The 72089-nt window shown below is 35.2% G+C and overlaps 3 protein-coding genes and 1 long non-coding RNA gene across 5 annotated transcripts in view; 2 read left to right on the top strand and 2 right to left on the bottom strand.

Moving 5' to 3' along the window:
- Positions 1-19196, top strand: part of LOC138693359 (cytochrome P450 4C1-like) — a 41298-nt gene extending 22102 nt beyond the window's left edge. Inside the window, exons 6-11 of the mRNA XM_069817277.1 lie at positions 594-771; positions 4400-4475; positions 8260-8369; positions 10031-10099; positions 10731-10899; positions 18853-19196. Coding sequence (XP_069673378.1) covers positions 594-771; positions 4400-4475; positions 8260-8369; positions 10031-10099; positions 10731-10899; positions 18853-19196 — 946 coding nt within the window. The remainder of the gene's footprint in view (positions 1-593; positions 772-4399; positions 4476-8259; positions 8370-10030; positions 10100-10730; positions 10900-18852) is intronic.
- LOC138692681 (uncharacterized) overlaps positions 1-23766 on the bottom strand; it is a 214634-nt gene extending 190868 nt beyond the window's left edge. The window contains exon 1 of the long non-coding RNA XR_011330106.1: positions 23287-23766. This is a non-coding gene — a long non-coding RNA (uncharacterized lncRNA). The remainder of the gene's footprint in view (positions 1-23286) is intronic.
- Positions 23767-43746: 19980 nt separating this feature from the next.
- Positions 43747-52759, bottom strand: LOC138692976 (uncharacterized). Its single transcript, XM_069816406.1, has 3 exons — positions 51671-52759; positions 48919-49099; positions 43747-46621 (listed from the first exon to the last, which is right to left on the bottom strand). The coding sequence occupies exons 1-3, from the start codon at positions 52265-52267 to the stop codon at positions 44472-44474; spliced, it is 2928 nt and encodes a 975-aa protein (XP_069672507.1). The 5' UTR covers positions 52268-52759; the 3' UTR covers positions 43747-44471.
- Positions 52760-53833: 1074 nt separating this feature from the next.
- Cib2 (Calcium and integrin binding family member 2) lies at positions 53834-70187 on the top strand. Of its 2 annotated transcripts, XM_069816211.1 has the most exons (6): positions 53834-53901; positions 59744-59903; positions 61105-61139; positions 63421-63538; positions 63796-63943; positions 68115-70187. In XM_069816211.1, exons 2-6 carry the CDS (start codon positions 59853-59855, stop codon positions 68330-68332), a joined length of 570 nt encoding a protein of 189 aa, XP_069672312.1. In that variant the 5' UTR covers positions 53834-53901; positions 59744-59852; the 3' UTR covers positions 68333-70187. The 2 variants fall into 2 exon arrangements, with proteins under 2 accessions (XP_069672312.1, XP_069672313.1); XM_069816212.1 differs by lacking the exon at positions 53834-53901 and having other exon boundaries at positions 58687-59903.
- The last annotated feature ends 1902 nt before the right edge of the window (positions 70188-72089 follow it).

Below are 72089 nucleotides of genomic sequence, written 5' to 3'. Positions count from 1 at the left end.
AGAGAATCGAGTGGGTCTCTGCCTGCCAAAGAGCTGGAATTTTGTTATTTATGGCCTAGTTAGGAAAACAAGTCACCACTGCTATTCCCACCCCACTGTACCCTTGAGGCCGGCCCATGGATGGGAGGAGTGAAACCTGACCAGGCCAGACGAATTGTGCCTCAGCTACAACGTTTTAAGCGTAAACTCAAAGCCCGCGAAAGGACATGAAATGCATTAATCCAGACCCGGCACGAGCGATTATGGCCTCAGGAACAAATTTTACTGCAAAACAGGTCTATATACATCACAAGCCAGACCTGGCACGAGCGATCCCGGCCTCAGAAACAAATTTTACTGCAAAATAGTTCTATATACATCACAAAGTTTTCAAATGCTTCTACAGCGATATATGCTTCATTCAAATAACTAATACATTATATAGAAACACAAAATTTGATTTCAGTTAAGCCAAGTGACTGAGGCCCGGCCTCACTTGCCTCAGTCAATCAGCCGCCACTGGTTTAAATTAGGAACGTGTATTAAGAAAGTCGAATCATTCTGTAGCGGTGAAGTTTCTCTTCTTCAAACTATATTCAAAATGTCTGACACAGAATCAGCGAGCTGAGCATGCAACGCTTAGTGAGACCGTGGATGCACCCGAATCTGATCTTTTACTCGACATCAAAGGGAAAAAGATATGCAGAATGCCTCAATGTACTTCACAGCTTCACCAACAATGTAAGTAATGAAGACATCGGCTACTGTCCACCAGGGGCCTTTCCCACAAAGGTATGATGTTGTACATTACAAGTAAATTCTCTAGTAAGTAGCAAAAATACTAGAGTTTCTGTTCTACAAAGACTTTTCTACAGTAATACTTTACCACTCCATACTTACAAATTACCAATGAAGTTTCATGATTGTATTCCACAAAAGTATTCGAAACTTACTAGTGAATTGTCAAGTATTCTCTATCAATGAAAGGAAACTAATACATACAAGTACTAGAGTCGACGGAAATAGGGATATCTTATGCGAAATTTTACCGCTAGATGGCAGGAACGTTCCATGCGGCGCAAGATGTTGTAAGGCTATGTTATGTCATATGCTACAGTTGATTTCGTTTTCCCACTTGTTGGTTTTCTGTGCGTGTCAAAATTATATTTAAAATTATTTTGTATAACCTAGTATAATTTAATATAATTCAAATTTCTTACTTCACAATTTAATTTACAATAAATAATAACGTAAACCTGTATAATATTGAACGATTCCCCGAGATGGGTGGGGAAATCTGCAGTATGCAGAATATAGATACGAGTAAATTGAATGTTCATGAACCTAAACGAGAATTCTGAGAACGAGTTGCACGAATAAAAAAAAAAAGGAACTACCGGTATGTCGAAGGTGACTATTGCCATCTTTAATCATTGGCATTTAAGAACCGTACTCTAAAAACAGGATATGCAGCCACCAATGTGTCTTTTTATAAGGAAGGGACTATCGAGATTGAATTCCTTGTATTTTTTTTCTGTAGTTGCAGAAAAATCAAATGTAATTTTTAATAGGATGATATAATATGATCGCAGTAGTATCACGATTAGTCGTGCGTTTTGTAGGTTAAGGACATGCAGTTTTGAATACTATGTAGGATGATTTTGAAAATTTGAAGTAAAAAACGCGGTTTTAATAATTAGTCTACAGCACATTAAAACATTATTCACGAAATGGATTTCACTATGGATCGTTCTGGATAATAAACATCCCAGTTTATCGAGAGTTTACTGCAGGCGTAAACTTCGGAGACTCCTACAACTACTGCATATAATCTAAGCTAACATAGCTCGCTGTCGAGGTTGCATATGTTTTTATTAATTTTTCTTTTTCCTCTTCAAAAATGGAGCTGTAGTCAACAATTCCTTACTTGAAGTAGTTACTTTTATTTAATAGCTAGCACTTCCGAGGCGCAATTTAATTACTTATATTTTTTTAAGGTTTAAATATGTATTCAGAATATTTCGGGACCTCATTGAAGGCAAAAAGCTTTCCCTGGTGTTTACATATAGGAATATAACAAAAATTTGCCATTTTAGTTGTTTTTAAGAGTATTTAATATACTAATACACCACGTATATCCTCAATGTTTATATACGGGAAAACAAATGCACACGCAAAGCGCATCCCTCAAAGTACACATGCGCTATCTGTTGGTGCTAGTTCAGGATATCCCTATAGGGAAGGCGGTAGTCTGCTAGCGTTTGCGTCGAGAGAGACAGATAGAGAGAGCAAGGCAGCGTACAACATTGCCACATCGTACTTCACGCGCGCGTGTAATACAAATAGCGCAGAAGAGAATTTAAATTATCAAAAGACAATAATGACCTTAGCCGTTGATTACTGTAAGCATGACATCAAACATAGCCTAAACTCTTTCCTTCACTAGTAATATTCTTTGCACGGCTCTCAATCCCACATCACATGCTTCTGCAGTCGTTTCTTGCGCATTGGCAACGTTGCAGCCAGCATCAAGATGGCCGGCAGCGTTCTGCTCGTCAACGTTTTTAAAATAATTATAGGCTACACCTTAAACACTATTTTCCGCGCCTGCCTGTGCAATACTTGTCTTTTCACAGTCTCTTCTCGGTTGGGACCTGCCTTATTATTCTGAGCGCCTCATGCCTATCAGCAAGAAGAAAAGCGTACATTGACTGCTGGCGTTCTGCTCTAGCCCTTGGTAAGGACCGTATGACCACAGTCTAGTATATACAGTCACGAAACTCAATACGTAGTAAATATGTATCCAGAAATAGTTGCTAACCACTAGGATCGCTACTATCGCCTCATTACAGATAATGTGAAATAGTACCGGCACAGTCTATTGTTCCTAGTACCCTCACAACTCAAGCTTTGTGACTGTTATATATAGTGGCCACGTTCAATTAGTAGGCTAGCGGTGTCAAAGAGGACGGAAGCTTTGTAGTTTCAATAATTTTAATTATGTCGCGCTGTCCATTGTCGTCAAGTCTTTTGAAGGCCGCTCCAATACTCCACGCGGAGTGTATGGACGGAAGCTTTGTAGTTTCAATAATTTTAATTATGTCGCGCTATTCATTGTCGTCAAGTCTTTCGAAGGCCGCTCCAATACTCCATGTTATATTAATATATAGCAGCAACAAACAAGACGTGACAAGGTCGCATTTTCATTTTATTATCGGTGCATGCAATAAAGACCTACAAATCTTAAAAGGAATGCCGCTGCCTAATAATTAAACGAGGCTACTATACTAGACTGTGGTATGACCGTATAAGAACCCGGAAACCTACAACCTATAAAAGTGTCAATTGTTAATCTGAAGTACTGTACATGATTTTTCCATTCACTTCCATTTATCTACAAGGCTCAAAAGTAACGCCATATTAATTATTAAATATGGCCTCATAGCCTATTATTTTCTACCTATCCTAATATATGGGTGTGTTCCCTTTAACAATTTGCTTTCATTTGCTAAATGATTTCTGCCTGTAACCAGTGGTGTAATTCTAAACAAAAAAGTGGCTTTGTCTTTGTGATTTCCATAATATCGGTAATAGTTGTCTTCGTCGTCGTCACAACCACCACCATCACCACCACCACCACCACCACCACTACCACTACCACTACCACTACCACTACCACTACCACCACCATATCCGCAGAAATGTCAGACGAAAATACTGTACATAGGTTCAAATTTAGATATAGAGGTTGTCAGGTCTGCGGACTGCCTAAACCTCACTATGAAATTATTTTAAAATGTATGAATAAAATATGACTTTCTATAAATTGCAAAATTTGACGATAATATGAAAATCATAAAAGTGCCCTAGCGCCGCCCGTCCTCGAAAAATAGTACCCTTGAGCCGCCAGGGTCCGCCAGGCCTATAAATAATAATAATAATAATAATAATAATAATAATAATAATAGTAATAACAATAATAATAATATTTATTTATTCTGGTGAAGCTAAGGCCATCAAGCCTTCTCTTCCACTTAGCCAGAAACAAAAGAAGCTGATATAATTTTACAGACTAATATTTAAAGAATACTAATACAAAATTTACATAGTCATACAAGCACAAGTTGAGTAAAATAATGCAAACATACTAAATAATAATTACAAAATAGTATAAGGCTAGAAATTACATTCAATGAATACGCACCCCTGCCTGTAACGGACACGAATGATTAACACACACCGTCATATATCTATACCTGTTGAATGAGTGTTTCATACCACTTCATTTCTGGGCAAAAAGGGTTTGATGATTTTATTAATCCCTGCTTATGATTGTAAGATATGAAATAAATGTTAATAAAATTGTTGCCGGTATTTTTTTTTTTTTCGAACTACAAAAGAATCTGATTTCACATTGCAGGTTATTCGAAAGAGAAGAGCCTTGAGGCTGAAGAAGAATGAACCAGCAATTACAAATGAAGAGGATGAACTATTGGGTACGAATGTAGCATTTGCTTATTTACAATATTAATACGCGAATCATTTAAACATTAGAAACGAAATTAAAAAGCCAAGCTAACGGAATTCCAGGAATGTCTCGATTGGCCAGAGTGGAGACAATGAAATATAGTGAAACCCTTCTAATTCGGTTTTCAATAATTTATTGCTGAATTACAGATAGTTCGGGCAGCTTTTTTTTTATTTGTACAGATTACGATGTACAGTCTTAGAAAAAAGTTTTATCGCACAGATACTTTGTAAGTCCCAGAAAGAAGGCAGTACGCATAATCAGACATACAGCGAAACAAAACTACAAGGAACATAGCAGCAGAAAAGTAAGTCTGTTCAAGTAAGTTAAAAATTCCACCTGAGATCTGGATATAAGTAACATCAATGTCCATAAACTACGACAAAATCTTAGGAAACAAGAGTACGACAAATGGTGTGCGCTTCCACATAAAGGAAAAGGTGTTATTTTTTTTTTTCAAGAATATACTCCCTGAAATAAATGGATTTTTTCTAAGGAGGGTCTGTCTTCCTCTGAATGGCGGGACGCAATTAAGATGAATGCTAACATAGACCAGTGAGAATCTTCATGGGAGATCCTTGGACGGTTTCCGTTGCAGATACTGCAACGAGATTGAAACCTTAGCACACGTCCTAGGATCCTGTCAGCATGGAGAACTCCTGAGAAATTCACGCCATCATAACATCCGAAAACTAATAGCACAAGCCCTTAGAAAAAGATCCTTCGAGGTCCATGAAGAGGTGCACTGCGTTGCGTCTGAAGACGGCGGAATTAGAAGAGCGGACATCGTGGCTCTAGACAAGACTAATAGTAAAGGCTTTATACTGGACCCAACTGTTAGATTTGAGATGAGTCAGACCCAACCATCTGAGGTCAACAAAGAGAAACAACAAATTTATGAGCCTACTATTCCGTATTTTCGAGAAAAATATCAGATGGAAGGCACCTGGGAAGTACATGGTTTAATGATCGGAGCGAGGGGCACCATCCCACGATCAACTGTAAACACTATCAAAACATTTGGCATCTATGACATTCTTCCAAAAATAATTACTTCTAGCATTAAAGGGTCTGCGGAAATTCTGAAAAATCATTTATACGGAATATCATAATCCTCCCCCTCTTTCTATCCGTTAGTGTGTGATTGTTACAATATATGTACAAATTTATTATTTATTAAATTTAAGCTCCTAGTTCACATTTCAATTTGACTTATCTATTTTACTGTAATCGTTATTATTCTTATACTAGCCGTACCCGTGCGCTCCGCTGCACCTGTTAGAAATAAATATAAAGTAATTACATAATTAAAATATGACGTTTGATCCAGGGAACATTCCTGTTTGATAGAAGGATAAATCGTTTAATATGTTACTTAATTTAAATTGTACCGGTATTTTAATAATTAAAATTCGGTCATTTTGATTCACAGAGCAATCATTTGGTGCAATGACAATTCATTTAACATGTTTCTTAATTGTTATTACATGCAACCATAGTTTAATGAAGATTGACATATAATTTAGTTTTAATGTATATGCTTTATATTACTTGCTTATGTTTCAGAAGTTACTGTAATAACATTGTAGAATTATGTCCATCTACAGAAACTACACTTTCCAATGGTAAAATAATAATTAAATAATTAATTAGCTTCCGATATTACTTCATACAAACACAGAAACATTCTCTTAGGCTATGTTTAATAGCTTTCTATTGTTGTTGTCCAAGGCCCTTATAGACGAAGTCATTTGTTTTTATTTCAGTACAGCGCCTTAGATGGCGTTATTGTAATTTTAAAACTCATTTATCTCATTAAATATCAGTCCTATCAAAATTTTGTATAGAATAAAACTTATCGGAAATTATTTTTAAAGAAACTTTTGTTATGTAATATTTTTCATGAAAATCAATAATAAGCGAGATATTTCGATTTATTTAATTCAGGCCCCCTTATAACACTCCTTTTAAATAAAGTATTTTGAATGCCATATAGCCTAAAATCTAAGTTACAACGAACTTAATTTATATTGCAATTTTCATATAACTCGGTTCACCCATTATCGCGTGAAAAAGTAACAAACATCCAGACAGACAGACATACAAACAAAAATTTCAAAAAAGCGATTTTCGGTTTCAGGATGGTTAATTATACATGTTAACACCAATTATTTTTGGAAAATCGAAAATTACCAGAAACATTTTGGCTACAGATTTATTATTAGTATAGATATAGATGTATGTTATTCTGTGTTTTTGGCAACCCAGGATGCCTGGGCAGACTATTTCTTGGAAATAAATTATATACCTCAACTAATCGTTCTCTTGTGAACCAGGTCGCTCGTCCTCTGATCATGCGCACTGCCTCCTTTCTGGGACTTGCAAAGTATCTGTGCGACAAAACTTTTTTCTAAGACTGTACATAAAGAACAGCAGCCTATACAGAAGCAGACAACACTTACGTACTGTTTTTTCATAAATCGCAGTTTGAAATTTCCAAAACTAGTACTTCCTGTGCAGTAATTTATACTTTTTTAATTCAAATATTGTATGCCATATGTTTGTAATTAAGCTAGTTACAGTACCTCTGTACACAATTAGACACGGAAAATGATCGCTCTCATGTAGCGTGAATTTGTCTGTGTCGATCAGGTTAACGCGCGATTCACACGAGAAAATATTAAGCATCGAGGTCCGAAGATGATGTCTAGTCGTAGCATGTCACGAAAACGACATATTCTCTACGAAGCCTTAATTACTTTGCGATATAGCTCTGTCTCTGACAGGGCTTTGAATCTCTCTATGTAAAAACGCTTACGTGTAAACACAGCGCATACGATGATTCCCGAGCTATTCCGAGATGGGACTTAGTCTCTGAACGAACAGTGACCGATTTCTGTGTCAATAGGTGTACTTTCTATGCAGTAATCGATTTGTACTAAAGTTCTTCAAACTCATTCATATTTTTAATTAATGTCCCATATGTTTGCAAAATAGAATGATTAAATACAAAGTTAGTATTTAAACCCGCCATCTGTCCCTATCCTGAGCAAGATTAATCCAGCCTCTACCATCATATCCCACCTCCCTCAAATCCATTTTTATATTATCCTCCCAGCTACGTCTCGGCCACCCCAAAGGTCTTTTTCCCTCCTGCCTCTCAATTAATACTCTATATGCATTTCTGGATTCGCCCATACGTGCTACATGCCCTACTCTTCTTAAACGTCTGGATTTAATGTTCCTAATTTATGTCAGGTGAAGAATACAATGCGTGCAGTTCTGCGTTGTGTAACTTTCTCCATTCTCCTGTAACTTCATCCCTCTTATCTCCAAATATTTTCCTAAGCACCTTATTCTCGAACACCCTTAGCCTTTGATTCTTTCTCAAAGCGAGAGTCCAAGTTTCACAACCATAAAGAACAACGGGTAATATAACTGTTACAATATTATTAAAATTTCACTTGTCGCAAAATATCTATGTTCCAGTAAATTCTATGTAATTTGGACTTTCACTAATTCACACTAGATTTTCTCCCAATTTATTCGAATTAGTGAAGTTCTACTATATAATGGAATACGTGCTTTAGTATAAAATAATTTTAAATACGGTAAGGAACTATTTGAAAATGATTTGAAATAAGGGAACAATTTCAAAATTATTTTAAATAAGGAACTGTAAGACTACATTATTTGCATACTGTAAAGCATCCTTCCTTGCTTTTATAAATTCATTCTGATAATGACTGCAGGCAAGAAGAAGAGACTGGCTTTCCTGGATCTCCTGCTTGAGGCAGCTGACAATGGAGCAAACATGTCAGATGTGTATATTCGAGAAGAAGTCGATACTTTTATGTTTGCGGTAAGGAAACAAATTATTTCTTGCATTTTAATGTATGCACCGCTTTTGTTTATACATTGTATATAGAATGTATGTGCGTGTGTATATACAGGGCTTTCATTTCAAAACTTCCCAGTCTAAATAACTAATTATTTAAATTGAATTCAATTTAAACAAAAAAATACGTCAATTTAGTTAGATATTGAGGGGGAAGTCTGAAACCAGGCTTAATTGCATTTTAGATTTCATCCCCACCTCCAGCCTCCTCCTTTAAAAATTTCAAATGTCATCCCTATATCCTTATACTTAAACACGAAAGAGCATTCAATTGTTTATACACCTCATTCATTTACTTCAAATCTTTTGTTCTATATCGTTGCCTGGCAACCTCGATTGTTGTTACTGTTGATTAGTGCTGAAGCTACAAATTCCATTGAACATTTCTTGTAACATTTCTTGTAATAGTGTGTTCGTGTATTAAATTATTGTAAAATGATGTATACTCTTCAAGAGAGAACAGAAAATATATAAGTTATATATATATATATATATATATATACTTCAAGCAAGAAGGTTTAGTACAATTTTATTTTGATCATTTTTGTTTCCTTTCCGATATAAAAACATTTCTTAGCGTGTTTCCGGAAAGCCATTGATTTAATTTGCAATGTGCTCAGTCAATTTAATAGAGCAGTCCATAATAATAATAATAATGATAATAATAATAATAATAATAATAATAATAATAATAATAATAATTTATTTATTTATTTAATCTGGCAGAGTTAAGACCAGTAGGCCTTCTCTTCCGTCCAGCCAGACTGGTAGTAAATGAATAAAATAATTTTAGTTGTGTCCTTTTTCAATATGCAGGAATTTGATCCGAACAAATGTAACTTTTATTTCTGCAAAGGGATTTTACGCTACATTTTTTCGATCAAATTTCTGCACGTTTAAAGGACAAAACTAAAATTTGTTAGATCATTTATTATCATAATAACCCTGCTCTCTTAAATTGACTGGGCACATTGGGAATTAAATCAATGGCTTTCCCAAAACACGCTATGAAATATTTCACACAAAACAATTTTTTAATCTCGAAAAGGAAGCAAAATGGTATTGAACTTTTTGATTGAATTATCTCAAAGAAAATAAATCCCTGGAATTAATGGCATTACAGCTTGTCCAAGTCAAGTCTGCGAGTGGGGATATCGGGATGGAATGTAGAGGAATGTAGGGGCAAAACACAGTTGCCACATAGGTCACATGACGCTCAGATTTCAACGTGTGCACATCGTTTAAAATACACTACGGAGCGCACGCATTTTTTGTCCTTGTCTTCAGGTAAAGGCAACAGTTACGCTGTCTCCCAGCCTCCCCCCTCATGCAACTTTCTCCACGCTTGCCAATGAGAACGCCAAACCTCACTGTCAAGCAGAATTAGAAGTACAGTCTATTTCAAAGCGTCTTAAATTGTTACCGCTCTATAAACTGAAGCGCAGTAGGAAAACTTTGCTGTCATATGAGACTGTACTGGTCTCCTCTCGTTACCGCCTCCTTTCACTACAGAACTGCCTCCAACTTACCCTCTCGGCTCGCACACTTAACTTGGTCGAGCTGTACTCACGGCTCATTCTGTGTAGGTATTATGTTTTACTTATATACTGCTTCTGTTCTTGCAGGGACATGATACAACTACAGCTGGCATCTGTTGGTTACTGTTTCTGCTCGGTTCTCATCCTAAAATACAGGTGAGTGGAGTTTCTAATATACAGGTGAACCATAAGTAATGTTAATTTTAGGGGGGGGGGAGTTATTCTTTGAGATATTTCAAACAAAAAAGTGTACTACAATTCTGCTTGTTTTTGTTTCCATTCCGAGATAAAAACTGATTTATATGAAACATTTCATGGGTGTTTTGGGAAAGCCTTTGATTTAATTCCCAATATGGCCAGTCAATTTAAGATAATTTATGATAATAAATGACTGACAAAATATAAGGTTTTTCTTTTAAATGTACAGAAATTAGACCTAAACAAATGTAACTTTTCGTTCTGAAAAGAAATGTTAAAACATTACGTTTGTTAGGATCAAATTTATTCGCATATAGAGGGCAAAACTAAAATTCTTTCAATCATTTATTATTACAATACACTGCTATTTTAAATTGAATGAAAATAAATAAATAAATAAATAAATAAATAAATAAATAAATAAATAAATAAATAAATAAGTAAAACATAAATTATTGCCAAAGGAGATATTAATACGCAGTTTATCTTCGCTCACATATACTTATAAAAGTACTTTTGCTTATGGTACACCCCAATTTTTCTTTCATGTACATAAGGAGCAAGGTCTGATCTGTATCTTCTTTTACAGGACAAAGTATATGAGGAACTAGATAACATCTTCCAAGGTTCTAACCGCTCTGCAACAATGCGAGATCTGAACGAGATGAAGTACCTGGAACGATGCATCAAAGAGGCTCTCAGACTCTATCCTAGTGTCCCGCTCATTGGAAGAGTTTTGAAAGAGGACACAAAAATAGGTGAGTTAGCAGTCTGGTACGCAGAGGAAGCAAAGAAGCCTAGTGACGTTTCAATTACATGTCCAGTCGATCTTCAATTTTCCATAACGTTTTGTTATTTAATGTATCGTTTTCCACAGATCTTACATCAGCATTGAAGCTTTAAGATTTTATTTTTGCAAGGTAAAGCCGAGGATTTGCTATATTTCTGACTTTTTTTTTGCGAGGTGAGGTCGAGGATTTGCTATATATTTCTGACTTTTTTTTTGCGAGGTGAGATCGAGGATTTGCTATATTTCTGACTTTTTTTTTGCGAGGTGAGAACGAGGATTTGCTATATATTTCTGACTTTTTTTGGGAGCTGAGGTCGAGGATTTGCTATATTTCTGACTTTTATTTTGCGAGGTGAGATCGAGGATTTGCTATATATTTCTGACTTTTTTTGCGAGGTGAGATCGAGGATTTGCTATATTTCTGACTTTTTTTTTTGCGAGGTGAGATCGAGGATTTGCTATATATTTCTGACTTTTTTGGGAGCTGAGGTCGAGGATTTGCTATATTTCTGACTTTTTTTTTTTTGCGAGGTAAGGTCGAGGATTTGCTATATTTCTGACTTTTTTTTGCGAGGTGAGATCGAGGATTTGCTATATATTTCTGACTTTTTTTGGGAGGTGAGTTCGAGGATTTGCTATATTTCTGACTTTTTTTTTGCGAGGTAAGGTCGAGGATTTCCTATATTTCTGACTTTTTTTTTAGAGGTGAAGTCGAGGATTTGCTATATTTCTGACTTTTTTTTTGCGAGGTGAGTTCGAGGATTTGCTATATTTCTGACTTTTTTTTTGCGAGGTGAGGTCGAGGATTTGCTATATTTCTGATTTTTTTGCGAGGTGAGGTCGAGGATTTGCTATATTTCTGACTTTTTTTTTGCGAGGTGAGGTCGAGGATTTGCTATATTTCTGATTTTTTTGCGAGGTGAGGTCGAGGATTTCCTATATTTCTGACTTTTTTTTGCGAGGTGAGGTCGAGGATTTGCTATATTTCTGATCTTTTTGCGAGGTGAGGTCGAGGATTTGCTATATTTCTGATTTTTTTGCGAGGTGAGGTCGAGGATTTGCTATATTTCTGACTTTTTTTGCGAGGTGAGGTCGAGGATTTGCTATATTTCTGACTTTTTTTTGCGAGGTGAGGTCGAGGATTTGCTATATTTCTGATTTTTTTGCGAGGTGAGGTCGAGGATTTGCTATATTTCTGACTTTTTTTTGCGAGGTGAGGTCGAGGATTTGCTATATTTCTGACTTTTTTTTGCGAGGTGAGGTCGAGGATTTGCTATATTTCTGACTTTTTTTGCGAGGTGAGGTCGAGGATTTGCTATATTTCTGACTTTTTTTTGCGAGATGAGGTCGAGGATTTGCTATATTTCTGATTTTTTTGCGAGGTGAGGTCGAGGATTTGCTATATTTATGACTTTTTTTTTGCGAGGTGAGGTCGAGGATTTGCTATATTTCTGACTTTTTTTTTTGCGAGGTGAGGTCGAGGATTTGCTATATTTCTGACTTTTTTTTGCGAGGTGAGGTCGAGGATTTGCTATATTTCTGACTTTTTTTTGCGAGGTGAGGTCGAGGATTTCCTATATTTCTGATTTTTTTGCGAGGTGAGGTCGAGGATTTGCTATATTTCTGACTTTTTTTGCGAGGTGAGGTCGACGATTTGCTATATTTCTGACTTTTTTTGCGAGGTGAGGTCGAGGATTTGCTATATTTCTGACTTTTTTTTGCGAGGTGAGGTCGAGGATTTGCTATATTTCTGACTTTTTTTTGCGAGGTGAGGTCGAGGATTTGCTATATTTCTGACTTTTTTTTGCGAGGTGAGGTCGAGGATTTGCTATATTTCTGACGTTTGCCTTACGATTTGAAAAAACCTCGGAAAAAAAAACAAACCAGGTATTCACCCCAAGCAGGAATCGAATCCAAGTCCGAGCTCAGCTCCGTATCAGCAGGAAAGTGTTTCTGCCAATTGAGCTACCTTGGTGGCTCTACAAAAAAATATACAATAGACTATATCTACAAGGTGAAGGGAAATAAACCTGCAGAATTTCAGACCGAATAGCTCATACATTGTATGTAACAAAAAAAGTGTAGTACCATATTGATGAAAGTTCATAGTTTTCTCAGAAAGAATGTTTTTCTTTTCGATAGAAAATCTAATAAAGAATAATTTATCCCTCTGGTGTATTTCAATAGCATGGATGGTTTTTATGTAAATTTAATTTAAAAACCACTAATTTCAAGTCACTGAACGATGCGAGCAGATTGCAACGTCGTAGCGAGAGATGGAGACTCGCGTACAGAGACAGACTTGAGTTTCTTTGACCTCTTACATATTTATTACGAGAAGACAACTGTATTTTTGGCGATGTTGCCAAACTGTTGAAACATCCAACTTAATTTTCTAATTAACCGTGCATTTAATCACAATACGTGTTACAGGTTTTCTGTTCCTTTATGTGTACCCTACCGTCCCTTTCCATCTGCAGGGCTATTTCACTTCCACCCTGTATAGCAAGTAGATTAAATCAGATTACAAACATAAACAATTCATCACTTGAGCAAAGGTATGAATACGTAAAAATTTGGTTAATTCACTCCGAACCTATACTCTACTAAAAATTATACACAATATAACACGTAGATTAAATCAGATTACAAGCATAAACAATTCATCACTTGAGCAAAGGTATGAATACGTAAAAATTTGGTTAATTCACTCCGAACCTATACGCTACTAAAAATTATACACTATATAACACGTAGATTAAATCAGATTACAAGCATAAACAATTCATCACTTGAGCAAAGGTATGAATATGTAGAAATTTGGTTAATTCACTCCGAGCCTATACTCTACTAAAAATTATACACTATATAACAAGCAGATTAAATCAGATTACAAGCATAAACAATTCATCAGTTGAGTAAAGGTATGAATATGTAGAAATTTGGTTAATTCACTCCGAATCTATACTCTACTAAAAATTATACACTATATAACAAGTAGATTAAATCAGATTACAAGCATAAACAATTCATCAGTTGCGTAAAGATATGAATATGTAGATATTTGGTTAATTCACTCCGAACCTATACTCTACTAAAAAAAAAATTATACACTATATAACACGTAGATTAAATCAGATTACAAGCATAAACAATTCATCAGTTGCGTAAAGGTATGAATATGTAGAAATTTGGTTAATTCACTCCGAACCTATACTCTACTAAAAATTATACACAATATAACACGTAGATTAAATCAGATTACAAGCATAAACAATTCATCACTTGAGCAAAGGTATGAATATGTAGAAATTTGGTTAATTCACTCCGAACCTATACTCTACTAAAAATTATACACTATATAACAAGTAGATTAAATCAGATTACAAGCATAAACAATTCATCAGTTGAGTAAAGGTATGAATACGTAAAAATTTGGTTAATTCACTCCGAACCTATACTCTACTAAAAATTATACACAATATAACACGTAGATTAAATCAGATTACAAGCATAAACAATTCATCACTTGAGCAAAGGTATGAATACGTAAAAATTTGGTTAATTCACTCCGAACCTATACGCTACTAAAAATTATACACTATATAACACGTAGATTAAATCAGATTACAAGCATAAACAATTCATCACTTGAGCAAAGGTATGAATATGTAGAAATTTGGTTAATTCACTCCGAGCCTATACTCTACTAAAAATTATACACTATATAACAAGTAGATTAAATCAGATTACAAGCATAAACAATTCATCAGTTGAGTAAAGGTATGAATATGTAGAAATTTGGTTAATTCACTCCGAATCTATACTCTACTAAAAATTATACACTATATAACAAGTAGATTAAATCAGATTACAAGCATAAACAATTCATCAGTTGCGTAAAGATATGAATATGTAGATATTTGGTTAATTCACTCCGAACCTATACTCTACTAAAAAAAAATTATACACTATATAACACGTAGATTAAATCAGATTACAAGCATAAACAATTCATCAGTTGCGTAAAGGTATGAATATGTAGAAATTTGGTTAATTCACTCCGAACCTATACTCTACTAAAATTATACACTATATAACACGTAGATTAAATCAGATTACAAGCATAAACAATTCATCAGTTGAGTAAAGGTATGAATATGTAGATATTTGGTTAATTCACTCCGCACCTATACTCTACTAAAAATTATATACTATATAACACGTAGATTAAATCAGATTACAAGCATAAACAATTCATCAGTTGAGCAAAGGTATGAATATGTAGAAATTTGGTTAATTCACTCCGAACCTATACTCTACTAAAAATTATACACTATATATCACGTAGATTAAATCAGATTACAAGCATAAACAATTCAATCAGAATATGGTATGAATATGTAGAAATTTGGTTAATTCACTCCGAACCTATACTCTACTAAAAATTATACACTATATAACACGTAGATTAAATCAGATTACAAGCATAAACGATTCATCAGTTGAGTAAAGGTATGAATATGTAGATATTTGGTTAATTCACTCCGAACCTATACTCTACTAAAAATTATACACTATATAACACGTAGATTAAATCAGATTACAAGCATAAACAATTCATTACTAGAGGAAAGGTATGAATATGTAGAAATTTGGTTAATTCACTCCGAACCTATACTCTACTAAAAATTATACACTATATAACACGTAGATTAAATCAGATTACAAGCATAAACAATTCATTACTTGAGCAAAGGTATGAATATGTAGAAATTTGGTTAATTCACTCCGAACCTATACTCTACTAAAAATTATACACTATATAACACGTAGATTAAATCAGATTACAAGCATAAACAATTCTTCAGTTGAGCAAAGGTATGAATACGTAAAAATTTGGTTAATTCACTCCGAACCTATACTCTACTAAAAATTATACACTATATAACAAGTATATTAAATCAGATTACAAGCATAAACAATTCATCAGTTGCGTAAAGATATGAATATGTAGATATTTGGTTAATTCACTCCGAACCTATACTCTACTAAAAAAAAAAAATTATACACTATATAACACGTAGATTAAATCAGATTACAAGCATAAACAATTCATCAGTTGCGTAAAGGTATGAATATGTAGAAATTTGGTTAATTCACTCCGAACCTATACTCTACTAAAAATTATACACTATATAACACGTAGATTAAATCAGATTACAAGCAAATTTTGGTTAATTCACTCCGCACCTATACTCTACTAAAAAGTATACACTATATAACACGTAGATTAAATCAGATTACAAGCATAAACAATTCATCAGTTGAGCAAAGGTATGAATATGTAGAAATTTGGTTAATTCACTCCGAACCTATACTCTACTAAAAATTATACACTATATAACACGTGTATTAAATCAGATTACAAGCATAAACAATTCATTACTAGAGCAAAGGTATGAATATGTAGAAATTTGGTTAATTCACTCCGAACCTATACTCTACTAAAAATTATACACTATATAACACGTAGATTAAATCAGATTACAAGCATAAACAATTCATTACTTGAGCAAAGGTATGAATATGTAGAAATTTGGTTAATTCACTCCGAACCTATACTCTACTAAAAATTATACACTATATAACACGTAGATTAAATCAGATTACAAGCATAAACAATTCTTCAGTTGAGCAAAGGTATGAATACGTAAAAATTTGGTTAATTCACTCCGAACCTATCCTCTACTAAAAATTATACACTATATAACACGTAGATTAAATCAGATTACAAGCATAAACAATTCTTCAGTTGAGCAAAGGTATGAATACGTAAAAATTTGGTTAATTCACTCCGAACCTATGCTCTACTAAAAATTATACACTATATATCACGTAGATTAAATCAGATTACAAGCATAAACAATTCTTCAGTTGAGCAAAGGTATGAATATATAGAAATTTGGTTAATTCACTCTGAATGTATATCTTGGCCAGTCAAAGCTTTAAGACAATATTAGGCAGGACATTGAAGACCGTAATACATGAAGAGTAAACACTTTTTATAACATCTTAGGCTAACAGAGGATAGATGGTGATCTGATTTATGTATTGCATTGAAATTAGTACTAAATTATCTTGGATTTTAATGTAAAACATCAACAGGGAAATAATGTACTCACACGGTAAGGGCAATATTTCTAAATTTCTAGATGTCCTTTCATGCACACCTGTCATTATCCTTATAGCTTTTTTCGTAAAATAAAAAAAAAAAATAGCTTCAGATGAGTTGACCAGAATATTAACCCACCTTTCATTACAGAATCAAAGTATACAAAATATGACATTTTAAGTGTGTCTGTATCGCCAGTAGACGATATAATAAAGAAGATAATTTACTTTTAAGGAAACTTTCTAAGAGATTTAGGTACATTAAGTCTGTATCGCCAGTAGACGATATAATAAAGAAGATAATTTACTTTTAAGGAAACTTTCTAAGAGATCTAGGTACATTAAGTCTGTATCGCCAATAGACGATATAATAAAGAAGATAATTTACTTGTAAGGAAACTTTCTAAGAGATCTAGGTACATTAAGTCTGTATCGCCAATAGACGATATAATAAAGAAGATAATTTACTTTTAAGAAACTTTCTAAGAGATCTAGGTACATTAAGTCACCACAGATCACAAATCATATAATATGAAATTTGTAAAGTCTTTTCAGTAAATAAAATCGAAATTGACTATAAATTGTTTAAACTCGTAAAATAATAATACAATTTGATATCTGACAACCAACTTGAATGGTATAGATTTCAATATATTTTTCACAACAGAAATCAGCCATATCGATTATTTTACTAAATAACAAATGACAATTGAAGGGTTCCCCGGAAAAAGGAAGTAGCTCCACTTTTAAAAAGTTGTGGAAAACAACAAAAATATTCTAAAAAATACAACTTTTAACTGAGCTTCTTTCCTTTTTCATTGTATGTTGTGGGTACCTAGGAGTTTCATTTTATCACTCACTCATTAATTACAATCAGCAGGGAGCTTTACCTGAAAGACTAGATTTGCATAATATATACGTCACTGTGTACGTTAACAGGAAACCACAATTCCAAGTCACACAGAGATTGTGTGCACTCGTTGTGGGTCTCTGGCGTTTCGTCAGCCCACGCGACTTGTGTGGATATAAAGGGAAAAGTTGAGACGGTGTCGGGTGGAGTTCCCGGGTAGCTCAGTTGGCAGAGCGCTGGTAAGTTCAACCAGAGGTCTCGGGATCGATACCCGGCCCCAGAACAATTTTTCCCTTGAAATTATCCAAATCTGCTTTACAGGGAGCTTTACCTGAAAGACTAGATTTTCGAAATAAAAATTGTTTTATATGAAACATTACATAGTGTGTTTTGGGAATGCCATTGATTTAATTCCCAATATGCACAGTTAATTGAAGAGAGAAATGTATAATAATAATAATAATAATAATAATAATAATAATAATAATAATAATAATAATAAATTATTGAAAGAATTTTAGTTTTGTCCTTTAAATGTGAAGAAATTTGATGCGAACTTCTTTGCAAAGTTACATTTGTCTCGATCAAATTTCTGCACATTTAAACGACAAAACTAAAATTCTTTAATTCATTTATTATCATAATACACTGCTCTCTTAAACTAAATTAAATCAATAGCTTTGCCAGAACACGCTATAAAATGTTTCATATAAAACAATTTTTATGTCGAAAGGGAAGCAAAAACGGGTAAAATTGTATTAAACTTTTTTGTTTAAAATATATCAATGAATAACTCCCTGAATTTAACATTACTTTCGGTGCACTCTATATAGTTTTCAAATGTTCACATCTCCAATCTACTTATCAAATCGAACTTATTTGCATTGTTTTCGACAGGAGATTACATGTTACCTGCTGGATGTATGATAAATCTGCAGATCTACCACGTTCATCGCAACTCTGATCAATATTCCAATCCTGAAGTATTCGACCCTGACAATTTTCTACCCGAAAGAGTGGCAAAGAGGCATCCCTACGCGTATGTTCCTTTCAGCGCTGGACCCAGAAACTGCATAGGTCAGAAATTCGCTCTGCTGGAGGAGAAGACTGTGATCTCAAGCATTTTGAGGAATTTCAAGGTCGAGTCTGTTGAACAACGCAAAAATCTCAACCTCATAAACGAACTCATCCTGCGACCAGAGTCTGGCATCAGAGTACGATTGTTACCCCGAGGATCTTAATGACACAATCAAATGGGGAAACCGAAGAAAATAATAGAAAAGAGGGCGTGGATCTAACAACAAATGTTTAACTTCCACGTCATTAGCGGAAATGCGTGAGAATACAAGCAGACAGAGTTACTACTTCTTAACCAGTTCATAGCCGATGTCTGCCTTTACTAGATCTTACAGATAATCTGGGACTTTATTCAGCCAGAATGTATTCGAATGCTCCTACATAAGTTTTCTATCTAAGTTCTTATCTAATATATATATATATATATATATATATATATATATATATATATATATATATATATTTGTAAACTCTCTGGTCTAATAACTGTCACAAAAATAATGGCAGTGAAAGATGCAGAAATAAATGTGGTAAGGTGCTTTCTTGCAGGTATTTTGCTAAAAAAAATTCCCGCATGCAAGGATATCAGGCACAATATCGAAGTAACTTATAATAGTACATTATGCAACGAGCCTATAATAGTAGTAATTAAGACGCGAGTATGTTTGTTGATGAAACGAGCGCGAGCGAGTTTCATAATTTTCATACGAGCGTCTTAATTACCATTATAGGCAAGTTTCATAAGACTTTTTATGCTCGACCATATTTCTAATTTGAAATTATTCATAAGTATTCATGTTATGGTTATGTGAGGAGCGGAACTGACCTTCTAAATTGTGAGATGTGCGCAGACGCGAAAGTATTGATTTTTTCCGAGGAACGAATGTCATTGACCTTGAGAGAGAATAACATGAACATTAGTATTGATATAACCTGGAAATTGATTTAGAAATGAAAAACGAGATGACAAATTGAATTTATTTGAATATTATTTACAATTAACGCTAATTATTACAGTAACAGAACATAACCTTCTGCGACAGTATTGGATTTCCAGCCTCCGTGACTTTTCGCTAGTTGTCTTTCGAGTGCATATCCGAGAATAATCGATACTTGCGCTTTTATAATGATACAATGGTGATCTCTCATTGGCTGAACAACTGAACTATAATGAATAAGTGTACTTTAATGAGATGCATTAAAGGGCTACTACCAGGTGTATAATTACTACATTTCGGCATGGCCGAGTATAAAAGTTTCTTATGAATTATGTTACAGAGTAGGGTGGAAAGAATTTTACCTTCTTTAGTTACTGAGCAAGTGTACGATTTGTATGAATGTGATAGGTTTTATACTGTTCTTCTATGTTCACCAGAATCCTCTGAATTATATTTAGATTATAATCCTGAAGAAATAGTTATCGCTATGTGAGATGTGAAGAAATTCAAATTTGAAGTAGAAACATGAGGGTTCACTGATCTTTAAAAATTCAAGGTGCAGCCATCAGTAGGTAAGGTTTTGCTCTCTGTTCTTTGGGATGCCAAAGGTGTTATTTTGAGAGACTATTTGCAGAAATGAGCCACAATAACAGGCCTTTATTATGAAAATTTAATTGAAAAATTGTGGGATGCTATCAAGGAGAAACGTCATGGCAAGTTGAGGCAAAAAATTCTTTTCCACCAAAACAATGCTCCAAGTCAAAGTCCTTAGTTGCAATGACTGCAATTTCAGCAGCAAGAGTTCAACTGCTGGAACAACCACCCTATTTACCAGATCTTGTACCCAGCAACTTCAGGCTATTCCCAAAACTCAAAAGAAAAAAAAATCATCCAATAACGAAGTCATGCAGTCCTTAAACCAATGGTTTGCAGAGGTTGAACAACCCTTCTTCCAGGAAACGTGGAAATGTTGGAGTATTACTGGGAGAAGTGTAACAATCTACTAGTGGACTATAATTTCTTTTCAACTATAAGTGGGTAAGGGCTACAGCATAGGGATCATCCTTCGTATATTGTACTGTGTTGTATTACCACGCCCAGAAATGTTACGCGCGAACAGTGGCGGCCGAAGGCCATTCTGTCAAGTGGGGCACAACCTTAATGATGAACCCTGAAAAGTAAAAGCATACAAAACCAATTTATGTGCACTAACCCTTCTAATTTTTGTTGATGAGCTCCATTTATCGGTTCTTTCTGCGAGCAAAAACCTTTATAACTCTATTGTTGAAGTTCGGAATAGAATGTACCATCTTTCTCTCAATTGAGAGCACTGCTACGCCCAGAGGAAAGTAAAATGGAATTCTAAGTGTAATTCACAGAAATGTGCTGATTCTCACTCGTTCGTACTCACAGATCAGATCACGCAACTGCCTGGCTTCTTACTACCGCAGCACTAGACTTGGAGAAACTCAGTTGGAAACTGTAGTGTGCACTGAAGGCGGCAAAACGACTTCCAAGATTCTCTATTGTCAGTGACAAAGCTTTTTGAGAACTGCCAACTTCATATATTGTAATGCAAACTTTCTTTTTTGGATACGATGGAAGCATAAAAGTTTACAGGGAGCATTAACAACATAACTGTGACAAATGAATACATATATACATACACACGTGATTTATACAATGAGTCGAGCTTCTAAATTAGTAAACTTACATTTAACGTTTTTCATGTCAAGTTTAGCTGTAAAATGTCGTCTGCTATACAGCAAGTATCAACACCCCTAAAAATGGCACGCAGCTCATTGGACTGTTCCTAAACTAAAGAGACTTGGTGGGCACGGCAAATGCAGTGCCCAAAGCACTCGGTCTGAGGCAAAGAGCTCCGCCTTCCTACCACTCTCACCCACATCCCATTTTATTACCTGTTCAGAAAACTTGGGTTTCGTAGACTACTACAGATTCTGAAAACATTAGTAGCAATGAAAATGTGAAACTCTTTAAGTTATTATTTCATAATGCAATTAAACTGTATTATAATATAGTCATAATACGATAATAAAAATCATTGGGAGGGCACGTGCCCATGTGCCCCTTAATAAAAGCCGCCCCTGCGTGCGAATGAACCACCAATAATATATCAGAAACGATCACGTGCGTTTGTTTATACGAGGGACCATTCTAAGAGCGTGCCAAGTTTAGGTGACTTGTAAACTACACACTAGGGAGCTTTGGACAAGTATGCTTGAAACATGGCCTTCCTCAAAGACTACTAGCACAGTCTAGTACAATGGTCGTCAGCACTCGCTGAAATGGGTAGAGTGCATGGAGAGTAAGGAACTCTGCTCCGTCGTGCACAAGGGATAGAGAGACAGTATACCCGCCAGCAGCGACGATTGCACGCTAGGGCTGTGTCTTGTCGGCGGGTAAGAACGCTAGCCCGAGCGTGCAGTGTTTTGATGACCGCTGGTCTAGTATATACAGTCACGAAGTTTGATTTGTTGAGGGTACTAGGAACAACAGACTGTGCCGGTACTATTTCGCATTGTCTGTGATGAAGCGATAGTAGCGATCCTAGTGGTTAGCATATCTATAGATGCATATTTTTTACGTATTGAGCTTCGTGACTGTATATTCTAGACTGCTACTAGGCACTACTGATGTAATATCCGTCTTTTTAGACAACTATCTAGTTCACTTCAGCTAAAAATATAACTTTGAGATATGGCTTTAGCACAGTCACGAAGCTTGAGTTTTGAGGGTGCTAGAAACAATAGACTGTGCCGGTACTATTTTGCATAGCCTGTAATGAGGCGATATTAGCGATCCTAGTGGTGAGCAACTATCTAATGTATGCATATTTACTACGTATTGAGCTTCGTGACTGTATATATTAGACTGTGGCTTTAGTGTGCAGTTTACAAGTCAGCTAGTTGCTAGTCGTTAGCATGTAGTATAGACTTGAGCTTTGGGCCTTACTAAATTTAAAACGTTCGTGGCTACAATGAACAACGTGCCTAGATTAGCCAACACTGTCTACTTTCAGCCGTTCCAGTGGTACTGTTCCTAGTATTTCTCCACCACGTAACCTCCCCTCCTTTGTTCGCGAACTGCTGCCCACAAAGAGGGAAAACTGTCCACGCCCAGAATCGTCTTACCTGACGATGACTGCACTATATTACGTATATATTACACCGTTAATGTACATACCTTGGACCTCTATTGCGGAAGATGACCTGGACATTGCTTATCGGTACTACATAATTACCCTTTCTTTTTCAGTAACAGAATATGATAAAAATATTAGTATTTAACTTACTGTTAGCTCTGGCTCCGGCGGCTGGCGAAAGTCCGAGTCCTGTTGTCACTGATAGGTTAAGGAACACATCGCTGACGAAAACGGATGACTGTCATTCTAGTCCCATTCACGAGTTTAAAAATATGAGCCCATGAGTTACAGATGCAGTGAAGTCTTGCTTAATATGCTGAGCACTATGGCGTATACTGGTATACCGATGTCGTAACTTTACGATGGCCGCAAATACACACGTAAAATGGAATTCATAACAAATTGACTGCCTACGTGCTAAGCAATTAAATTTTCGCATGTACAGGTTACTTATACAGTTTGAATAGGAATCACATTTTGGTTAATCGTATCTGTCTATAATAATGTTCACAATACCTGTTTAACCATTTTCACAGTCACTATTTATTACTAATGGTGTTTTTTTTAATAGACGATTTATTTTCTCCGAACAAATTAAAACTATTCAAGAACTTATATCCGCTTCAGAATATCGCCATCATAAAAATATCAATTACGTATGTAAAAATATTATACATCTTGATTTCCTTCCGGTGAAATTTCAGCGACACTAGCGCCATAAATATATACATAGTTCATCCAAATTACGACCAGCTTTTTATTATATTGTACTCCCAGCAAGTCTTCAGTTAACCCTGCTCTAACCTAAATCACTGAAATAACCATCAAAATACTTTATTAATTCATCGTCGTTACTGTTGATCTATCCTATAGTATATACAGACGACATCTCAGATGGCTGGGTGGTTTTCTTCAGGAAATGCTGCGATAAACATAACCTCCCAAAATATAAAAACAAAAGAAATGAGGATAGGATCCTCCAACATAATTAAGCATAGACCACGCACTCCATTTTATCAATGTTGTAGCAGAAGCACAACCTACACCAAGTATGAACAAATGATGCTCTCCTCCTAAAGAATGCATTTACACAACCCCCTGTAAGGGGCAATGCCATATATAAAGCCCAATATCAGTTCTAAAATTACATTATCTTAAAATAAGTGATTTTGTCTTTTCTCCTTTAGTCGATTTAAAAAATACGTGAAGCCAAACGAACACACATTACAAATTGCGAAATATGTAACCATGTCGAGGACAGCAAATGTTACAGCAGCATTGCTGTTATTTTTGGCATGGCTCATCCTCTTTATGTTTTAAGCTGGCTATGTTGTTGCAAATTCTGTTCCTGCTTGCCGCTGAGCAGTACAGTATATTAATTAACAGCTGTTTATTGAATGTGGCAGGTACCGGAATGTGGAGCAAATTCCAGGCAAAAAGTTTGAAATTTATGAGATTACTGATTTTTAAAAATACAATTTAAATTTACACACCACACAAAACAAATCCTAGAGTTTTAGACGAAATAAGATGAAGCTTTGTAAAGAGGCCCTTTATATAAATCTCCTAGATTCAAAACCCCCTTCGTAATTGAGTTATGCCCTCATATTGCTTGCAAAGAATGAATTATGATTTATATAGTTTGAATTCAAAAAGCCAGTAAATTTTAAGCAAGAGGTTTGTTAAAAATCACTGTTAGGTTGAAAACTCCCTCCATCAGTTACTGTCAAAATCCTTCAATTTGTGAAAGAGGATATACGGTAAGGGATTTTGAATCTATAGGATTCATATAAAACATTATATATGTCCAAGTTTTCAAAGACATAGCTCAAACAGTTAAGAAAATTAAAATTTCATCCCAGTGTACCCTTAAGATGGAAGTATTAAAATAAATAATTACCATTATGAGAAATTTTACTACTCTGAAAGTATTATAAAAATAAATCAAAGCATACATATGACAGATTCAGAAGATATTTCGTTAATAACTTCATCATAATAATTGTTACTTTTCCATATTGGCAATTTCAGAGTAAGTTACCAATATAGGAGAGTGTCCACATCTCCAATTCGTTTCACTCAATTGAACTTGTTTACATTGTTTCCCACACGAGATTACATGTTACCTGCTGGATGTATGATGAATGTGCATATCTACCATGTTCACTGCAACCCTGATGAATATCCCAACCCTAAAGAATTCGGCCCTGGCAAATTCCTACCCAAGAGAGTGGAAAAGAGGCATCCCAACGCATACATTCCTTTCAGCACTGGGACCAGAAACTGCATAGGTCAGAAATTCGCTCTTCTGGAGTAGAAAACTGTAATCTCGCGTATTTTTAAGGAACTTCAAGATCGAGTCTGTTGAACAAAGCAAAAATCTTAATCTGATGAATTAAATTATCCTGCAACCAGAGTCTGACATCAGATTACGATTGTTACAGAAGACAATATCTACTTGCTGTTCTCGCTGATACAATTAAATGGGAAATACAAAGAAAATAACAGCAAAGAGGGCGTGAATCTCAAAACAGACGTTTAACTTCCACCTCATTAATGGAAATGTGTGTAAATAAAAGCAATCAGCTTTACTAATTTATTCTTCAACCAGTTCACAGTCTGGCTTCACTGGATCTTACAGAAAACCAGAAATTTTTTTCAGCTGGAATGTATTGAAATGCTCTTATATAATTAATCTCTGAAAGTATTCCAGTAAAAGCCCATTTTAACGGAATACTCTGTTAAGTCCCAGCTAAATTACCATAAGAATAATGCAATTAATTCCTGCTTTTAAGGAATACTTCACGAGCGCTGCTCATTCGGTCTCAAATTTTGTTAATACTACTGTATCTCCTTTTTTATATTGATTGTATTATTTTATTTCTATTTCTCTTGTTTGTAATTATATTCTTTATTCTGTATATTTAAATTTAAATAAATAAGTAAATAAATAAATAAATTAAAAAAAAAAAAAGAAAGAAAAAAAAAGGTGGAGTTTGTAATAATGAAGCCTGGAATATCAACTAAACTTTCAATAAAATCAATAAATAAATAGTAATCCGTGGTGCCATAGCCCCTGAAGGGCCCAGACCGATCAGCTGGCTGTTGACCTCACGTTCATATGTCGAAGCAGAGGTGGACGATTATCCAATCAGAATGGAGGTATCATGTGGTTAGCACGATGATCCATCCAGCTGTTATAGCTGGCTTTCACAATCGGATTTCACTACCTATCGTAGCTCCCCAAGTGCATCACAATGCTGGGTAGGCACCAGTCCCATACACTAGCCGAAATTTCATGAGAAAATTTCTTTCCCCATGAGGACTCGAACCAACACACATTCTGTAACGTGATCCCAGGCTGAATGTCTTAGAGTACTAGCATATTTGACAATGTATTTCAATCGATAGTAATGCAGCACCACATGGCGGCATTATTCTTTATGGTCTTGCTTTGCATTGCTTTCACAGAATGGTTGCTTTGCTTGCTTTGTTCCCGCGAGTTGTATGGATCCTGTTTCCAGGTTTTTTTTAGTTTATGCATTGTTATAATGGTGACTAAACAGAAAAAATTGACTATCGTGCAGAAAGTGAAAATAATATGGGATGTGGAGGCTAATCCCAAAATAACACTATCATATATGACCAAAAAAAGCATGGTTTGTCAACTACTTCATTATGGAGAATAATGAAAAAGAAAGAAGAAATTTTCAATGCCGAGTTTCAGTGTGGTTCAAATCCAACCAAATGGAAAAACATTCATACAGTACCTCACCATTTGAAGAGTTAGAAAATATTATAATGAGATTTATTGTAATTAATTGTAGGCCTAATTAATTGATTATAATGTTTGGTATATAATGCATGTTAGTACCAATTATTTTAACCTTTCCTTCTCGTTTTATGTAAAACCCCTTTTAACAAAAACCCCTATTTAAGGAAACAAGAAGTGACATGGACCCATAAAGCTCATGCTTCATTTTAGCAGACCCCGTATTTTTTTTTTTTGCATAATTTTGACCCATAAGCATGTTCTACTAATTAAATATTTGTATAATGTATTAAGTTAAATATTCTTGAAAAATTGATAACGGTATTAAATTTTAGTTTTAGCTTTTTGACATAACCTGAAATATTTTGCGTACATCTTTGCTATGGAAAATAAAACCAGTTTTTTTTGGACTTGCCATTAGGTTATTAATGGAATTGTTCATATTGCTTTGCAGCTGTCAGTTCTGCAAAGTCTGGCTCAATTGTAGATACTGTAAGTCGCAAGTCTGGATCAACATTAAGTTTATTTCTGTAACTGTCCAAGCAGAACCTTTAGAGACCATAAGATAGCCACGTACCACCAGCATTCTGCAAAGCATAGTCTGGGTTATCACTATTCTAACTTACACGATTACTTTGAATCACAAATGAATAAAGGTTACCTCTAGAGGACAAAGCCAGGATGATGTGAAATTATTAGATTTTATTCTAGTGTGTTTAAAAATTTATCTTCAACACTATTAAAATAAATATATACAGAAATATACATAGTTATGTCCTCCATATTCTTACAAAAATACCATAATTAATCAAAAAAGATGATCTCTAGGACCAGTATATACATGAAACGATCACTAGAGACAAATCCATAAACGTCAGCTTCAGTGAAGCAACAAACTTATTAAGGCACAATATTGGTAGGCCTTATCACAATACAACCAATCACAGTTCACAGACGTCACTGGCGTACTGCATTTCCAGCATCACCCACCAATATACCAGCCTGGCAACATGATGTCTGTTACTAGTGAATCACAAAATAGATATGCCAACTGCCACGTTTATTCTTGTTAATGACGCAAAAAAAATTAATTTAAATTCCTCTTACAACAATGGCTTCTTTAGCATAAATAGAATAAATGTAAATTTTTCATAGTGGAACATGCCCAACATATACTGCAGCTACTACTTACATCCAGTACTACCACTATCAGTACTAGGGTAATGGATGGGTGTAGTTACTTGGATGACGATGACTGGATAGTGCAATGGTTTCCAATGCTCTCAGTTATGTCCACGTGTCGAAATACAAATAGCCCAAGGGCTATAATAGTATATTGTGATACTAGGTTGGTAAGTACTCTATAACAGAGTTTTTTTTTTAATTCCCAAGACTCTGTTATGTACTTAACACCCGTGTATTGCATATTATTTTTTACACAATCATAATCTACGTGGTACAGTCATTAAGTTCTAATACTGAGCGCACAGTGGAGTTGTGGTGCACTATAGCTCATAGGTGGCGCCATGGTATGATACCTTGTCAGTTAGTCTCTCGACCCAACAAGAGACAGAAGCAGAACTACGGTCTTTGTTGTGACGGTGATTTGAATGCGCGCGTAGGAACTCGAGTATGTTGCAGTTTGAGCAACGGGCAAACGTCACATTGTCAGAAATTAGGCGAAACTGCTATAACCGATCATAACTGGAGACGAAACATGGTGTTTCCTTTACGATCCGCAACTGAAGCGACAATCCGCCACCTGGAAAACGCCATTATTTCCAAGACAGAAAAATCAGCAACAAGACAGGTCAAAAGGAAAGGTGATGCTTTAACAGTTTTTTTTTATTCAAATGGAATTGTTCACATAGAATTCATCCCACAAGGTGCAACTGTAGACAAGATCCTCTACAAAGAGATTCTTTGCCGTTTAAGCAATTCAATTCGTCGTAAGCATCCTGAGCTTTGGCATAGGAAGAATTGGCTGTTGCTACACAACAACGCCCCTGCACATCGCTCCATCCTTGTCCAAGAGGAACTTGCAAGGCAACAGGTCGCTGTTTTGCCACACCCTCCTTACTCACCTGATCTCGCACCATGCGATTTTTTCTCTCTTTCCCCTCATGAAATCAATCCTACGAGGGCGTAATTTTTATGCGGCCGAAAAGGTCATGACTGCCACAAGAGAAGCCGTACGGCATCTTCCTGCCAACATCTTTCAGCGGTGCTTCCAGCAGCTACACCAACGTTGGCAGACGTGCATAGTGGCAAACGGCGACTATATTGAGGGAGGATGTCGATCTGTTTAAGTGTATGCCGTATCACGCGGCATCTTCTGAGACATCCAGATTCTTGTGGGTGTCTACCCTTCAGGCGTCAGTGTCAGAACTTAATGACTGTACCACGTATATCTTTATAATATTTATTATGTCTATTTCAGTTATGTATTAATTTTGAACTGAATGTGTGTCATTTTATTAATGGCAATGTGTAATTTTCTAGGTGACCGTGTTTTTATATTCTTACAGTGAAGATCCGAAAAACAACTCTTGAATTAGTAATAGAAGCGGGATATCATCCTCAGAGTGGACCAATGCCATAAAGATGTCCACAAACATCGCAGCAGTACGATCTGTGCCAGGGCATTCCTCTCAAGATCAAAACTGTCGTCATCCAGGATGCAGCAAAGTAGAAACCCTTGGGAATGTTTTGGGTTATTGCCCTAAAGGAGAACTACTGAGGAAAAATCGCCACCATAAAGTGCGAAGCTCCATAGCAACCACTCTTCGGACGGCAAAGTGGGAGGTTTACGAAGAAGTGCACTGCTTGGCTGAGAATGGGTCAACCAGAAGACATTATAGACATCGATCGCCAGAATCAAAGAAGCCTCATTCTCGATTCTACTGTCCGTTTTGAGAAGGATGATCAACATTTACAATCCATGTATTCCTCACTTCAGCGAGAGATGCAAAATGAATATTAATACATGGAATGTGAAAGGACTTCTTTTTGGCGCTATGGGAACTTCATTTAAGTTAACCAAAACCATTCTCCTTTCTCTTAAATTTTCTAATTTTCTTGATTGGCGGAAGCAGAATATTCAATAAATGTCTTATATTGCACGGAGTTCAACCCTTCAGAAAAACTTACCCTCCCACCTCAGTTTCCTTCTACAGAAAGCTATGGATTTTTATCATCCTCTCTTGGTTAATTTAAACTCATGAATCCTGGCTCTAACCAGAAATAGAGACAAACCAATAACAGGGCTAGTTATCTAGCAAAATTAACAGACGAAGATATACAGTAAAACATTGTCATGAGGGATGAAGAAGGGCAAGGAAAGGCAAAGGTACTCATATACTGGGCAATACTGGAGAGCAAAAAATTCATCTTGCACCTATGTAAACATCACGAATATACAGACAACATGCTGAAGAATTCAAGGCTGATTCCTAGAGACACAATAATAAAATACTTTACAATCAATATTACGGAACCATAAAATGTAGCAATATAATCGAACCAATCACAAAACAGAGCACCTCACGGCCTACTCAATGCTAGAACAACTTATCATTAACTCCCAATATGAGAATTAAGGCTCTCTGTTGTATCACACTCACTCCATCACACTAGTACGTACATTGACACAAATACAAATGGAATGTACTGGCAGGCAGTAAGCCCCCACCATTTCATGAACCACTCAAGCACACTCTGCAATTTATGATGATCATGCTGCTTCTTAGAATGTGATTTGTGTTCCGATTTTTAAATGTTTAATCCGTACTGCTCTCTTATGCTTGATACGTGATAATTACCACCAATATTTATATACTACTGCTTATGGCTTTATCACCAAATGTAGTGTATCAACAAGCATCCATCATTCTACACAGTGAACCGTAAGTAATGCCATTAATTTCAGGGGGTTATTCTTTGAGATATTTCAAGCACAAAAGTTTAATACATTTTTGCTTCCTTTCCGACATAAAAATTCATAGCACTTTTGGGAAAGCCAATGTTTTAATTCCCAATATGCTCAGTCAATTTAAGAGAGCAGTGTATTATGATAATAAATTGTTGAAAGAATTTCATATTTATGCTTTAAGTGTGCAGAAATTTGATCTGAACAAATCTAGGAATTTTAAAATGTTACATTTGTTCGGATCAAATTTCTGCATATTTAAAGGACAAAAATAATATTCTTTTTATTCGACCATATTATAATACGCTAACTACATGTGACATAACTGTATATAATAACACAGATTAAAGTACTGCTATTCATTATGTTATTCCAACTATTAATTTCGAACTAAGCATATATGCGATATTGATAAATATGTACGCACAACAACCGCAGGCCTTGAAAGCAACAATCCAAAATGGCAGGCTCAAGTTTTGAAAGCGACACTGATTTCGAAATAAGCATTAATCCAATATCAAACATTCCACTAAGAGCCATTCCCCAGATAAATTTCACAAACTACACAACCAATAACATGTATTTAAAATAAAATAAATTCTGTTCATGTTATTTGAATATTCTAATAAATTGAGTTCATTTCCTGTGTTTTAATGTGTGCTGCTTTGAGATTAAAATCTCGAAACCAAAACCCTAGAAAAAATCAATAAATACTGTGTAGTTGCAAAAGTGCTCCATGTCTGCCATCTGTTGCAATAGTCGAGAACACGCTGAAATACACTTATGGTCATCGTTTCATTATCAGTAAAGTAAGAAGGTACGATATTTGTAAAAACTCAAAACTTAGACATTTAACTATGGTCGAATGAAAACAGTTGTATGCAGCTTACCTACAATGGTAATTAAGACGCTCATATGAAAATTATGAAACTCATTGCATAGTATACTATTCAATCATTTATTACCATAATACACTGCTCTCTTAAGGTAAGGCAATAACTGCCTCCCATTGGAGGTAGCCCAGAAGGACTCAGTATACTCTCCTACATGAATTTTGCAATATTAAATGTTTACATAAATTTTGTAGAAAGAAAATTAAAATAAACATATATGAATAGAAAGTGAATAAAAAAATTAAACAGAGTGAATATGATGACTCAGAATATTGCGAATTAAAACAATGGTTCTCCAAACCACACTATGAAATGTTTTATATAAAACAATTTTTATCTCGGAAAGGAAGCAAAAACGAGCCAAATTGTATTAAACTATTTTGTTTGAAATTTGTCAATGAATAACCCCCTGAAATTAATTACATTACATATGGTTCTCCTTGTATACTGAATATTTCATTATGCTTGATGATCAAAACATTGCACATCTGAAATATTAACAATCTTTAGACACCAGCTGAATTTTTACGCTCAACAATGATAAGAACATTTGCACATATTATGATGACTTTATTCTTTAGACACGAGTATTAAATACTCTCAACAGTGATCAGAAATTTCATATGTAAAATATAATCAATATTTAGATAAAGTCAGAGTCATTTACGAAAAAAAAAAATTGATTTTTTAAAACTACATAATCTCCTATTGTGTGAAATATCAAATAGTTGGTAATATGAAATCTACATCATTTTGCAAAATCTGACTCAAAGAAATATATCATTAGCCTGAAATTTATCATCTTTGCTATTTCTAAATGTATAATGCCTTACGTCAGAAATATGACAATGTAGTATTTTCAGCTTTAATATTATTCATACTAAAAATACACAACAGATGAATTTCTTTCCACTGTCCCATTCACTGAACCATTCCACAAACTTCACCATCAAGAACATATGTTAGAACACGAAATGTCTGATTTCTTTAAAAATAATATGAACACATACAAATGTACAAAGAAGTTTAGCAATTTTCAGCTTCTCATAGTCCATGTGCCACATTCAATTATTATACTTTGTAGAGATATATTCCTCCTTCTAGAATTGTCATCATGCCATATTTGAAGAGTCAGTTGTAGCATCAACTCCAGGGATTTCCAAGGTTTCTTGCGCCAAGAAATTTTTGTCCAGAGTTTTTGTCTCTCAGAAAATATGATGTAGTAGCTTCTCTTTGCTCTTGTACTGGTGATATGGAGGTTAATTATGGAGATATGAAATGACATGGAAAATAGAACAATCTTCACAAAATCCGCCACAACTTCGTTTTTGTCCACTATAAATTCTACTGAAACTCAGTGGAATTTGAATTTGTGTTCTCTCCAGAGTAATCATATAACAGATTAGTTAGCTTTAAAGTTGAATTCAATGTGTAACTAACGAATTTCCTTATCTTTTTGTCACAAAAATCTTAGAGTTTCAAAAACTACATGTATTATGTAAAGATCTTAAATTTGAATTATATTGTAATTAATAAATGCATGATTGAGAAATATGGAGAGAGATTCTCATGAAGGACGAGAATAAAAAAGGGCTTAGTGCCAGTAAAAAAAGTATTATTCGAAAAACATATAGAGCTTACCATGAACACAAATAAGGAGTGGAAATTAAGTTTTATGGATTATTCATAAAAACGTCCTTATAATCTCAAAAGTAAAACATTTGACTTCATCTATAAATTGCATGTTTTAAGAAGATATAATTAGTTTCGTAAAAAGAGATATAAAGCAACTATTTGCATACTGTAATCATATACATTATTTCTCCACCAATTAAAAACCGGATTTGATAGTCATATATGTGTTAAAATTATTAGTGAATAAAAAAAGGCTCTAAGTTTATTCCTCTATAAGAGGAAATGAGCTTTTGTTAAAACTTTGTTACATGTAAATGAATTTCTATATAACTACAACAACAACTGGAAATCTTTAAGTAACATCGGGGATTTACATACAGCTCATGACTACAATTAGATTAGGTTAAATGTATCCTGCCAGAAGGGATAGAGATTTGGACTAAATTTAAAACGAAAAGTAGAAAAGATAACTGATTTATCATAACATAGTTTTTCCGTCAGTACCAGTAGTGAAGCTACTGGAAGGCAATTGAGGCAATGCCTACTCAAAAATCTATTAAAATATTATAAATAATACTCCAACAAATTTTCCTTCCATAATTGTTGTGATTGAAAAAAATTAGCTGTTTGTATTGGGTTCTTTGCTCAACGACAAATATATGGTGGCACATGTCAACAGGGACAGGGTGACCAGGGATTTACAGTTGAGATAAATGTTCCCTTATCCCTTGAGTCTTCAAGTGTCGTGGCTTTACAGGGGTGACTGGGAAGAAAGGAAAGTAGCGTGAAGTTCTTTGATGGTAGAAGGAATTTCTAGCAATGCCCTCCACAGCACTATGAGTCATGTCTCACGGTCAACCACAGCAACCAACAAGAAATATTTAGAATTTCCTGCGTTTGAGCTCAGTGTTACCAATTTAACATAGCTACTTTTAACTTTTTAGCGACAAATTAATGAAACATTTGTGTTGTAAATGATTTAAATATAATTCAGCGACTTTAAAGTCCCTTTCAAAGGGATAAGCTCTTACCTATTGATAACATAGTAATGTATTACTTTCTGCCTCCCCATTCTTAAAGAGTGGCTTTGCCACTGGTCAATACAAACTTCACCATTTCATTTGACAGTAATATGATTTTGATTTGGGCTAGATCATCATTCTATATATCACTTCAAATAAAGATCCATTAATTATTACTAAAATTATTATATTTGAAGACCTAACATTCTAAATGTGCTAAGTGCCAATTTTTAAAATTTAATTTTATTCAATCTAAGCGAAGAACATCCATATGAGAATAATAATCCATGGCGCTACAGCCCACGAGGGGCCAAGACCGACCAGCTGGCTGCTGGCCTCACGGCCACATGCCGAAGCAGAGGTGGATGATCATCCAACCAGAATGGAGGTATCATGTGGTTAGCACGATGAGCCCCCCCAGCCATTATAGTTGGTTTGCGTAACCGGATTTCGCTACCTATCATAGCTCCCCAAATTGCATCACGATGCTGGGTGCGCACCGGTCCCATACACTGGCCGAAATTTCATGAAGAATTTCTTCCCCCATGAGGATTCGAACCAGCACGCATTCCGTAACGCAAGTCCCAGGCAGGATGCCTTAGACCGCAGGACGCCATATGAGAATATCACACTAAATTGTCTTTGTCGCAGCTCAAATCTCACTCATTTTGTGCGCCAAAAGACGGTGTTGTAAGTATATTAACATGCATTGCGCAGTGTGTTTTTCATCAATCTCAGAAAGTTGATTTTGGCACTTAGCACATTAATGTTAGGTCCTCATATCACGTGCATCATTCCTGGATAAATACTGAATATGAAGTCAATCTTTTCAAACATTGCAGTACTTCTTTCTAATATTTCATACCATCAAGAAGTGGACACTTTATTGTGGTTTTAAAATGGCTAGGTTGATTAATGAAAAAAATATTTAACTTATACTTGCGAATTGGAAAAGGATGATACAACTTTTCAAACATGCTTTAGAAGCATATTTAGAGCAAAGAAAATGGTCTTAAGAAACCCTTCTGAATTATAAATTTTTATTGCTTTATTCAATTTAAAATCAAGCAATATCGAGAGCTGAAAATTGCTGTAAGTGATGCAAATAAATATGCAAATGGCAAGACACTGAAAATGAGATCTCAGTAGATAACACACAGAGAGAAGATGAACCAAATACACTTAATCATGTAATGAAAATAAGATACCAGTCAGTACTGACAAACTATAACACTTATTTCTTAAAACAAATCTGGCATACATCAACTTAAAATCCTGTTGTCTCACATGTTATCATGATTATACAAAGTGGCATATGACCACATCAGATATGTACATATTATGTCTTGTACCTAGGAAGACTGGAAAGGAACAGGTACAACGAGTAGAGGAGGAAATTAAAATCCTATCATCTCTTGAAGCTCTAGAAATTATGTCTAACTTTGACAAAATAGCTGAATTGTACTATGAAAGTACAGAAGTAGTACAACAAACTGGATGTTGATACAAAAGGTGAGTCGAAAGGTCTGGTCAAACTTTGGTATCCAAAGAGAATAACTTTCCAATAGAAACCCATGTCTGCTTATTCAACCTGCAAAACTATGATTCCCTTAACACCACCTCAATGAAAACACTTTGTAGTCTTCATTAAGGTCATGCAACTATTGATATAATATTATGTGTAAGTAATAATAAAATTCAGGAAACAATGCATTTATTAAAGGTCATTTCACAACTGTCGACTGTCTGGAGTGGTACAGATCCAGAAACAAAATTTGGGCCACCTGAATTTTCTTACTGAGCATGTGCAGTATGTTATAACAGGAACTTGGAAAATTCAGGTGACCCAAATATTGTTCCTGGGTCTGTACATTGTTGTTGATACATTGAATTGCTATCGTCAATTGACCCAGTCTGCTTACCCCCGCCGAGTGGCAATATCAGCAGACATGTCCACTATGTAGAACCAGTAGAGACTGATATCTTACAAAACACTATTCGTATGGGAAAAATATACATTACAGATTTTATTTTACGACTGAGGAAACCACTCAAAACCCTGATCAGATTGGCTCGCCTGAGGATTTGAACCTGGAACCTCCTGAATGGAAGTATAGTGTTTTACTACTGAGCCACCCCGCTCGGTATTGCGTAATAATTACAATCCTGCATGCCGAGTTCTTTAACCCTTTTAGTCTAGCCATATCTATATAAGATATACTTCAAATGGCATGTACAATTATTTGCTAAAAATGATTGTGTTCCTTTAGTGCAGTAGAGGCAAGACTTTATCTTGCACCATAGCTATACAGTGAAATCTCTCCTTATGGATACTCCCCATATATGGACAGATTTTTATGTCTCAACTGAAATAATATAGAAATAATGATAAATTTAACTCTCGTTTACAGACACTCTTAGACACGGACACTGACAGCTATTTCACAGTCCTAAAGCTTGCTTTACCTCCTGACTGCGGACAGAACTTGAATTTCAAGACCTAATGTGTTACAAAAATGGAAAATTTAGTTTTGAGAACTTTACAGAAATTCCTTAACATGAAAGAAGGCAATAAGGGTCTCGTAGGCTACCACTAGCCCAGCCGGCTACCTGTTGTTAGCTGGAAGCGGGTGGATAAACAAAGTCATAAAATTTAACCTGTATGATGGGTCAAAGGTTTTCACGATCGTGAAATTGTATTCGACACATGATAGGGTTAGTAGGATTATTCTCTTCACTTCAATCACTTGTTCTGTTTCGAGAGACATGGCACCTGAATGTAAAGGTTAAGTTGAAAACTGTAAATTACAGTACTGCATAACTGTAGACCTAGAATAAAATTGCATGGCACAGTAGTGTATTTTCCTTTTTCGGCCTTATCTACTGTAGTTCTAGTTCAAAGTTGCAAAGAATTTACTGTAGTATCTGTATTTTGAATTAAACTACAGTAATACATTTTAAAGCGTGAAGGGATACATAATGCATATTATAAATTTACTATTAGATTGGAGAGCCTGCCTCCCAATAAAGGACGCCTCCTAGAAGCGGACTGATTGTTACGTCCCTTCGATGTCCGTAAATGAGAGGTTTCACTGTATAACCAATGGGTATGGAGGGGAACATAAGGTTTCAGTCTGAGCTGTACCTTATGTTGGTAGATTCGTGTAATAGGCACAATGTTACCCGAATAGCTAGAGAATTGGCTTTCCATTCTGGTAACCCGAGTTCGAATCCAGGCAAGTCCAACTGGAATTTGATATGGACAAAGACAGTGTTTGGTAGTAGCTTTCACTGGGCACTTCCATTTTCCCTGCCAGCATTCCACCACTGCTCCAATAATCATCATTATAGTGTTATGTAATTCACCTCCAATGGTGCACCAAGGGCAATGCCTTTATGGCGGCTGAAAGAACTGTAAACTTCAGAGCGTTGCCCACTAGATGGAGGCGATTTGGTAAATGCTACAAGTGCCCACCATTAGTTAAAAGATTCGTGTAATATTAACCATCCTGAAACAAACTCTCTTTATGATAGCTCATCTTTTCCCCACTCACACAGCTCAAATGTCAGGTTTTGTCTCCTGATATATACTCACCAAAATTTTTATAACGCTGCGATTTTTTTTTTTTTTTTTATGTGTACAATTGTTATAATTGTTGAAGTTCTGACCAAATCTTTTCAATCATTCTTTTGTTAATGTTATTTTCCCATTCTGCATTAATGTGAACATAAAAATGGAATACTCAATGGCACAATAATTAATAATTATATTTTGGTTACCTACAGAATTATATTTTTTTCAAACTGACTTACTGTTGAGCAACAATTCTGACTAGTGTTAGATGAGTGTGAACTGTTTATATTTCCAGTTTGGTGTACTTGCTTCTGGAGCATATGCATTGCATATAGTACATACTTATAATACATGCAAAGTACTGAACTTTGAACCCATTGTCATGCACCTTCTGACTATAGCGAACAAATCCACAGAATTTAACCAATAATTTCAAAATGTTTAAAATTAACGGTATGAGGTACTACTACTAAACATAAACAAATACAAAATGATTTTGTAGTGATATAAAATGTTGGTTTTACGTATCTTCAAAGTGAAAATATTATTGTAACATTACTGTATTATTAGATCATAAATATGTAAAATTGGAATTCGAGTTTTTACAATGATTGAGCTTTGGTGAATTTTTTAGTTCTTACATCGTGTTGTGGAAAAAAGTGCCTTCAACACAATACAAACACCAATGGCTGCACCACAATACGTAAAGTTGTCATTTGTTTATAAAAATGCTGCAACAGAATCTTTCTGTGCACAAACAGGAAAATTATCACTTATTTCTATTACTGTAACTAACACTACAACAAAACTATTTCCTTTTCTCTTTTAAGTGCATTTTATAACTTAAAGTCCCTCTGGGGCTCTGTATATTAAATAATGGTGATATTGGTCTACAAATAATGAAATAAATATAAAAAAGAAATGAAATTTATGACGTCATTAGATTACGAATATTTATATTACACAACAAATGGAACACAGCCCAGATAATAAACAATTTTGATTTAAAAAACTTAAATGTTCTAATTATTCGTATCAGTACAAGAGGTACAAATTAAAGTACTGTTTAACACAAACGGAAAAAAACGAAAAAATTAAAAAAATGGGTATAATAGCCGTAAAAGAGAAAGTTACAATGCAATGTGCACAATAGAAACTTAATTTTTTCTAAATGCTAGAAAAATAAAATGCTTCTTGTTACAGCTATGGCAAGATGAAAATCTCCAAACTCTTTCGTGCCAGCTTATTTATTAGTGAGAGGAGGACCAAAGATTAAAAATATGCAATAAAAAATAACAACAAAAAATATAATTAATATAATTGGACATTAAGCATAAAATCTTTTGCTCCAGTGATGGAAAACAAATGAAAATGCAAGTGAGAGGTATGAAAGTAGATCGCAATGACCTGATAAACTGATGAGTTCCTTTGTTCAGTTCAGCAACAAATTCCAGAATTATACAGGTGTTCCAGAAGTTCTTTCATTAAATTTAATGGATGACAGAAGAGGCCAAAACAAACATTTTTGTCAGACAACTTTAGGGTTGGCATTGTGCCATCAGACCTCTAACACGATGGAATCAGAATTGCTGTTTGTTCAGCTGGTACATTAGTTGATCCCATTTCACTTCCAGTCCCTCTCAATGACAAAACCTATCTGCATCATCTCCAAGACACCCTCCCCACTTTTCTGGAGGAGGTTCCCTTGGAGGTTAGGCAACACACGTGATTGCAGTATGATGACTACTCAGCACATTTCACATATAATGTTCGTGCGATAATGAAAAATAGAATTGGAAAAAAAAGTATTACTTAGAAAGAGATTATAGTTAATAGTGAAGAGGGATCGATAAAGACAAACAATACTGTAGCAAGACAGAGAAAAATAGCAAAATTATGATTGGTCTAAAACAGTGATTAGGCATAAACAATTATATGACAAGTACAGGAGGAAGAGATAAATGTGACGTTTGTTTAATAGAGGAAATAAAAGTTTTGGTATGAAGTGTAGGTGTAATAGAGTGGTCTGCAAGAAAATGTAATGACCAGGTCTTGGTCTAGGGCATACATGGGCACAATTTTCAGTTACGTGAGGCACTCGATTTGAAATAGTTTGCTTACTAGGAGAGGAGACTGCAGAGTAGGATGGGAAATATAAACTGCTGTGACCTGCGTCACCTTATCGTAATCGCTAAGGCGGTCAGTGGCGAATTATTAGGAAAGCGCTTGGTTAACGTGAGAGACTCAAAAACTTTGATTCAATTTGGCAAATTAATTCGGCAGCTTTAATCATAAACCTCTTTACTGTTTCTCTGTCACTCAATTGATTTAAATCACAGGCGAGAAATTGCGTAACTAGCCAATAATATTCCATCACGTTGTCTACGTTTATTTTCTTGAATATTCTGGCGTTTATCAAGATTGCTTAATAGATTTGCACGCTCTCGACCTAAAATAATTTCAGAAAATCATATTTCGTTTTCTACGCACATTTGATATTTTTTTTTATAAATTTCTTTTGGAAATAATACGTACAAACAACATTTAATTCCTCGTACCTTTTAATGCAGCGTGTTTAAGGTAAAATGTCGTATTTAGTATACTATGCAAATGTTAACATGGTAAATTTTCTTCGGAATAGTATGAAAAAATAACATTTAATTTGCCTTACCTTCTAATTCAGCATGTTCTTTATGACATAAGGAGTAATGTCGTATATTAAATTTATTAATGCCTAATAGGATTTTCGAACATAACATACATCGTATGTTCTCCCCTTCTAAACAGCAAAAAAACTCTTCCTCCCATTTCGCATGAAATAATCATTTTCTAACGCGCACACACTGCTTTCATAATGCCATTATGCCACCACTGATATTGCTTATGAAACTGATATAGAACCTGCCCACGCCTAGGAGCTACGTGAGGGAGGAACTGGGACTGTGAAAATGATGTCACTCAGAGCGATAAGCTCTGTGAAGGTCAGTGAGGCACAAATTCTCAAGTGAGGCACGATGCCCATGTATGGTCTAGGGTCATCAAGTTACCAGACTGAAGTTTGGAACACATGGAGTACAAATGATCTCATGACCAGTGAAGTGGGGTAGTACAGTTGGTTTCGTAACAAAATGCATTACCATCTTTTTTATTGCTGCTTGGCATGGGTGAATGCGATCACCATACATACTCTAGATCCTGTGACAAAACAAGTATTTTTATTTCTTTATTAATTAATTATTTATGTATCCATATTTGTGTTAGTGTCAATTTCACTCTTTTATAATTCGCAGTACTGAGGAACATGACGAAAATTAAGAGCATCAAGCATTTCTTTCAGTACAAACTTAGGAAGAAGTTTGGAAAGGAATACTTTCTTAATAAAGAGAAAAAACTGCATTTTAAAAATTGTGCAAAAAAAAAGTATAAGGGCAGATAGAACTCGATTCTTTAAAATACACTGTAATAGCAAAAGGAACATGGAAAATATTAAATTACACAGCCGAGAGAAGCCTTCAACATCAAAATCAGACATAGAAAATCAAAAAGGAATTTCACTGACTTTGGGTATAATGTTGGTATATGCCAATATCCCCTTCAACAAAGTCGAAAATAAAATATTTCAAAGCATTTCTTAAAAAACTTATTTTGAGTGAGAAATGGAGATGCTTTTCTTTTGATGCATTTCAAATGTGCCTAGTAATTCGGTGCAATGAATTGTGAAGAAAATTATTTTATGTATTGCGTATTTTTCCTTTTCTTCTCACACACAGAAAATTTATTATTTTACTCGTATATTGTTAAAGTATGTATAGTATAATGTAAATTGAAACACGTAATTATTTTCTGTACTATAAATGCACTGTATATATCAAATCTGTGAACATGAATATTTATTTTGTGCTCTACTGTGACTGAATGTTTACATTTTGAGGCAAGGAGTAACTGCACTCTCCATCTCCATTCCCCTCGATCTACACAATACAGTTGTCCATGCATTCGTAACTTTATACCCTGGACCGAGGCTTGGTAACGACTGTAATTGTGGCAACATATGCAAAATTGTGAGGTCCACATTACACGAATGTAACCGTTGACACCAAATATATCAATATAAATATAATGTTTGTGAATTCCTGGAAAATGTCTTTCCAGACAGGTGGATTGGTCACAGAAGACCTGTTGCTTGGCTGCCAAGATCACCTGACCTCACTAGCCTGGAATTTTTCTTATGGAGTCACATGGATATGTTAGTGTATGCCACTCCTGTCAGTGATTAGGACGACCTAAGAAACATGATTTTGGCTGCAGTGAACTCGATACATGCTACTTCTGAGATCTTTGGGAGGGTCCAACAATGGTTCATTGCTGTGAGCTCTGTTCAGAATTCAATGGTGCTCACTTTGAGCACCTTCTCTAACTGTTCACAGGGTAACAGCTCTAACCAGCAGGGTGATGTGCTTTATGTGATGCAGCACTTCCAAGTCTTAATGCTGTCTAGCGGACTAAGGACATGATGTCGATTCTAAGTTGTCTGACAAAAAATATTTGTCCTGGCTTCTTCTACTTAAATTTAATGCACGGACTTCTGGGACACTGTGTATAACAGTGGTGCCAGTATGGCAGTGGCTATAAAACTATAAAATGGAAACAAATTTTAAAGAAAGTGAAAGCTCTTTGAAAATACAATTTTGGCAGTATTTAAAGAGAAGTCACAGCAGTGGTGAAATACATGAAAGTTACACACCAGTACTGTCAAATACAGAACATAGTATGAAGCAACCAGTATTTTCAAAGAGTCTTTTGCAGAACATTTTGAAATGATCTTACAGACCACAGCTCAGTAAAAAAAAAAAAATTAATGTAATAAAGTTAGAGTTTTTTGGAATATGGAATGGCTGAGAAGACATGTAACTATCTTGCTATATCTAAAACAACTGTCAACTATCTTAAATATTCAAAACATTACAACTATTACTTACAGAATAATAATAGTAAATAATTTTTTTTTACATATTTTAACACAGTCTAGGAAAAAGTATTGCACGAATTGAATAAAAGATGCTTTGGAAACATATTCCAAATTTTCAGTAAATAAAATCTTGTTTGCATGGAAAACACAGCTATTGCATTCAATTTTTTCACTGATACAAATGAAAGGGGAAGAAAACTAAATCAATGAATACAAAAATTTACCGGTAATTCGAAACTGCAAATTGAAAGGCAAGACAAATAGTACTTCAAATGATGATGATGATAATGGGGTTCAAAAAAGACATGTCAGCAACTATGGCTATTTGTGCTACTTCAAATGTTCATTCAGAGACAACTGTTACATAATTGTGTCCAAACCAGAAAAGCACAAATCGAAGCTTTCCTTACTTAAATAGACACCACAAAAGGAAAAGAGTAAATTAATGTCTGTAACATTGATTATAAATGTGTTATAAAGCTGTGGGAAGCAAATATATAAGTCAGTCTTAGGTTGTGTAACAATTGCACCTCTAGCGATAAAAATGAATTTTAAAGCTTCCATACTAGGTGATTTAGGTACGGGGAAAAATTATTAGCTGTAGAAAAGAATCTTGCTGAAAGAAGGCAATGTTGTTCTTAATCTAAAAAAATTTGATTTCAAAATTTCAAGTTTAATTAAAAAGTATTGTTTTCTATTTTTTAAGTTATCCTGAAATAAAAGTTTCATGAGAACTAATATGAGAAGATAATGTTAATAAAATAAATGTTTCATAATACTTCTCCTAAAATGTTTTAAATAATAAAATAGTTCAGTGAGAAAGTTAACTAATATATGCTAACAGAATTTCCAATACTTTGCATTATTGAGGAATAATTATTGTTTTCACTTCTGCTGTAGATTACTGCAGATGATGCTAGGATATAATACAATAAAAAAATTCAGGTTTTTATTGACCTGCATGTGTGACTAAACAAAAACATGTTTATATGGGTTTAGTTCTATGTTTTCACTGAACTATTCAATTTTACTTAATACAGGCATGTAGATAAAAATTCAGAGTTAAAATAGTTATTGTTTATCCATCGCTTTGCATTAGTGGTCAGAATGGCTGACTGTGAAACTAGCAGGCCTAGGATCAAATCGTGGTTAGGACATGTTGCCTGGTTCAGATTTTTTCTGGGGTCTTGCCTGAACCCATTAAGAGCAATTATGCTGGGTAACTTTCGATGCTGAAACAAGGGTTTATTTCGTCACCATTGTTACCTTCAACTTCATCCATCCTGCCTACTTCCATATTAATTTTATGTCTATCTACAGGACAAACAGAATCCGACCTACCTAATTGGTGTCCCAACCTCAGAACAGGATTCTTCATCACAATTACCAAAAAAAGTAGGTATGCATAGCGTTAACAAAAAAAAAAAAAGTTACTGCTAATACTCAATCAACCGAAGGAAATAAGCTGTGTTCCATCATGAAGGAGAACTCACGGTTCTTCTACATGTTATCACAACTGATTACTCTCACAAACTGGAAAACTCATTCTACATTCAAAAATGGGAAATTCTGGGGTAGAAAATCTGGCAATATGGTCGAACTATGAGCCGTGCTTTCATCTGAGCAGGAGGATGGGGGGAGAGAGGAACTGGAGTGTAAGTCCTCAGCAGGGAGAGGCAGTGTCCCCATCACCAGTTCAGGATGGGTATCATTGATGTCCTGTGGTTGAATGGAAATGGGATGGATGCTCACGTCCAATGCGTCCACAGAAAGGGTGGACACTGTAGTGCTGGCATCATTCTCTGAGAGACAAGGGTGTGATGGTTGAACAGAGGTAAGGGTGGAGAGGGTGGGCTTACAATCATCATCTTCATCAGGCATATCTGTACAAAATGGTTCCACATTCTCTACTGGCTCTATAGAATTCGGAATAAGTGCAGAAATAGAGGAGCTAGTATTTGTACTTTCAGTATGCATAGAGACAGCAGAGATGCTGCTCGGGAGAGTATCTTTAACAGAAATGCCGAGACACTGAGAATTAGTTACTGTGTTACCAGCAGAAATATTTGCTGAAGATGACAGAGAAGTGATGACGGAGGCAGCGTGAATGTCCTCGACACTTATACTGCCGTATGAGTTTGGTATTGTTATCATGGACTCCAAATGGGTAGTATCATTTGAAGTGCTAGAAACTGATGAGGAAGCAGACAAGGTTGAGATCCCGGATTCTGGTTGAGTGTTACTTGTAACAGTGCAAGGTATAGACATAGTAGTGTTCAAGCTATTGGAGGCAATGCTGTTACACCGAGACTGCATCAGAGGGAGTGAAGACAGTGTTGATGAACCCATCTCTGGGCCTGACATCAGTCGTTCCCTCAGCAGGGAGCCAGAAGTGAGGACTTTGCTAGACAATGCTGTGCAGCTCGATGATGTCGGCAGCTGCAGTATCGTCTCCACTGACGTTGGCAAACTGGAAAGAGTAACAGAGGAATCTGAGACGCTGGCCATAACCTCTGCCTGCAGGGCACTGTCATCCAACGCTGTGAAGTTTTCTATTGTGATATGTGGTGCAGCCTCTGTGCCATCCAACAGCATTGTCTCTTCCAGTCCTTCAAGCTTTCCTTGTTCTATGAAGATTGTGTTGGGCAGCTTTGAAGCATCATGCATTTCCAATAGTTGCACCTTTCCATCCAAGTTATCAGAGGGGTTTACTTCAGATACTGCAAGCACCGTCTGGTCGAGAGACATAGTGATAGGTGTGGCAAACACTAATTGGGGTTCCGAACTGGACAGAACAGTCGTCAACGTCTGTGACGTAGGAAAGTTTAAATCATAGGTCACTTCAATGGTCTGCATCACTTCTCCCGACTGGAACGAATCTAAAGTAGTACCATCTGCACATGTGACAATGGTGGCTAGTGACTCATCAGGTGGCAGACCTAGAACTTCAGTTGTTGACAGATCAGAGGCAGTCAGAATCTGAGCATCAGACACTGTGCACAGCTCCTGAAGAGTTATCACTTTCCCCGATTCTGCATCAACTAGTGACAGAACTGGACTTGTGAGCACAGACTCCTGCGCGGTGACAGGTGACGACCACTGTTGACTCGGCGGGGCAGTAGATGGCTCCTCTTTCACCCCTCCTCCTGATGACGTCTTGGACTCCTCAACAATAGGCACTAGGGCGCCAGTCTCGTCGTGTCCCAGACGCTGCAAGCGTCGTGGCTTGAACACAGTACCGTGTGTGGCTTCCTCGTGACGGCGCAGGTGCGAGGCACGCTTGTATGCCTGGCTGCAGTGCTGGCACTGGAATGGCCGTGTGTCCGAGTGGCTGCGGACGTGTCGTCGCAGATCGCTCTGTAGCTTGAAAGTCTTGCTGCAAGTGGAGCAACGGAACAGCCTCTGCTGTGAATGCACACATGCGCAGTGGTCCTTGAGTGTCGTGTGAGCATGAAATGCCGCTCCACACTGGTCACACACAAAACGCCGCCGTTCGGTGTGCAGCGCAAGGTGCCGTGTCATGTTGGCACGGCTGGTTGATGTGTGGTCACAGTATGTGCACTTGAAAGTACGTGTAGCACCATCACATTCGGAAGGCCGCGCCTGGTAGCAGGCTGTCTGCACGTGGTCATTGTAGTCCTGCGCCGTCTGGAAGCCCTGCTTGCACACCAAGCACGTGTACGCCTCCTCACCTACAGATACAGAAGTGTTTATTAAGTGGTCCAGTACTTTCAAATATGGTGAACAAAGACCCTCCTGCAATGTAAAAAAAAAAAAAATTGCATTTCTGAGGCAAGTACATGAGTAGGGTAGAATTCATTAACCCTAATCATTGGATGACAGCTGATAATGACGTCTAAGCTAAAGGTAGAAACAACCAGTAGATTTTGCCTGAAGCCCGCTCACTTAAGAATTATTTTACTACACATGTCGTAAATCCACAATACAGGATTCCAATATTTACTTCCCTTCTGAACGAAGCCATGTTATAGGTCTTCACTGTCCTTAAAAATCTGTCACTCTAAGACCTTGATTTAATGGAATGCATCATTTAATATGGAGATACCTTATAACTTAAATGAAAGCAAAATTATGGCTTTCTCTGGAAAATATATCAGAAGTAAAATCTGTGTCAATAATTCAATTCTTCAACAAGGTAATTCTTTTAATTATTTAGGTTGTGAAATTTTGTATGGTAAAGAAAAGGATATGTCTATGAAAATATCAACATTTACTAACTTATTATTCAAATGACAGATGTATTATAACATAGTTATTAAACTAATTTACTCCTAGCTGATTATGACTTAGTCAAGAACTGTTTTTAGAACATGGGAGGGGTGATAGTAGGAGAAAAAAGATTAAAGTGCATAAGATTTGCTATCTTCAAAACAGTTTTCAAAATGATAGTATTTAATAATAAATCATAGGCTATAAAATTCAAGTAAATATACTTATAAAGGTGACAATAACTGAAGTATTTATGTTTCATGCTGTACAAAGCAAGACAAACTAAAGGGTCTTAAAATAAGAGTCACACTTCTTAAAATAAAATAAATTATATAAACGAAAGAGGTTTATTTATTTAATTACTATTATTTTGAAGCACACTTAATGCCATTACATATGGAAGAGAACGTCAGTTAAATGGCCGCCAGAGCTTCGTTGGGTTCTGCATATAAGAGTCTTCCAATTTTCAATAACAGACAAACATAAACCAGGCTCAATTTCACGAATAACAAACGCGATATTGTTCCTTAGGTCACTGTTTCTGGCTTGTTGGCATAAACCCATTATTTAACATAACCCCATAAGAAGTAATCCAGTGCATTAAATAATGATGCTATATAATGAGAAAATGAAATGACGACTAGCCTACACAATAATTAAAGATGCCATGCTTTTGATCTTCACGAAAGTAGTTGTTGTTGTTTTCTAATGCCAGGTGTTTGACAATAAAGTCATTTGACCTCTTGCACTCCAATATTTTTCAAAGATATTATCATGGCCAGCCACTGAAGCACAGATTTTCAGGTATTCCGAATCCATTTCTTGGTTTGAGTTGCACAATGGACAGTTAGGGGACTGATATATTCCAATTCTATGCAGGTGTTTGGCCAAACAATCATGGCCTGTTGCCAATCTAAATGCAGCTACAGACGATTTTCGTGGTAAATCGGGAATTAACTGTGGATTTTGATGCAGAGAGTTCCATTTTTTCCCTTGGGATTGAGTTATCAAATTTTGTTTGTTGAAGTCTAAGTATGTAGATTTAATAAATCTCTTCACAGAGTAATACGTAGATTTAGTAATAGGTCTGTAAGTAGCAGTGCTGCTCTTCTTTGCTAGAGCATCCGCATTCTCGTTTCCCAGGATTCCACAATGGGATGGTATCCATTGGAATACAATTCTTTTATTGAGTGATATTAATTGAGAGAGTTGCATTGATTCCCATTAAATATATTGATTTTGAATAGTGATGTTGTTGCATTTTGGGTATAAACTACTTAAGTAGTTTAATATAATAAAATATTGATTTGCATTTTAGTTATTTCTGCTGTTTGAGATGAAGGTGTGTGTTTACAGACGATTGATAGAATAGCTGCTTTGGAGTCTGACAATATAACTGCATTCCTAAATTTATTGATGTGGCACAGAATATTCCTGAGACATTCACTTATTGCAATGATTTCTCCATCAAAACTTGTTGTTCCATATCCAAGAGATCTATAAAGTGAGAAGAGACAGCACGTAACACCTGCACCGGCACCTTGTTCTCTGGAGATCAAGAATCCCTCAGTGTATAAATGAAGCCAGTTTTGTGGAGGGTACCTAATATTAATTGTCTCTAAAGACAATTGTTTTAGTATTTCAGTGTTTACTTCTGATTTCAGTATTTCTTCTGTTAAATTTAGATTATATTCTATATTTAATAGAGTTAAAGGGTTTGGTTTAATTTGTAATCTTCACGAAAGTGACTGTCACTTACCTGTGTGTGATCTCAGGTGCAACTTGAGCTGTCCTGGACGGGAGAATATTTTGCCACACTCAGGGCACTCATGCTGGCTTTCCTTGCCCGAATGATTTTGGCAAGCCCTCATGTGCTCCTGCAGCGTCGCCTTGGCAGCAAATCCCATACTGCAGGTCTCACACTGATACTTTTCATGACTCTGCAACAAGCCACAAGCACAATAGGTCAGATCCTGTGCTGTCAGAGACAGCGCTTCCAGCTTTCTTGACTTCAGCACTAGAGAAATAGCAGAATTAACGTTTCTTTCGACTTCTGATAGCTCACTAGCTACATGGCTTATGGGTCTGTTGTCATGGCAGTATTGCCAACTTGTTGCTACTGCTAGATGCTGTACGTCAGTGATATGTTCGATAATGTGGCAGCACTGCATGCAAGCTTGGGCGAAGAGAGCAAGGGCGTCAAATAATCATTGGCTACTTCAAAAGTTAATTTTGACTGCCATGAGCAGAGACAATAAGCCAAGTGATTATGGAGCTGTCAGAAGTCGAAAGAAACCTTAATCCTACTGTCAAATGGGGTTATATACATTAGTGACTTTCTGTGTTTCAGTGTTGGTAGCAGCCTGCCGCTTGATGTAAATTTATTGCACTTTTGCGGGTGATTGTTGAATTATCTTTCATGTGAAAACATATTTTTATTCTTTCGTGGCACAGAATATCCACTGTTGAACAGCAAAACAAAATCATAAAAACAATTTTTTTATTCTAAGAATACTTTCAAATGTGCACTCGCAACCATTATTGATTAAGATGCAATTAATTTTACATCAGGTTCTGCTATTTCTCTGCAAAACATCACCATTTTTGCTTGTGTGAAGTGAGGTAATTTTATTGTATTTCGAGTCAGTTATTTAAAAAACCTGCATACTAAGAGGTGTTATCAGGCGAAGTGCATAATCCACGTAGGTACAAAACTAAGCTAAATGTGAAGCACAGGTGCAATTATGATCCTGGAAATATGAAGAAGACTGTAAAAACAGGCAAACTGTCTTATCAAAAGGCTTCAGAGAGTTTGTAATAGATATGTTGAGTAAATATTTTTGCCAGGTTGGTTATTTAATTTATTTTTCAACATTTAATATCATTGCATGTTAGGCTTATATTAATTAAAGCTGTATTTGTCATAAAAGTTTAAAATAAAGCAGCAATAATTTATATATTTTTTAAAAACATAAAAACAGCCTATGTCCGAAATAACCCCATGGAGGCAAGAACATCGGACAGTTATTTATGAACATTAGTGTTCGAAATCACCCCGACTGTGGGGTGACACCGGACAGTTTTTAAATTATTGTATTATGCTCATTTCTGAATGTCAGCACATCATTTGTAGATTGTCACATTCTAGAGTTACATAATAATGTACAATCACATGTAGGCTAAGATATTCAACATAGACCTATCAAATGAAGATGGACATACCAGCGAATAGGGATTATAAAGAATGGACACTGAGCGAATTTTGCTGTGTTTTGTTTCTCTGTGCGCCAGCGTTTAGTTCTACTTTCAAGCGCTAGAGGTTAGTGTAATCGAGCATAGGCTAAGATGATAATTGAGAATAGAGTTGAGACACAGGATTCAAACATCGCCTACCTTATTGCATAATCCAGTAACGCTTTGCTTCAAATAAATTCAAGTTAACAGCTTTTCTTTATTTCTCAGTGACGAACTAGTTGTAATAATAATTTTTTATATTTCAGATATAATAAATTATATTATAAAATAATATAATACATTATAAAATTATGTGTCAAATTCGTTTAATATTTGTATATAATATAATATAGGCATATGGTTTTACTTCTCATAAGAGTTTTGTTTTTCCATTTTCAGTGCTATCAAATCATTACATATTTTAATTGTTGTTGGGGTCAACGTCTCAACTATCATTATAAAGGAACTCTAGAGTCTAGACATTACAGTTAATGACGGATTTATTATTTTATAGATCCAATTTATTTTATTTGAGTACATAATGTACCTAGATGTATTAATTATGTGTGTTATATTTCCGCTGTGTCGACTGCTAGCCGGTGTGATGTCAGCGCCAACTCTAGGGAGAAAGCAGAATCTCACGCTCTAGCTGGCTTGAAGGTCACTGAAATCAGTCCGGCTACATCAAAGGTGTCCATTCTTTATAATCCCTATTCGCTGGTCATACTAACTAGGCCTACTTAATTGTGATGGGCTATACTTTATTCAAATAAATTATTTCTCCACAAAAGCTGTATTTACTTTTAAAATGTCGTTTTTAGTTCAAGAACATATATTTCCTGTGCCTCATATAAATTGTCCTGGAATGCACTGACCCAAAGTTGGGAAACCTAGCAGCAGGAGATTAAAAAATAGAGAACATAAGCTTATCAAAGAACAAGATTTTCAACAACTTCCCCATAAATTTCAAAACACGGATTCCTTCCTTTCTCTCTTACTTCAAAATTCCAACCTTGTGCACACAAAATAAATTATTGACACTGAAAAGTGCCTTTTCGTAAGCATGATGATGCGCATTTGACAAACGCAGACGAATCTGTTCTTTTTAGTATTGTAAGATATAATTGTCAGTGAGGAATCCGTATACTGAAATTTTCCCTAAAATAGTATAGATCAAGATCCTCTTGCCACAATGTCCGCATCTACAATTAGACTATGATATATATTTATGTTCATGGTGACTTCAGCACATAAAACTCTAGAATTAGGCTACATACCTCCATGTGCACCACATACTGCTGCCGGCGCGAGAATGTGGTGGCACACCGTGTACACTTCCAGGGTCTGTCTTGCTCATGTTTCTCCCGGTGAGATTCAAACTCTTCCTTTGTATCCAGAAATACACCACACCCCTGACAAACAAATTTTCCATTTGCATGGTGGTTATAGTGATTGAACAGCGTCACCTGTTTCACAAAACACCGTTCACAGAACTGACACTGATATTTCGCTTTCTGTAATTTTATTTTATGTTCATGCGCCATATGTAGAGTTAATTCCTTTCTTGTTGTAAGTCGCGCATCACAATATTGGCAATTATTTCGTTTATGACCCTCTACGTGTTTATTTAGATGCCTTCTATTAGGAAAAGTTTGTGGACACTCCGGGCATTGTCGCAACTGACCTATTGTTTTTTTATTCCTTTTACACAACTCGGCAGTTAAATGATAATCGAAAGAAAATTTATTCTTGAAAGTTGAATGACATTTTATGCAGGACAGCTGAAATCCTTCGTGTTTATCTACATGTGACAAAAGGTTACACTTATTGCCACAAACCACTTCACACAGAGGACATTTAAACAAATCTTCCATATTGCATATTAATCCATTCGAAGATTTGTTTTATGCACGGGATTCTTCATTATTGTAAAATAAGAAATTCCACCTTTCTTTACATTCATTGCAAACTTCTGCAACCACTTACTTAACATGAAGATATGAAACACGTTGGAATTCACTCCGAATTATTGATCTTCTTTTACATTTCATCGTTTTAAAACTCGGGGTCGCCTGCAGGCTTAAACCCGAGTTATTCACGAAAACTGTCATCTACCTAAATGTGAAAGAAAATGATCGACATAAACATAAACGCTATAAGCCATAATGAATAGTCACTCTAACCTTTACAATTCACTTTAAGCGTAAACGTGGAATGTGATCAGTATTATTTCATTAGTGTGAATAAACCCAATAATTACATACTATATTAGTCACGTTTTCAATTTCATATAAAAGATGAAAATGTATAAACATCACAATTAACATAACAAAATACCTACAACAAATTCCAGCGGTAAAAACAGTAATCTAATATGTTGGCAAACCTTGTACAATTATCACATTATGGCGGTCACGGCCAATCATGGCTTTCCTTGAACATGTTAAGCATTTTTGTGAACGTTGTTTACTGATGACGAAACTCTTTTCTTTTGAACTGTAGCATACACTTGTACCGGTATACAAGACACAACACTTGTAACGAAGTAGCAATAAAAAAAAAATAAAGGCGGAAGTATCAAAACCGAAAAGACTTAACTGTTTACATGTCGTATATCAATTATACTTGATCTACAGGACAAAATAAATAAATAAATAGAAACTATATTCTCCAACTTCCCATTACTAATTGCCCTTTCTTGTCCTTCTAATATGATGGTAATTGTAGTAAAACTTTCACCTTACGCATTTTAGGTAAAAGTAAAAGTAAATCCATGGTGCTACAGCCCATGAAGGGCCAAGACAGACCAGCCGGTTGCTGGTCTCACGTCCACGTGTCGAAGCAGAGGTGGACGATCATCCAACCAGAATGGTGGTATTGTGTGGTTAGCACGATGATCTCCCCAGCTGTTATAGCTGGTTTGCGAAACTGGATTTTCACTATCGTAGCTCTGCAAATGCATCACGATGCTGGGTGGGCACCGGTCCCATACACTGGATGAAATTTCATGAGAAAATTTCTTCCCCCATGAGGACTCGAACCAGCGGGCATTCCGTAACACGAGTCCTAGGCAGGATCCTTAGACCACGACGCGATGATGTGGGACACGCATTTCAGGTACTCAGTCTTATTAGATTTTGGCCTTTTTATTCTTTCAATAAATTTCTTTTTAATATAACGTGGGGCTCTCATAACATAGAATTATCGTGATATCTAACATTCAAATAGTATCTAAGTATAGGTTTATAAATAATACATAAGTTAATGTACTGAATACCAGTACATCTAGCTGAGAAATAACATTGTTACTTGTCATGTTTTCAGAAATTTAAGATCATTTTATAGGTCATTTTTCTGTGACTTTTAGGTCATCAACTTCCGGGCCCTACTTACAAGGTTCCACGCAGTCTTTGGACTGCTGACTAAAAAACACTCCAACACTGTGGACTGATGAAAACTTCTATTCAAGCATATACACCTTTTACGATGAGTGAAGAGTTTGTGAATGGTAGTTATCAGCATTTCATGCTAGATGTGCAGATTTAAATTTCTAGAAGTTGGATTTGTAGTGGACAACAGCAATTTTAACAGGATTATTCTAGTTTCCCCTGCTAAACTCATCAATTCTTAATTATTCATTACCATTCATATCTCTGGTACAGAAAACAATGAGAAAGTGTCATATCTTTGAACTTCAACACCATAGGATTCCTCGATTACGTACAGTATATACAATAGGATAAGGTTACCTGATGTCCCCGTTTCCCGGTGACAGTCCCCGAATTTTGCTTTCTATTTGCGGACAAAATTCGTCCCCAGAATGTTCCCAGATTTAATCATTTTTCACAGATATCCACGGATTTTCATTGTTAATTACTGGTACTGATATGGTTTAATGATCCTTACACAGTGCTGTAATAAATTTTGCTAATGCAACTTTGCTGCTTTTTCATGATGCCATAATTAAAACTGAGTGATGACGTAACTGCAGTTGAGTCTTCCAATAAAAAATTGAACTCCAGGAAAGAAGATACAATTATTCTACCATCAATTAAGCAACTTTTGGGCATCTTTAGAAGAAGTGGCTCTTATTTCACAACAGAATTCTTAGTGTCTCTCATTTTATGAAAATGCTGTTGAATATCCCAATGCCTGGATTATTCATTCACAAGATAGCTACGAAACGTACTTATATTGCTGAGACCTTCTCTAGAAAGAGAAAAGTTTGAAGAGAGAGTCCATTATTTTTCTTCAAATAAAAATGTAGATGAACTTGACCTGGATGAAGACAATTTATTTCATGAAATTTCTTGCTTGAAGAAATATGCAACTTGAGAGAAAATGATAAAGTGGAAAGAGAAAAATGCTATTCATTGCTCAAAATGGAATGGAATATTTATTTTTTTATTTCTCCTGAGAAAATGATTCCCTGTAAATAACTCCAGAAGTTGATTGAACTATCTCTCTGTCCTGGAAGTAGTAATGCTTCAGTGGAGAGAGTTTCTTCAATGAACATGATGAATCTAAAATGGCTGCTGAAATATACAACCAACATCGTGCTTTATACCCATCATTTGTAAGAAGAGGAAATTAATAGTGAAACATAGTGGAACACGTGTTGTCAGTAAATAGCTGGATACACTACGAAGATAGATAGATAAAATGAGCTTAGAAATTATTGTTAGTGTCATGTTTGCTATCTTAACAAACTTCAACATCACCTGTCAGTAATTTTCTGAAAAATTGGAATCGAGAAAAGAGCTGCTTAAAAAATTCGCCTTTCTGAAAAAAAAAAAAAAACAAACAAACAATAGTTTACCTGTAAATAGTTTGAGTAGCAGTATTTTAATTTCGGAAAACATATTACCGGTATTTGTCTTTCTTGTATTCACTTTTTATATTACCTCATTAACATGTTTCAGCCTGCTATCGGCCATCTTCAGAACTGGTTGTTGCTGGTCTTGGCCCCTTTTGTTTTGTTTCCTATGGGGGTGTGTTTGTGTAATATAATGTGGAGTCAAAGAGTGTGTGTGTTCTGAAATTGAGTTGTGTATTGAGAATTTCATTTGGATGTCTTTTTGTATGTCTGTATATTTCATATTGTTCTAGTGTGTTTAGTTTCTGGCTTTTTGGTTGGATGTGTAGAATTTCCATGTCTGTGTTGATGTCTCTGTAGGTGTGGTTAGCACTTGTGATATGTTCTGCATATGTGGAAATGTTTTGTAATTTTGTTATGGCTGTGATGTGTTCTTTGTAACGTGTGTGTTTAATACATTTTGAATCCTGCGTACACTACTTTTAACACTTGAATATAATTAATTGATTAACTAATGGACTTACTAGTGTTAATTATGTAAGATTTGTCCGGCTTACAGCTGTTTCAGTGCTTCACGCACCATCCTCAGGGCCTACTAGATCACGGCGTCATCTCGAACTTCTCTGCCTGTTATGTGGGTGTGTTTGATTGTTGAAAGGTGTTGAAGAGTGGAGTCAAATAGTGTGTGTGTACTGAAATTGATCTGTGTGTTGAGAATTTGATCGGGATGTGATTTAGTGTGTTTATATATTTCGTAAACCCAAGAACCAAAAACTCAACACACTAGAACAATATGAAATATACAAACACACTAAATCACACTCCGATCAAATTCTCAACATACAGATCAATTTCAGTACACACACACACACACACACACACACACACTATTTGACTCCACTCTTCAACACCTTTCAACAATCAAACACACCCACATAACAGGCAGAGAAGTTCGAGATGACGCCGTGATCTAGTAGGCTCTGAGGATGGTGCGTGAAGCACTGAAACAGCTGTAAGCCGGACAAATCTTACATAATTAACACTAGTAAGTCCACTAGTTAATCAATTAATTGTGTTTGTTTAAATTGTGTTAAAATAATATAAGTGAATGGCGTACTATCAGATATCACGGAACCAGCTCCTGGAATCATATTTGAGATGCTCAAAAAGAGTCAAAACAGAAAAAGAGAAAAGGGTTAATTAGAAAGGAAGAAAAATAATAAAGAATAAGAGCAATAAGATTAAGTGAAAATAAAGAAAGTGGAGGAAAGGGAGCAAGCTAAAAAGGAAAAGGAAAAGAACGAATAGGAAGAGTGAGGACAGAAGATGAGGAAGGAGATGAAGAGAAGAAAGAGGGAGAGAAAGAGGAGGAAGGCAAGAGTAGAAGAAAGAGAAGATAATGAATGAGATTAATGTCAGTAGGAAGAACAACATTGAACTGGAACTCCTTAACGAAATTGAATGGCGAGTAAGTAAAGGACAAAGAGGAAGAATACTAGATTATCTTTTGTTTGTACCCATTCCTTTAGAGATATGAATAACTGCTGTTCACTTGTCTGTCCCAGAAACATAATGATTTGGTGCGTGGACAAGCCAATCAATCTCATTTTACTGACCACACCCTGCACTCTGTTCCCATAGCAACTCTGAGGGTGGAGTCCATGCTACATAAAGAGGATTCAAAACGAAAGTTGCTGACAGAGAAATAATCTTAAAACTTTTGTAACTTATTACAAAAATAATACATTTCTGCAAGAACATTTATAATTCAAATTATTGTGAAAAAATAATGGAGTGAAATACAGGTGCACTGTTCTTAGTCGTCATCAGAATTGAATGGTAATGGTTAATATGCTTACCATTAGGACGGGGAACTGACTAAGAGAAGTTGATAGTGCTCCTTAGCGTGGTTTCTTCTAAAAGAAATATAGTGTCTTATGTTACAACATGCAAAATAATCTTGTCACTAAATTAGAAACCTCCAGGCAGAAATTACAAGCCTCTCTTCTTCCAAGCCGAACTCCAGTTCTGCTTAGCCATTCTTTCTACCTTCCATCCGATCACTAGGAAAAATAAAGTTCTTATTTTCAGGTGCTCTGGTCGTCCTCCACTTTGTTTAGTAGCGCAATACCTCTTGCTAGTGGTGGGTACACTGTTCATCCTGTCCCTGCACCACATCTTGTTGATACACCTGAACTGTTCTGTAACTAAAGCACTAGTTTATAACTTGTAATCGGAAAAATAAAACAAACATTGAAATGAATAATAAATTAACAACTATGGGTAAGTACATAAATAAACTGACAAATAATGTATGTATGTATGTATGTATGTATGTATGTATGTATGTATGTATGTATGTATGTATGTATGTATGTATGTATGTATGTATGTATGTATGTATGTATGTATGTATGTATGTATGTATCCAAATAAACATATAAAGAACAAGTGAGTTGATAGAACATAAATAACTAGACCTGAGTGTTTGATGTTAAAAGTGGTGGTGGTGGTGGTGGTGGTGGTGGTGGTGGTGGTGGTGGTGGTGGTGGTGGTGGTGGTGGTGGTGGTGGTGGTGGTGGTGGTAGGGGAAGGAAGAAGAGAAGGAGGACGATGGAATCTATGCTAAATTAACATTAAATTGAATATAAAAGATTAAATAACATTTTGAAGGGTCCATAGAAAGGACATGCTAAGTCATTTTTTGTTTATTTTTGTTCTTCGGTCTCATCCGCTAGCTCATTAAATGAACTATCTTTCTAGTAAATCATAATGGTAAAAAACCTGCATTGTAACATGGTAACTTATACTAAATCAGATGTAAATCAATAATTTCTTAGCAGTGTATTAAAGTTAAGACACGCTCCCCTGTAAAATTTAAGAAAAGTGACTTAGCAGGTTCTTTCCTTGGACCCTTTATTTTATAAATGAAAAACACAAATAAAATAAATAGGGCTAGTGAGTGATACAAATAAACGAATAAGCGAGTAGATAAATAGACAAATACAAATAAAGAAACAAGAAAACAAACAAAACTAAGTAAATAAATAAATAAATAAATAAATAAATAAATAAATAAATAAATAAATAAATAAATAAATAAATAAATAAATAAGTAAATAAATAAATAAATAAATAAACATACAAACAAACAAACAAACAAACTATGTATAAATAGTCCACATAATTATTATACACCGTGTTTTATAGGTATTTAGATTTATATGAAATACAGGTATATCACATTGAAATTAAAATTTCATTATTTTTGTTAGGCACAAATTATTTATTTATTCTAATGGCAAGTGGACATTGAACATAGTCATACACTTTTTAATAAACTTCGTGCTTCCCAATATTTTGCAGTCTATTCAGTTATTTGTGAGAGTGGTGGGCATTTTTTAAAGTGTGTCTAATGCCTACCCACTTCACTTGCATGATTTGAGTTAAAATGTTAAGGTAGTTTCTGTCAATGTGTTTCCTTAAATTGCAAAGATTGCAGTAACTTGTGCATTAGGTGCAATTCCGATGTGTACAAATGTTTCCCTAGAAGGTCATGTCCTGTAATGATCATAATCATTTATTGCATCCACTGATCATATACATGATATAGGTCATATCATATTTACAAAACTAATAATATTGATTACATAATACACATAAAAATAATAACTATAACAATTAAATGCACCACAAATAGGAATATACAAAACTTGAGACTTAACTGTAGAAAACTACAGGTCAGGTCGATTTCGGGGAATGAGGCGGAAGGTAGAAAATGCTTGATTTCTTAGGTGCTTGGATATGGTGTGTAGGTCTAGTTCACCTTCCTACTGTTTGTCTTGTAAACGTCGAGTGAGTTCTTTCATATGAAGATCTTTCAGGTTTTCCTAATTCTAGCTTTCACTGTGTTGTATGATATATCTCTGTTTGGAAGTTCTTGCATTTTGGTGCCTTTTTTTAATTAGCATGTCTGTCAGGTCATGTCCAATTAGACCACAGTAACCAGAGACCCACGGTAGAGCTATTCTTTTGTCTGTCAATTGTAGAGGCATTATAATTTTGGGTAGTTATTATTTTTAGGCGGCTGCAACCTTGTGTTGATTTGATACAGAAGCTTTTGTATGTGGGATCCAACGATTTGGATACACTTGTGCCAAGACATCATTATAATTTTGGGTACCGGTAGTTATTATTTCTAGGTGGCTGCAACCTTGTGTTGATTTGATACAGAAGCTTTTGTATGTGGGATCCAACGATTTGGGTACACTTGTGCCAAGACATCATTATAATTTTGGGTACCGGTAGTTATTATTTCTAGGTGGCTGCAACCTTGTGTTGATTTGATACAGAAGCCTTTGTATGTGGGATCCAACGATTTGGGTACACTTGTGCCAAGACATCATTATAATTTTGGGTAGTTATTATTTTTAGGCGACTCGAACCTTGTGTTGATTTGATACAGAAGCCTTTGTATGTGCACTCCAACGACTTGGATACACTTGTGCCAAGACATCATTACAATTTTGGGTAGTTATTATTTCTAGGCGGCTGCAACCTTGTGTTGATTTGATACAGAAGCCTTTGTATGTGGGATCCAACGGTTTGGGTACACGTGTGCCAAGACATCACATTGTCCAGCCATGGGAAACAAGGTGGTCACATTTACAGAGGAGCAGTTTGAAGACTATCAGGTAAGTTGTTTCATAGCAACAGAAACATTAATTACATGACAGCATCTTACTTTGACATCGTATTTACACTATAAAACTTAAAATTTATTTTATAGAAACATAAAAAATCAAAAGATACCAGTATAGGCCACTGAAGATTGAGTACAAGAACCTTTGCAAATTACGTGAAAGTTTTCATTATTGAATTTTGTGTGATTTCTTTTTTTGCTTCTATTAATAATTTTAGCTGTAAAAAATCCTGATTATGTTGGGACTATTTTTTTATCACTTAACAGTAGTGTTTTTGTGTGTGTGTGTGTGTGTGTCTTTCCACATTACATTTATGTACAGTCTCAGAAAAAAGTTTTGTCGCACAGATACAGTCCCAGAAAGGAGGCAGTATGCATGATCAGAGGACGTGCAACTTGGTTCACAAGAGAACGACTAGTTGAGGTAATAAAACTAGTTTTGTTTCGTTTTATGTCTGATCATGCGCAGTACCGGTACTTCCTTTCTGGAACTTCTAAAGTATCTGTGCGACAAAACTTTTTTCTAAGATTGTACCGGTATATATTACGCTCCAATCATGTCGATGCTCTTTGAAAAGTACCGGTACAGATAATGGCACTGCAAATCCTGCAGTGCTTGGGAAAAGTGGCATAAGTCAGTTCCCACAAACATTTTTTAATAATTTATTGATAACTTACGGAACATCTGCTGGCTTGGGAAAAAAAACATAAGTATTTCTCCCATTACAATAATTCATACAGAAGAAAATCAAATCGACATAAATCAGTGTGAAGACAGTTTTTTTTCCTTCTCCTGTAAAATTAATATTTTTTACTTGTGCCACTTTATGCGAGCACCACAGAATTATTCATGCATTACTCCTATGGAAGTAAAGATTATTTCTGTATTTGTTGAACATCTCTTTAAGTACCGTACCGTCAACGTGGGCTACTTTGACCCTTAAGGTGTTACTTGAATCCAGAAGAAAAAAATGTTTTCGTCGATATAAAATAACAATTTGGTGTCGAAAGTTGTGGTCTTTTTTCTCTGCAAACTTTCATCTGTACAAATATTTTCACCTAAGTTACTTCAATGGTAAGTAAACATTTTTTTCTTCTGGGTTCAAGTAACGCCTTAAGGGTCCAAGTAGCCCGCGTTGACGGTACTATAATAATTAGGAATTCAACAATGAAAGTACTCCTATTTCTTCCAGGACTGCACGTTCTTCACAAGGAAAGAAATACTGAGGTAAATTTAAGTTAAAATGTTGTACATACCTATACAAATCTGGACTTAAATTTTACCGGATTGTAATGACATCTTCACAACAAGTAAATATCTCGCTCTTGGCCGAGTGGTTAGCCTCTCTGCCTTCCGAAGTGGTGACTTGGGTTCGATCCCTGTCTGAGTCGTGAAGGAATTTGTGATTGTCAAAGTTGGTCCAAGGGGTTTTTCTCGGGTTTTCCAATTTTCCTTCGCCATTATCATCTTCACTTCGCCAATACTTCGAAATCACCCTCACTCTGCTAGGTCCCGAGCTAGGCAGGCCTTCAGAGCAAATAAAAATGGCTGAAAGTTGTGCACATTGTTTAATAAATAATAATAATATTATTATTATTATTATTATTATTATTATTATTATTATTATTATTATTATTATTATTATTATTATTATTATTATTATTATAAGAAATAAATATAATAAATCACAAAAATATATAATTAATTAAAAAAATAATATGTAGGATTTCTAGAGGACATAGGAAAAGTCATATTTATTTTTTTTCCTCCCCTAAGATGTACGTCTATGATTGTTGTATTTCCAGTTTAGGTTTCTGAGTTAACTACAGAACTTAAAATGGCTGTTTTCCATTAGTTCAGAAAAATACATTTTATTAACGCTATTTTAACTTCGTTTATGCAGCAAAATAAATCATTTTGCAGATAAGATAACATGGATATAAATAAATACACAAATACAAACATTTATCTACTGTAATGAACCCAATATATACCAGTAAGACTTAATCTAAATTGGTAGTGTGTTGGACTCGTGTTCCGTGGCTATGCTCAGGTGTGGGTTCGAATCCTGCTTGGGCTGATTACCTGGTTGGAATTCCTCTATTGTAAGGCGAATGTCAGCTAATACTGTGGCCAATCATCGGACTCATTTTTAATTCCACCAGCTCCAGCTAATCTCGCAGTTAATACACCACAGTTAATTAACATATTAAAAAGGTTGTTTAAAATAAAAGGGGTTTGTTTGCTTGTATATTACTTTATTTTTATTGGGTTATTTAACGACGCTTTATCAACTATTTAGTTATTTAGCGTCGATGGAATTAATGATAACCAGATTAAATCTGGCGAGATGAGGCCAATGATTTACCATGGGATTACCTAACATTAGCCTTATTGTTGGTGCAAACCTCGGAAGAAATAATGAAATGACTATTTAGTTTAATTTGATTAAAAAGTTGATTTGGTTTGCATATTAATAATACAATAAATTGGAAAAATCATATCAAAGAAATAACTCCCAAACTTAGCTCAGCATGCTTCGCAATTAGGTCGTTACAACAATTTCTAAACAGCAGTATCTTAAAGACAATATATTTTGCCTATTTTCATTCCATTATGTCCTACGGAATAATATTTTGGGGAAATTCTGCAGATAGTAAAAATATATTCTTATTACAAAAAAGAGTCATTAGAATAATAGTTGGAGCAAAGGCTAGAGAATCATGTAGATTATTTAAAAAAAAAATAGAGATTCTAACCTTAACAGATCAATACATATACCGTACTCTATAATAAATTTCCTCTTATGTAATAAAGAAAATTTTCCAACTAACTCAGCCATACATAGTATAAATACTCGCAGAAAGAATGATTTTCATACGCCATCATCAAATTTATCATGCTATCAAAGGGGAGTACGTTACATGGTGATAAAAATGTTCAACAGTCTTCCTGAAGACATTAAGAATCATAGCCAAACCCTGCATTATTTAAGGTAAAACTAAAAAATTACTTAATATATCACACTTTCTATTCTGTAGATGAATTCTTGACATTTCACAGTACTGTGTAAATATTTAATACTATTAAATGATAAACATATTACATTGTATAAAATATTATTGTTATTAAGGTACCGGTATGGTATTAATTCTGTACATATTTCATATTTGCATTTTATATGTATTGCATTTATATTTAAACATAAGAATTGGACATATTCTTTATTCTATGCTATAAAGCAAATGTAAGAATATTATGGAACGAATAAATCTATCTGTCTGTCTGTCTGTCTGTCTATCTATCTATCTATCTATCTATCTATCTATCTATCTATCTATCTATCTATCTATCTGTCTGTCTGTCTGTCTGTCTGTCTGTCTATCTGTCTATCTACCTATCTACCTACCTACCTACCTAAAGTCATGTGTACACACATTCCTATTTAATCACTTATAGGAACTCATGCTTTGTAACAAAAATCCATGTGTGTCTTCTGTACATGCAGAGTGCACAAGAAGTTTCGAGAGGTCAGTCCAGATCTTGTCCCAAAGAGCATGACGGGAACTGAACCAGTTACAGTCAAAGTGCCGATGGAGAAGATGGAGAAACTGCCAGAGCTGCGGGTAACATGTGATTTACTTATTTAACGATTCTTTTGACCGCAGGGATTCAGTAAGATAATGGATTAGATTTGAACTGTGTGGAAACCTTGGTAAGCATTGGCACCTCTTGGATTGGACTTGGCAATTCCTGAATAATTCCTGATAATGATAGGAAGGAAATGTTTTCCATAGTCTCTATATTCAGTACAAATCTCATAGTTAACTTTTATTATGAGAAGTCTACAGCTATCTAAATAATTCTGTTTTGATGTTGACAGGAAAATCCGTTTCGACAGAGAATTTGCCAGGTGTTCTCAAGAGATGGAAAGGGTAACCTCACTTTTGAAGATTTCTTGGATCTTCTGTCTGTGTTCAGCGAACAAGCTCCACGAGACATCAAAGTGTTCTATGCCTTCAAGATATATGGTAAGACTGTCTATACATCTCTACAGAAAACAATGAATGTTAATGTAAAATTCATGTTGAAGCCTGGTAAAAGAAGCGAAGTGACACAAAAATGAAACATGTAAAGAAAGCTGGATTCAAAGAACCAGTCTAAGTTGTTATTTTAGGTGTACAAAGATATTTTCTTGAAAGATTCCAGTTTCTTCTACCAATTATTTCAGAATTTTTCTATTTCATCTCATTATCTTCATCTTATGAGAAGCATCTAAGATTTCATATGTGAGCTGCTAGTTGTTAAAAAAAAATAATATTTAATGACATAGATGGTTGCTGAACAGACCTTTCTATTCAGTGAATGAATTCATGGAGTGTGATGTAAATATTGTATTTTAGAAATGTAACCCTTTCAGTTCCTTATATTTTAATTTTTTCTCTTTGTATTTTAATTACGGTATTTTTTTTTTGTCTTTATTTTAAAATGTGAACATACATCATACTCTGTTTATTTCTCAGCGTTTGTTTATTTGCCTATGCATGTTTATTTGTTTATTTGTCTATATTTATTTGTGCTAAGTTTATTTGTTTGTGCATGTGTGAGTGTATGTGTGCATGTGTTTATTATAAAACCTGACGATGTCATATCCAGACCTTGTACACTGGTTTCTGACGAATAAATATTATTATTATTATTATTATTATTATTATTATTATTATTATTATTATTATTATTATTATTAGATTGCTGTTGGTTTATGCAAAATTTCAAATCTCTTGACTTTTTTAACTCTTCTGAATGTCTAATTTTGTTGCAGCAACTTCTTTCTTTTTAAAAGATTGAAAACCTATGAACCAGCTTAGAATCTTTCACGCCTAAAAGTGAGTAAGTATCAGAGAGTAGACGTCTTGTACTCTCAGAAGTCTCGTATTCCAGACGAACTTGTCTGGCAGTTTTTTCTTTCCAGCAAAAGTTCCCAGTGTTTCTATTGACTGACAAGCAGGAGGTCCCCTCTATCATCGCTGCTTGCATCTGCAAACTCACAGTGCTTCACCAGATTAAAGCTTAGATACTATGTTGCATTAATAACTCATTCTTCTCTACACATTTCTAACATTTGTATATCACTAATATTAACAACTTCTATAACCTCACTATGTTAATAATGAAACTACGAGGGAGATCCAGGAAATAACGACTGTTCGCACATACCCGCCGCGCAGCTGACTCCCCTTCCTTGTTTGAAGGTCAACTGGCTTCCTTAACATGTGTTCTCATAATGTTGTGAGTACTGGTTGCAACAAGTTGCCATTGTGCATTTGGTGTTACTTCAAAATGAACGACGTGATTGATAATCCCGCCGACTGTGAGGTGAGGAGTGTGATTCGATTTTTGAATGCCCGACATTTGAAACCTGCAGAAATTTACCGGCAATTAAAAGAAGTGTATGGTGATACTGTAATGAATGAAAGAAATGTGAGAAAATGGTGCTAAATGTTCAACAATGGGCGAACAAATGTCCACGATGAAACTCGACCCGGACGCCCATCACTCATCACAGAAGAGCTGAAGACTAAAGTGAACGATAGAATCTTGCAAGACAGGCGCACATCACTCGACGAATTGCATATTGCCTTTCCTGACATTTCTCGTTCTTTGCTTGGTGAAAATGTGCCGCAACATCTTGGCTACCACAAAATCTGTGCACGATGGATTCCACGGCAACTGAGTGACCAACACAAAACTCAGAGAATGGAATCAGAATTGACATTCTTGATGCGATATCACACAGATGGAGACGCCTTTCTTGATCGAATTGTGACTGGTGATGAGACCTGGGTGTCTCACAATACCCCAGAGACCAAGCGCCAATCACGTCAGTGGCATCATCCCTCATCACCCAAGAAACCGAGAAAATTCAAACAGATTCTCTCAACACAAAAAGTCATGGCTACTGTCTTTTGGGATCGCAAAGGTGTTCTTTTGCTGGATTTCATGCCAAAAGGCACTACTATCAATGCAAATCGTTATTGTGAGACTTTACGAAAACTACGGCGAGCCATCCAAAACAAGAGGCAAGGAATGCTTTCGAGAGGAGTTGTGCTTCTTCACGACAACGCCCGCCCGCACACTGCTGCTTCAACTCGAGAGTTACTGGATCAATTCGGTTGGGAAATCTTTGATCATCCGCCCTATAGTCCAGACCTTGCTCCTAGCGATTTTCACCTTTTCACTAAGCTGAAAGACTTTCTGGGTGGTATGCGTTTTGGAAGTGATGAAGAGTTGAAGAAGACAGTGAACACCTGGCTTAATGAACTGGCGGCAGAGGAGTATAACACGGGAATTCTAAAGCTAGTTAACAGATACGACAAATGTTTAATTGTAGGTGGTGATTATGTAGAGAAGTAAAGGAAGCTTCAGTTATGTAACAGACTTTGTTTTTTCAAATAAATATATTTTTTTTAATTATTACAACAAAACGGTCGTTATTTCCTGGATCCCCCTCGTATTATGGTAATGTACTTTAATGACCAGTTTAGGCGGGACTTCACGTCATTTTCAAACTTCTGAGCTGCTCCTCTTGTACCATGAATGAGGCTCGATGGAATGCCGTCCATGATGCAATCTGAAAGGCCCTTCTCTAATGACATTTGGAAAATCAACATGTAGTTTTATTGATTCACTGAAAGAAAGTAACTTATAACACTTTATATGGATCAATTTGTGTGTGTAATAATAATAATTTATTTATTTATTTATTTAGAATATTAACGTGCAAAAACAACAGCACAAGGCCAATTACAGTTTTGCACGATACAAAACAGAACAAAACAACAAATGATGATGAGAATGAATGATAGAAAATGGCAATGAGATGAAATACAAACAATATAATGGTCTACATCAATCATTGATCAAATAATAATTATAAAATTATAAAATTAGTACAATGAGAATTGAAATAATGGAATGGTCTACATGAATCAATAGACCAAATGCAAGAAATATGGACAAATAATTATTAAAATTAGATCAGTGAGTTAAAACTCAAAGATATACTACACATTAAATTGATCCAAGTTGAATCCATGCAAATTAGCATATTTAATGCATCTGCAGACCGGAGAGAGAGATTTAGGATTCTTATTATAAAACAATTTATGAAATCTTAAACCATTAGCAGGAATACGAAGACTGATATTGCTTATGAAAGATTCACAATCAATATCACCCTTAATGACTTTGCAAAAAAATAAATAATCAAGATCCTGACGTCTGGTGAACAAACTACCGCAATTGAAATAATTGCATTTAATCTCATAGTTATAATCGGAATTTGGTAAAAATCTATAAGAACACAAGGAAATAAATTTTCTTTGGATATTCTCCAATTTAGCCGAGTCAGTGGAAGTAATGGAGTTCCATACAACAGATGCATATTCAAGCTTGGATCTAACCAACGTATAGTATAAAATTAATAAACACATAGGAGTGGAAAAAGAATAAGTTATAGACCTAATTAGACCAAGCATTCTTAACGAATGGGTATAAATATATTGCACATGATCATGGAAATATAATTTTGAATCAAGTAGGACACCAAGATCTCTAATACAATCTTTCCTAGTAATTACGACATTACTGAGAGAATAGTTAAATTTTAGGGAGAATGTTTTCCGTAAGAAGGAAATAACAAAAGTTTTGGATTGATTAATTTTCATTCCATTTTCAACAGACCATTGTAAAATTGAATTAATGTCATTTTGAAGAATTTGACAATCAGCCGAACTATTAATTTTACGAAAGATTTTGAGATCATCCGCAAATAAAAGGCAGCTAGAACTTATTCTTTTACTTATATCATTTATAAATAATAAAAATAGGAGAGGTCCCAATGTAGACCCTTGAGGAACTCCGCATACACTATTAAATGGAACCGAGAGAGAATTACCTAGTCGAACACAAGACTGTCTATCTGTTAAATAATTTTCAAACCAATTAACGTAGTTAATAATAATAATAATAATAATAATAATAATAATAATAATAAATTGGTCCCATTATGAAGTGAGGCACAAAGAGGAGATATTATTTGCATTAAATTAAATCAGTTGCATTACCATGACAGAACCTTACATAGGTCTACTACGTTTAACGAGAATGGCTGCTCAAATCCTCTTGTCTTCTGTTATGCAGACTTCGATGGCGACCATCACATTGGTCCACAAGACATCGAGCAGGGTCTGCGTCTTCTTACATGCAACGAGTTGACACCCGAGGAGATTGCTCAGGTCTGCGAGAAGGTAATTGAGGAGTCGGATGTAGACGGTGATGGCAAGCTGTCATTCATGGAGTTCGAACACGTCATCACCAGGGCGCCAGACTTCTTGTCCACCTTCCACATCCGCATCTGAACACACACACATGTTGCAGCATCTTAGAAATGATAGTCCAAGACTTTTTTAAACAAGATCTCATCTGCCTCGTGGATCTGGGTATGCTGCAGTCCACTGGCTTGTTGTGCAAGAGTTCGATTTATAACAGTAGCAAATAGAATAGATTTTCTACCGATTATTTTCATTGTAAGTGTTTTCGTACCTCGGCTGGACCACTAAAACATTCAAATTTGAAAATTGTACTTTCAATACCGGTAAATGTTCCTTTTAAAATTATTCATGTTTATTTTTTATTTCATCGTCCTCAATTAAAAGTTTTCTTGTTTATTTCATCATCCCTAATTAAAACTTTTCTAACACTTGTTTATATTATTTAGGTTATGTTATAATGGTCCAACCGAGCTATGAATGCACTGTAGTAGAAGATAGATCCTATCTTCATAATGTTTTATTTTTCACACATATTTCTGTACAACAATGAAAATAGTTGAAACAAACCTCATCTCGATGACAATCTATCATTTTTTCCCTCTAAAATAAAATCAAAATATTTGAACTTGTTGTACTCTATGTAGGCGGCTGGGTAGCTCAGTTGGTAGAGCAGCTGGCTACGGACTGGAAGGTCCGGGGTTCGATCCCGAGTGGTAATGGAATTTTTCTCGTTGCCAAACTTTCAAAACAGCCCCGAGGTTCACTCAGCCTCCTATAAAATTAAGTACCGGGTCTTTCCTGGGGGTAAAAGGCGGTCGAAGTGTGATGCCAACCACACCACCTCATTCTAGTGCCGAGGTCATGGAAAGCATGGAGCTCTACCTCCATGCCTCGTAAGTGCCTTCATGGCATGTGACGGGGATACCTTTACCTTTTACCTTTACTTTGTACTCTATGTACCTATGGACAAAGAAAATTTGTTTCAGTTCTCCAGACCTAAACCTTATTGTCAAAAAAAAAAAACACTTTTAGTGTTATAATTTAGCATTTTGTAGCGTTTTTGGATGAATCATATTTTATGGGAAGTTTGGTGGGGGAAATTCAATTTCATAAATGTGTTAACAGGTGCACTTTCTAGACTTTTCAGTTAAAATTCTTGAAAATAATAAATAAGTAAAGTACAGTAACATAAAAAAAAAATACAGTCAACTTGTCAACAATAAGAAACATGTCAAAAGACATGGTGTGATTTTATCCCGACCCATCTTGTTACCCAATCACGATCCCCATTACCGAATACAACTTGTGAGTGAACCACTGGACCTAATAAGATCGCCAATAATCTACCACCAGCACCAGACAAATTAGTTGAAAACTCAGTACAAATAACAACACAGAGAGTATCAGGTAGGACACATTTCTATGTTATTCATACTGTGAAGCTAACATGGAGGGGTAACCAAACTACCTGAAAAAATGTAAGAATCTCTATATGGCTGGGCCTTTAGATAAATTCTGATTTTTTCATAAAAACAAAAAAGTCTCATGAAATTTATTTATTATTATTATTTTTTTTTTATGCAGAAACATGTAGCCTACATTTCGCGTTTTGTATTCAATTTCGTATTTTATCGCGGATTAAAAAACTGAAATAATATACTTAACATGCTTTCAAACACACAGTTATTTATTTTGACAACATTTGGACACATTTCACATTTATCGTGAGTACAAAAATCTACTACGGTATCTCTAATAATGTCTTGGTCTTCAAGTTATAGTACCAGTATTGTGTGTAGTCACAGTGAAGAAACCTGATGTGTGAAAGTAGTCTTGTTTGACCATGGGGATAGGAAAGGAATGGTTGAACATCATTTAGTACTGTCTAAGGTAAGGATTCGGAATAAACAACGAATCACAGTTTCACTTCTTTATTTTAATATTTATATCGTCATATAGTATTCACTTGCATGATTTGTTTTGTATTTAGGCTTTCCATGTCTTGTATCAAGATAGTTATTTATAATTTACCAATTTGTTTCGGTTTTATTTTATAATTTTTTTATTCATTTATTTTTTTGTTGAGCAAAACCTATACCATTTGTTATTAGACTGACTTCATGTAGAAAGTAACATCACTTGCCTGTCTGACTATGACATACACACAGATGCCTTCCATGGGACCTAGCACATTGCGTCAGTATTGTAGCTTGCCACATTACAGTGTGGGTGGGCAAGCATGTGACACGGGAAAGTTTAATTTCAGTGCGAGATGAAGGTATGCAACTACTTGTATGCAAGAAAATAAGATTATTAAAAACAAACGAGTTATATCAACAATGCCGGGATTTAATTTCATATCTGCTGTGATTTAGTACCTAAGTCAACATGAATAATTCTTTTACTACGAAAGCTAATAACAGAACTGCAATTAAGTTTTCTTTTTATGTGCTTACTGACATTTTAATAGTATTGAAAATTAGGTAATAATTCTGGCGAATACAAGCAAAATTACAATTACTTTTAGACAATTTAATTTAAGTTTATAAGTTTTAGCAGTATATTGTAATTTGTAATTCTCAATTGACATCTCATTCAGATGCTAAATAACCTATGGTGTTGATAAAGCGTCGTAAAATAACCTACTAAAAATATATATATATTATATATTTCTTTTTCTTTGCTAGAAACTGTCAACAATTGGATCTAAAATTTAATCTGTTGCAGTATTATTATTTATTTTTATTGTATAAAAATAATAGGAAGATTATGAAGTTACAAACAACTCAATTTACATCGCCTTTTTCATTGATTGATTGATTTAAACTTGTTAAAATAATGGTAATATAATTCACGTTAAAGATTGGAGAAAGCTGGATTTGCAGTGAAAGACCTGCCCTTGGGCAGAACACTGAATGAATGGATGAATGAAATGCACGTTACTGAGTAGTATTATATTATTATTATTATTATTATTATTATTATTATTATTATTATTATTGTGTGTAAAACTATTAATTTTACCGTACCTTAAATTGTTTTGCTATTAATTTCGTTAACATTCTTGGCGTGTATCATCAGCAAGAATAAGGCTTAAGAATGATTAAATTTTTTAATTTTTCATACACTTGATAACTAGTGTATCTGCGTGAATTACTTCTCTGTAACGCATTCAGAAAATTATTTTAAGCAAATGAATTGCACTACAGTAGTAATACATTTTTATGAATAGAAAAGTTCATAAATTGTTACACACAAATCTCAGCAAATAATTATATTTGTAATGAGCAGCATTATTGTTGTCAATCGTGGTTAATATTTTGTTATGGTACAGTACTAGATTGAAATCAAGTTTCAGACTAATTATTTTTTATTGTTTTTTTTTCTCGCTGTTGCTTTAACATCTCTGGTCACATAGCGAGTTATTTGTTGTTGTTGTTGTTTATTTTAGTTTGGAAGGTGAAATTATGAAATAACTTATTACAATAAATCACAAAGACATATCCAATGTTATGGTACAACAAAATTGTAAATAGGCCTAAATAAAAACAGAGAGCCAACTAAGAGCACTGAAACTCGTCAAAAACGGTACCATTAAAAAATATACTATACACTCCATATACAAAATAGGGCAGATAATATTGTGTATGTATAATCTCTTTCAGTTTCCGTATTTAAAACTGAATAAACCACAATTGGACTTATATTACAGTTACTTCTAGTCCAGGTGTAGAAACGTCTTCACCCTGTGAATTGTACGTCATAGGGTACGTACCGGTACCGGTACCTATAATATTTTAAGTATCTGATGGCTTTTCTTGCAAATGTGATCATGGTTGTTTGC

Source organism: Periplaneta americana, chromosome 17, assembly GCF_040183065.1.
Source record: "Periplaneta americana isolate PAMFEO1 chromosome 17, P.americana_PAMFEO1_priV1, whole genome shotgun sequence".
NCBI classification, from domain to species: Eukaryota; Metazoa; Arthropoda; class Insecta; order Blattodea; family Blattidae; genus Periplaneta; species Periplaneta americana.
This window is presented reverse-complemented; position numbering and strand designations above follow the sequence as displayed.

What these genes read in the sequence shown, in the direction of transcription:
- LOC138692976 (XM_069816406.1), bottom strand. Translation starts at nt 52,267, where the DNA reads ATGGAAGATTTGTTTAAATGTCCTCTGTGTGAAGTGGTTTGTGGCAAT. An exon ending in AGTATGTGGTGCACATGGAG is followed by an intron (nt 49,100 to 51,670) that starts GTATGTAGCCTA and finishes GGCTTGTTGCAG; the next exon opens with AGTCATGAAAAGTATCAGTG. An exon ending in GCACCTGAGATCACACACAG is followed by an intron (nt 46,622 to 48,918) that starts GTAAGTGACAGT and finishes CTGTATCTGTAG; the next exon opens with GTGAGGAGGCGTACACGTGC.
- Cib2 (XM_069816211.1), top strand. Translation starts at nt 59,853, where the DNA reads ATGGGAAACAAGGTGGTCACATTTACAGAGGAGCAGTTTGAAGACTAT. An exon ending in ACAAGGAAAGAAATACTGAG is followed by an intron (nt 61,140 to 63,420) that starts GTAAATTTAAGT and finishes CTGTACATGCAG; the next exon opens with AGTGCACAAGAAGTTTCGAG. An exon ending in CTATGCCTTCAAGATATATG is followed by an intron (nt 63,944 to 68,114) that starts GTAAGACTGTCT and finishes TCTGTTATGCAG; the next exon opens with ACTTCGATGGCGACCATCAC.